At 46.9% G+C, this 57,686-nt stretch overlaps 2 pseudogenes; both read right to left on the bottom strand.

Moving 5' to 3' along the window:
* Positions 1-32,853: 32,853 nt before the first annotated feature.
* On the bottom strand, positions 32,854-33,727 carry LOC149465121 (uncharacterized; annotated as a pseudogene).
* A 134-nt stretch (positions 33,728-33,861) lies between these two features.
* Positions 33,862-38,120, bottom strand: LOC149465122 (uncharacterized; annotated as a pseudogene).
* Between the last annotated feature and the right edge of the window lie 19,566 nt (positions 38,121-57,686).

The following is a 57,686-nucleotide window of genomic DNA, read 5'->3' on the forward strand; positions in this document are numbered from 1 at the left end:
ATAAACCAACTTTGTTAGATCAGCTACACTGCTGGATATAGATTTCATATTTTCAGATTGATGTTACTATTACCGTTCTTTGTTCTGTAGTGTAAATCGGTGTCAGTCGATGTTTCTATTCTTCCCTTCTTTGTTCTGTAGAGTAAATCGGTCTCAGTCGATGTTTCTATTCTTCCCTTCTTTGTTCTGTAGTGTAAATCGGTCTCAGTCGATGTTTCTATTCTTCCCTTCTTTGTTCTGTAGTGTAAATCGGTCTCAGTCGATGTTTCTATTCTTCCGTTCTTTGTTCTGTAGTGTAAATCGGTCTCAGTCGATGTTTCTATTCTTCCGTTCTTTGTTCTGTAGTGTAAATCGGTCTCAGTCGATGTTTCTATTCTTCCCTTCTTTGTTCTGTAGTGTAAATCGGTCTCAGTCGATGTTTCTATTCTTCCCTTCTTTGTTCTGTAGTGTAAATCGGTCTCAGTCGATGTTTCTATTCTTCCCTTCTTTGTTCTGTAGTGTAAATCGGTCTCAGTCGATGTTTCTATTCTTCCCTTCTTTGTTCTGTAGTGTAAATCGGTCTCAGTCGATGTTTCTATTCCCGTTCTTTGTTCTGTAGTGTAAATCGGTCTCAGTCGATGTTTCTATTCTTCTCTTCTTTGTTCTGTAGAGTAAATCGGTCTCAGTCGATGTGTATAAAGTTCTGGTGATTGTGTCTCCTCCTGGGCAGATCTTCCGGTGACTGAGAGGATCTGCTGTGTGCCATGAGGTGGTCTCCACTCTTCTGGGTCTGTTACCTGCTCATCCTCATCCTTCACATCACACACTATGGAGAAGTATTGACCCGGAGCTCAGCACCTCGTTGTAGACTTAACATGCAAAAGCCATTGTTTGAGTATGAATATTACCAGAAGGGAGACGTGATTATCGGAGGACTGATTTCTGCTCACTTTAGTAGTCAATTTCCGACAACTTTATATAACTGCAGTTTGTCTAATTTATTGATATGCTTCTCTTATTGTTTCTAGTAAGTCTCTTTTCATCATCTTTGCTCTGTCTCTATGTCTCAACAAAGAGTTAAAATAATGCTTTGTCTTCATTTTCACTGTAATTTTTTATGAAAATGTACAAATGTTTCTAATGATGTTTTATACATTTTCTGATTACTTGATTCCAGTCTGTGTTTCACCAAAAAATAAATGTGATAACTATGGCTTGCATAATACTTTGTCTTCAGGCCGTGCTGGGATTTCTGATAGATAGTCATGTCATGTGCCTATTGACGGCTCCTGCAGAATGAAAATCTTGATGTCTCTCTTTCTGCCAGGAGGGAGGGAGGTGTGCTGTCATTTAATAGCTTATTAGTATAGTCTCCTACTATTCAGGGATGGTCACAGTCAACAGTACAACAAATGGCCGCTGCCCCAGTCTATAATTGGCCTTCACAGCAAGGAGCACATGGAAGGGTGACGCATGTCAAACAACAAAACAGAACAATTCCCGGCTCTAATTTGCTAGCCAGCCTGCAAACAAACCAAATTAACCTGTCTAGCAGTGTTCATTAGAAACGGGTTTAGTTAGCATATGTTTGCAAATACATGCGTAAGCTACAGAGCCACGTCATGGAGCCCCAGTATTCTGTAGTTCCTAACTCTCCAATTTTACAAGCCCGCATAGTAGAGGCACATGTATTTAATGGATAGACCAAGGGCAGGTGGACGGGGGTGCCATGACGAGGCTCTGTAGCTTACTATTTGTACTGTTGAACTGTCGAGGGGGCGCACTGGACACCTTGGCTGCCATTGTGCTACATGCTGGGTGTCCAGTGCGCTCCTGTACCTTTAAGGTGGGGTGGGCTCCCTCAGGCCCATCTACCCTTGGTCTATCCATTAAATACATGTGCCTCTACTATGGGGGCTCTTAAAATTGGAGAGATAGGAACTACAGAATACTGGGGTGCCATGACGAGACTCTGTAGCTTACTGTTTGTACTGTTGAATTGTTGGTGAGGGGGCGCACTGGACACCTTGGCTGCCATTGTGCTACATGCTGGGTGTCCAGTGCGCTCCTGTACCTTTAAGGTGGGGTGGGCTCCCTCAGTGGCCTTGGTCTATAAATTGAATACATGTGCCTCTACTATGGGGGCTCTTAAAATTTTAGAGTTAGGAACTACAGAATACTGGGGTGCCGTGATGTGCCTCTGTAGCTTACTCATGTATTTGCAAATGTGTGATAACTAAACCCCTGTTTATAACGCATACTGCTAGACAGGTTAATTCGGTTTGTTTGCAGGCTGGCTGGCAAGTTAGAGCCGGGAATTTGTCTTTTTTGTTGTTTGACATGGTCACAGTCAAGCCTATTCACAACACAGCAGTAAGTCAGCCTGGTGAAAACTTAGGGGTATACGTATAAAGCAATGAATGACATTCAACAAATATTCACTGCAGGTGATTCTCCCTGCTAAATTTGCTTTAAATGACAGTGATTGATTCACCAGCAGTGAAAGATTGGCAAAGTCACATTTACTGCTTTATAAGTATGGCTTCTTGTTCCTCATGCTCACTATTTGCTTTCACTATGGATGAGCAAATCTAGGTTCAGACTGGTCAGCCCCCTGTTCAGCTGGAGCCAAGCATCATACACAGACGTGGTATTTCTATTGCTTCTATATGGCCGCTTCTCTCTGTTAATGGTCACTAAGGAAGCAGTGGGTGCTGGCTCCTGCCACCTTCCTAGGAATCGTTGGCCCTGTCCTCATCAACATGGTGACAAGATGCTTTGCCAGGGGGTGGTATGGTTCTGGCCCACTCTCTTTTGTATGGTTCAGGAGGGCTCCCACCACCTTTCCTGGCCAACCAGGCTGCATGCTTTTATTAAGGGTCTGAAATGGATTTTTAGGGGAAAACCCAAGTGTTTTTTTAGGTGTGAGGTCCCCCTTAAAATCCACACCAGACTCAAACACTGTGTAGGGTGCGCTACAAAGCAAAAAAAAAGTTTAAATTGCAGGTTGATGACGTTTCGATACTGACTTCTTTTTTTAAGACATTTCCAATGGTCTCCAAAATACATAGCATGCCCTTGTATGGGTTTTGTGCTTTTTTTTTTTTTAAGAAGCTGAAAATGAAATGTAATTTGCCAGCAATTCTAAAGGATAAGTTCAACTTTTAGTAAAAAATAATAAATGCACATTTTTTGCAGGTAAAAAAAATGTGCATTTATAATTGTTGTCTGCAGGGGCTTGGAAAGCATTACACCATGGTGGTGCAGGTCTCATGCAGATTTATCAGTATTATTTGTTGCCCGTACAGGGTGTATGGGATGTACGGGTTGTACACTATGTATGGGGTGTATGGGGATGTACAGGGTGTACACGATGTATAGGGTGTATGGGATATACAGGGTGTACGGGATGTACGGGGTGTACACTATGTATGGGGTGTACGGGATGTACGGGTTGTACACTATGTACGGGGTGTACGGGATGTACGGGGTGTATGGGGATGTACGGGGTGTACACGATGTATAGGGTGTACGGGATATACAGGGTGTACGGGATGTACGGGGTGTGTCACGGTGTGCCTTCACCCTTCCCCCTCCTCCCCCCTTGCCGCGTCCTCATCCTGCACACAGCCTCTGAAGCCAGGCTGTGCAGGATGGGGGGAAGGGACCCCTGCGGCGGGGGATCACAGCTCATCCGGCAATCTAGGCGGAGGAGCTGTGACCCCGCCAGGAGACCCCAGCGGCAGATCGCCGAGATGTCTCTGCACACCTCTGGTGGACGCAGCGTGGGCAAAGGGGCTTCCCTTGCTCTGCGCCCCGCAGTGACAAAGGCTGCGCTCACGAGAAGCGCAGCCCGAGTCAAGGGGGCGTGCCTCATTTCCCTGGCAATGCAGCACTGAGCCGCTGTTGCCGGGGCAACCCGGAAGCGTCCTGGGAGCTTTAAAAGGCCGGCGCGGGAGCTGGTCAGTCTCTTCCTCCTGCTGCTGTCTCTGTGGCCACCGCTGTCTTGGGAGGTCCGGATGGGGACCGGGCCTCCGCAGCCATCCCCACTTAGCACTCTGCAGAGCCCCCCCCTCAAAGGTTAGCCCCACAGACAGGACTCCCGCTAATGTCACTGGGGCCACCGCTGTCGTGGGAGGTCCGGGTGGGGACCGGGCCTCCGCAGCCATCCCCGCTGAGCACTCTGCAAGACCCCAAAGGTCAGGACTGTTACCTGCTGCCACTCTGGAATAGCCCAGGGTGGGTTTATCCGCTGCCATCCCCCTAATTCTCTGGGGCCCGGATTATCCACTATGCTGTGTGCTGAGGAGGTTTGCCCCCCCTTTTTGTGTTCCTGTCGCCTGCTGTGAGCCATGACCTACCTGCTGGTGCCGTGAGTCTCCGCAAGCCACCTATCTCCCTGGAAGCCACCTGCTGCTGAACGTCCGCAAGCCACCTACCACCCCAGAAGCCGCCTGCTGCTGAACATCCACAATTCCCCTACCTCCCTGGAAGCTGCCTGCTGCTGAGCGTCCGCAAGTCGCCTACCCCCCCCTGGAATCCGCCTGCTGCTGAGCATCTGCAAGATGCCTACCGGGAGTGTACCTAGAATCCATGAACTGTCCCTAGTGTGCGCACAGACCACCCTTGTCATGAACTGTCCCTAGTGTGCACACAGACCACCCTTGTCATGAACTGTCCCTAGTGTGCGCACAGACCACCCTTGTCTAGCACTGTCCCTATTGTGCGCACAGGCCACCCTTGTCATGAACTGTCCCTAGTGTGCGCACAGACCACCCTTGTCATGAACTGTCCCTATTGTGCACTCAGACCACCCTTGTCATGAGCTGCCCCTATTGTGTGCATCCTTGTTTGAACCGCCCCATGGCGTGCCCAGGGTATAGCTACCTGGACTGCCCCCTTGAGTGAGTGAGCCATCGCTACCTGCTGAGTCCCCGTGAGCCCGATGTCCCTAGAAAGCTGGGTGGGTGCTGTGCTGAGTCAGCCCCCCTAGTCAAGGTCCTGTTGAGTCCCCGTGAGCCCGATGTCCCTAGAAAACTGTGTGGGAGCTGCGCTGAGGCCAGTCTCCACAGCCAAAGTCCCATTGAGCCCCGTGAGCCCCATGTCCCTAGAAAGCTGGGTGGGAGCTGTACTGAGGTCAACCCCCTTGTCAAGGTCCTGCTGAGTCCCCGTGAGTCTGTTGTCCCTAGAAAGCTGTGTGGGAGCTGCAGTGAGGTCAGACCCCCTAGTCTAGGTCCTGCTGAGTCCCTGTGAGCATGTTGTCCCTAGTAAGCTGTGTGGGAGCTGTGTTGAGACCAGACTCCACAGCCAAGGTCCCGTTGAGTCTCTGTGAGCCTGATGTCATCCCTAGTAAGCTGTGTGGGAGCTGTGTTGAGGCCAGACTCCACAGCCAAAGTCCCATTGAGTCCCCGTGAGCCTTAGGTCGTCCCTAGTAAGCTGTGTGGGAGCTGCAGTGAGGTCAGACCCCCTAGTCTAGGTCCTGCTGAGTCCCTGTGAGCATGTTGTCCCTAGTAAGCTGTGTGGGAGCTGTGTTGAGACCAGACTCCACAGCCAAGGTCCCGTTGAGTCTCTGTGAGCCTGATGTCATCCCTAGTAAGCTGTGTGGGAGCTGTGTTGAGGCCAGACTCCACAGCCAAAGTCCCATTGAGTCCCCGTGAGCCTTAGGTCGTCCCTAGTAAGCTGTGTGGGAGCTGTGTTGAGGCCAGACTCCACAGCCAAAGTCCTGTTGAGTCCCCGTGAGCCTGATGTCACCCCTAGTAAGCTGTGTGGGAGCTGTGTTGAGGCCAGCCTCCACAGCCAAAGTCCCGTTGAGTCCCCGTGAGCCTGATGTCGTCCCTAGCAAGCTGTGTTGGAGCTGTGTTAAGGCCAGCCTCCAAAGCCAAAGTCCTGTTGAGTCCCCATGAACCTGATGTCGTCCCTAGTAAGCTGTGTGGGAGCTGTGTTGAGGCCAGCCTCCACAGCCAAGGTCCCGTTGAGTCCCCGTGAGCCTGATGTTGTCCTTAGAAAGCTGTGTGGGGATTGTGCTGAGGTCAGACCCCATCACCAAGGTCCTGTTGAGTCCCCATGAGCCTGCTTACCGTGGGTGTCCCTACAGGCCGCATGTCACGGAGTGCCATAAACGGTCCTGATTGAGTGTCTTTCATAGTTCAATAAAGCTTTGTGTGTTTACCATCTTCTTTGTGTGTTGTGTCCTACCTACGCTTCCGTCACAGGGATGTATGGGAATGTATGGGATGTACAGAGTGTATGGGGATGTACGGGGATGTAGGGGTGTACGGGGATGTACGGGATGTATGGGGATGTATGAGGTGTATGGGATGTATGAGGTGTATGGGATGTATGAGATGTATGGGATGTATAAGGTATATGGGGATGTACAGGGTGTATGGGGGTGTACAGGGTTGTATGGGATGTATGGGATGTACAGGATGTACGAGATGTACGAGGTGTATGGGATGTACAGGATGTACGGGGTGTACAGGATGTACGAGATGTATGAGGTGTATGGGATGTACAGGATGTATGGGGTGTACACAGTGTATGGAGTGTACGGGATGTACAGGGATGTATGGGATGTATAGAGTGTATTGGGATGTACGGGGATGTAGGGGTGTATGGGGATGTAAGAAGTGTATGAGATGTATGAGATGTATGGGATGTACGAGGTATATGGGGATGTACAGGGTGCATGGGGGTGTACAGGGATGTATGGGATGTACAGGATGTACGAGGTGTACAGGATGTACGGGGTGTACACAGTGTATGGGGATGTATGGGGTGTACGGGGATGTACGAGGTGTATGAGATGTATGGGATGTACGGGGATTTATGGGATGTATAGGGTATACGGGGTGTATAGGATGTACGAGGTGTATGAGATGTATGGGGTGTATGGGAATGTATGGGCTGTACGGGGATGTATGGGATATACAAGGTGTACGGGGATGTACAAGGTGTACGGGATGTATGGGCTGTATGGGGGGGGAACAGGATGTATGGGGTGTATGGGGGTGTATGGGATGTACAGGATGTACGGGGTGTACATCATGTATGGGATGTACGGGGATGTATAGTATGTACGGGGATAAACGGGGATGTATGGGGATGTACGGGGATGTATGGGATGTACAGGATGTACGGGATGTACAGGGTGTATGGGGATGTACGAGGTGTACAAGATGTACAGGATGTATGGGGATGTATGAGATCTACGAGGTGTACGGGGATGTACAGGGTGTATGGGCTGTACGGAGTGTACAGGATGTATGGTGTGTATGGGGGTGTATGGGACGTACGGGGTGTACAGGGATGTACGAGGTGTATGGGATATACAAGGTGTATGGGATGTACAGGATGTACGGGATGTACAGGATGTATGGGGATGCATGGGGTGTATGGGGATGTAAGGGGTGTAAGAGATGTACGGGGTGTATGGATGTGTATGGAGTGTGGGGGATGTACGAGGTGTATGGGTTGTACGGGGTGTATGGGGATGTACAGGGATGTAGTGGTGTGGGAGATGTATGGGGATGAATGGGGATGTACGGGATGTGTGGGGATGTATGAGGTGTACGGGATGTACGAGGTATATGAGGATGTACAGGGTATATGGGGATGTATGGGGATTTATGGGATGTACAGGGTGTATGGGGTGTATGGGATGTATGGGGATGTATGGGATGTATGGGGATGTATGGGGATGTATGGGATGTACGAGGTGTACGGGGATGTAAAAGGTGTACAGGATGTATGGGCTGTACGGGGTGTATGGGATGTATGAGGTGTATGGGATGTACAGGATGTACACGATGTATGGGATGTACTGGGATGTATGGGATAAACAGGGATGTATGGGGATGTACAAGGTGTACGAGATGTACGGGGTGTATGGAGGTATATGGGATGTATGGGGTGTGGGGGATGTACGAGGTGTACGGGATGTACCGGGTGTATGGAGATGTATGGGATGTATGGGGTGTGGGGGATGTAAAATGTGTACGGGGACGTTAAAGGTGTATGGGCTGTATGTGGAGTACAGGATGTATGGGCTGTATGGGATGTATGAGGTGTACGAGGTGTATGGGATTATGACAGAAGCGTAGGCAGGATGGAACACACAGAGTAGATGGCAAATGCACAAAGCTTTATTGAGGCAAACAGATGGCAGTCACCGAATAGGGAAGTTCACAGGGAGGGTGAATACGCCAGTCCAGGGCGACATGGAAGGACCAACACACTTAAAGTCCAACACCGAGAGCCAAGGGAGAGTCTCTGTAGCAAGTAATCCAACAGGAAGGTTGGTGTGAGTCTCTGTAGCAAGTAATCCAACAGGGAGGTTGGTGTGAGTCTCTGTAGCAAGTAATCCAACAGGGAGGTTGGTGTGAGTCTCTGTAGCAAGTAATCCAACAGGAAGGTTGGTGTGAGTCTCTGTAGCAAGTAATCCAACAGGGAGGTTGGTGTGAGTCTCTGTAGCAAGTAATCCAACAGGAAGGTTGGTGTGAGTCTCTGTAGCAAGTAATCCAACAGGGAGGTTGGTGTGAGTCTCTGTAGCAAGTAATCCAACAGGGAGGTTGGTGTGAGTCTCTGTAGCAAGTAATCCAACAGGGAGGTTGGTGTGAGTCTCTGTAGCAAGTAATCCAACAGGGAGGTTGGTGTGAGTCTCTGTAGCAAGTAATCCAACAGGGGGTTTGGTGTGAGTCTCTGTAGCAAGTAATCCAACAGGGAGGTTGGTGTGAGGTCAGCACAAGAACAATTCAAATGAAGCAGGCAGGGAGCATGTACTCACGGATCTCTGGTGTCTAGCAGAGAGTCTTCCCCAGCTCTGGGAGAAGGGGGGTCCTAGGCAGCCTTGAGTCTCTGGCTACAAAAGGTCCCAGCCACAGCCCAGGCTCCTTCAGTAGCTACACAGCGGTGAATACCTTGGGAGCTCTGGCATCAGCTTCTTAAAACTGGAAGGACCCCCTAGTCACCTAGGCAACTGGGGGAGGGGGGGGGGCCTGAGGTAGCGTGGCTCCAGCTTGTCTTAGGAATGCCTTTCATGTTTGCAGAAAGGGAGAGGGGCATGGATGAAAGACGGCAGAGAGAACAGGGACAGAGCAAGGGGCTGAGTGGGGGGAGAAGCTGTGACAATCCTCCCCCTTCCATTTTACAAGTGCCAGCAAGGGGGACCCAACCGGATTCCCTTGAAAGCACTTGTGGGCCCCGACTTAGCTACTGTGGATGTTGTTGGCGGGAAAGGACTTCTGCATTTTGGTGTTGGCTTCCCCGTCTATATTGAATGGTGAAATTATAAAGCTGGAGGGCGAGGCTCCACCTAAGCTAGCGCCCATTGTCCCCGGACACCAGGTTCAGCCATGTGAGGGGGTTGTGATCGGTGACGATGGTGAACTCCCGGCCGTACAGGTAGGGCTGTAGTTTCTTTAGGGCCCAGACTATGGCCAGACATTCCTTCTCCACCGTAGCATAGGCAACTTCCTGGTCCAGTAGTTTGCGGCTGAGGAAAGCGACGGGATGTTCCTCCCCAACCTCGTTGACTTGGCTGAAGACAGCCCCTAGGCCGTAGGCGTCTGTCTGCACAAGGAAGTGTCTGTTGTGGTCAGGGGCGGCCAGGATGGGGTTGCTCGCCAGGGCAGCTTTGAGGTCATGGAAGGCGGATTCACAGGCCGTAGGTCCAGGTCACCATCCGGGGACTGTTCTTTCGGGTCAGGTCGGACAGGGGCTGGGCCGTGGAGCTGAAATAAGGCACAAATTTACGGTAATAGCTGGCAGTGCCGAGAAAGGCCATGTCTTGGAAATTCGCTTTCAACAAATTTTTTCTTACCGTAAATACCCACAGTTGGATGCGCAGCAATCCCCCATAAATCTGTGCGAACTTCGCTTACCGCGACTGCAGCTTAGCTCCACGATTCCTGCACCTCCAACTGGTGTGCAAAGGTTTAGCTCTTTTGAGATGTGGGGAAAATGGAGCTTCCGTGATCCAGGAATAATCAGACGATACTCCCAGGTTGGAGTTGGAATCCACTCTGTCTGGGTCTAACACCAGACTCCTGTTTTATTATCTTACAAAAACACCCCCCCGCACGGGGGCCAAGTCAATCCCCTTCCACAGAACAATGTATAGGGAGTGTCCATACACGAGAATGTCCATCCTGCTCGGAGTGTAAAGTTCCCTCTTACTAAAACCAGTTAAGCCAGTTTTTCCTGCCCTCCCCCGTAAGCTCTCTTTGGAGAGCGAGTTTCCCATTATTTACATGCTATCAGCTCCCAGCAGTATGTACATTGTCTGTACAAGCATCCCTTAGATTAAACAGTTCCAGTCTGTATCTGAATGGGCCCGATACAATCTTTATTGAAACACATCCATCCAGATACAGTTCAGGTCGGTAACGGCTTGTAGAGATATACATGAGCCTACACGCGGAGTTCGCACTGCCCGGCGCCTGGCCATACGAAGTCCATGTGGTACTATGCTGCTGATATGTGGATACAGGCCCGCATCGAATGCCGTGGTGGCATACACGCCGGTCTATAAGCGCAGATCTGCCATCTCATCCATTACCGAGCTGAGTACTGTAATATATACATTGTACATGCGCATGGCCCAATTGCAGCCTTCAGAGCTTTAATTAAGCCACACGAGAGACATATGAATAACACTAATATATGACACATTTAAAGGACAACCTGTAATTTCCATGACAGCCATCACTTGCTTCTTGGTCTGGGGGGTGGGCCAGTCATAAATGGCCTGAACCTTGGCTGGTGCAGGTTTCAGTGTCCCCCCCTACTCTGTGCCCGAGGTACTGTACCTCAGCCATTCCCAACTGGCACTTGTCTGGTCTCACTGTCAGCCTGGCCCTGCAGATGCGGTCTAGGATGGCCCCCACGTGGGCCAGGTGCTCCTCCCATGTGTCGCTAAAGATGGCTATGTCATCTAGGTAGGCGCACGTGAACTCTTGAGATCCCTCTAGTAGCTGGTCCATGACCCGTTGGAAGGTGGCGGGGGCATTTTTCATGCCAAAGGATATGATGAGGAATTCGTACAGGCCGAATGGGGTAATAGAGGCAGAGTGCTCAACGCCCTCTTTTATAAGGGCAATTTGCCAGTAACCCTTGCTGAAGTCTAGGGTGCTAATGTAGCGGGCCCCGGCTAGACGGTCCAGCAGGTCGTCTATACGGGGCATGGGGTAGGCGTGACTGACAGTGTAGTCATTCAACCTTTGGTAGTCCATGCAAAAGCCGGTGGTCCCATCCTTCTTTGGAACCAGCACCACCTGGGACGCCCAAGGACTGCGGGAGGGTCGGATTATACCCAGCAGGAGCATCTCGGAGAGTTCGGCCTGGAAGGCCGACTTCACAGATTCAGGTACCCGGTATGGGGCCTGCTGAATGGGTTTCTGACTGTGGATCTCCACGTGGTGGAGGGCTAGCCCGGTGCGGCCCGGGGTGGCTGAGAAGGCGACGGCCCGGTCCGCATCTGGGCTGTCTGGCGGGGGTTCAGCTGAGCTCCTGTGGGAATCTGATCTAGAGGAGTGGTGACCTTGGTGGCTTGCAGGAGATCGGGCAGGGCTCCCTCATCTTCTCCGCCTGTGGAGGCGGGGCAGACGGCTAGCACGGGTAGAGTCCGGTCGTGGTACTCTATGAACACGTTGATGTGGACCGTGCGCAGCTTGCAGTCGTGGACGTCAAGGCTAATGACGTAGCTAGTCTCGTCTAACTTGCGAAGGACCTTGTAGGGTCCTTCCCAGGTGTGCTGGAGCTTGTTCTGGGGGTTGGGGATGATCTTGAGCACCTGCTACCCTTCAGTGAACTCGTGACCGCGTGCCTTTCGGTCGTACCATACCTGGCGTGTCTGGGCTGCTCGGAGGTGGTCGTGGGCCATGGTGGCCAGGCGGGTCAGCCTCTCCCGCAGCTCGAGAACGTAGGGAACGGTGGGGGTACCCGTGTCCTCTATCTGCCCTTCCCAATGCTCCCAAAGCAGGGATAGGGGACTGAGGACCTTCTGCCCGTAAAGGAGTTTGAAGGGGGAGAACCCCGTTGACTCTTGCGGTACCTCCCGATATGCAAACAGCAGGTGAGGGAGGAGCTTCTCCCAGTCCGCCTCCCCGTCAACGAAGGACCTCAGCATGCTCTTCAGTGTGCCATTGAAGCACTCGCAGAGGCCATTGGTTTGGGGGTGATAGGGAGTGGTCCGGATTGCCCGTACCCTGCATGTGCGCCAGAGGGATTGGACCACCTCGGACATGAACTGGGTCAAGATCCACCCGGGAGAAAACGGTGACTAGGGCCTCGGCCACTTTAGAGGCGGAGATGCTGAACAGGGGAACAGCCTCGGGGTAGCGGGTAGGGTAATCTACCACCGTGAGAATGTACCGCTTTCCGGACTTACTGGGTCAGGCCAGGGGTCCCAGGATATCTACAGCTACCTGCTGAAAGGGTTCGTCAATGATAGGTAAGGGGCGGAGCGGGGCCTTGGGGTGATCCCCTGGGCGTCCATTCCTCTGACAGATGTCACAAGTCTGACAGAAGTGGGCTACCTCCTGGATGATACCTGGCCAGTAGAAGGCTTGGGTCAGCCGCAGCCCCATTCTCCTCTTGCCCAGGTGGCCGGCTACTGGAATGTCATGGGCTATCTGGAGTAGTGGGAACCTGAACCGTCTAGGCACTATCAGTTGTTTGGAGCTAGCAGAGGGTTGATCCGGGTGGCTTGGGCCTGCCTCGTGGTACAACAGCCCCTGCTCCCACCAAAGCTGGTCTCCACCCCCCTCCTGCCGCCCTGCGGCGGCCTGGGTTCTAAACTTAGCCAAGGTGGGGTCTGTGGCTACCTCCTGCTTGAAGGTCTCCCGGTCCCAGGTCAGGGGAAGGTCGGGGTCAGGTGGGGGTTCACCCATGCTGGGGAAAGGTCCTGTGGTGGCTTCGTCTGTAGGAGGACCTCGACCTGCTTGGCTCCAGGTCACCGCCCCGATGTACTGGCATCGTAGCTCCCCTAGGTTGTTGCCAAACAGAACATCCACCAGGAGGCCACCCATGATGCCGATCTAGCACTGTTGCTCCCCGAACCCATAGTCGAGATGTACGGATGCTCTGGGGATATGATGTCTGGCTTCTCCTGCCAGCTCGATGGCGAATCCAGGGTCGAGTTGGATGGCTTCTGGCCAGATCACTCGGGGGTCGGCGATGGTCAAGAAGGCAAACCGTATCACAAAAACTGGTGGTGGGTTGCCAGCCCACCCGCATGACCTTCAGGTGGCGCTGTTTCTGGGTGGGGTATGTAGCCTCTGGGGGGTGGACACTGTAAACCCCCTGGGAGTGGTTGTCTTCTGGGAAGCTCATCCATTCGCTGGGAGGTGGGGCAGTGGTTCTTCTGCGGGATGGAGCTCCAGGTAGTGGACTGGGCAGGGGAAGTGGCGGCTTCGGGAGGTGGGGCAGTTGGCTTGGAGGTGCCCCGGCCTTTTGCACCTGTAGCAGCGGTGGTCCATGGGGGTGCCCATGAACCGGGCTCTGGGTGGTGGTCCTGCAGAGTTGGCAGTGGTAGGTGGGGGGCCGTTTTGGCAGAGGTGGTGGGGGGCGGGGCCCTTGGCAGCTCAGAGGCCCGCCGTTTCCAGTGGGGTTTGATGGCCAGGGTCTCGTCGGCCAGGGCAGCGGCCTTTGCAAGGGTGGTAGGGGCTTTCTCTCTTACCCATCCGCGCACCTCCACCGGGCATTGGTTGTAGAATTGCCCCTTCAGAAATGCTTGGATGATTTCTTCTGCGGTGCGGGCCTGTTCCCCCTCTAGCCACCTCTGACTGGACTGTGACATCTTGTGCGCATACATCCGATAGGACGGCTCCGCATGGCAGGGCAGGTCACTCCAACACAGTCTGTTTGACCCGGGCATAATCCCGGCCATCCACATAATCCAGAGTGCGGAAGGCTGCAGCTGCACCCCCTTCTAGCAGACCCACGAGGTGCCGTATCCAATCCGTGCTTGGCACCTCCATGAGCTGTCACTGCTGCTCAAAGTCCTGAAAGAACCTCTAAACATCCCTGGCGGCTTCGTTGAAGGGTTTAAAGTCCTTGCGGCTGACCCGGGGAGGATGGTAACCCGCAGCCCTGGGGCTGGAAGGACAGCTTAGCTCACGGTGGCTCCCTTGGCTCTCTCTTTCATGCGCCCTCCGGTTAGCCTCTAGCTTGTCCTCTGCCATGGCGTCTGACCCCAGGAGGGCCATCTCTTTCTCCACCCGAGTAAGCCAGGGGCTCTTGGGCCCTGGGTCATGGCGTGCTGGGGAGGCTGGGGTTGGCATGCTCTCCTCCCTTGCTGGGGCATCCTGGGAATCAGCTTCCTCAATGGCTGCAATCAGATCCTCTTTGGCTAGGCCCTTCCAGGTAAGGGACAGCTTCTTGGCCCTCTCCTTCAGATATGCCACAGTCGACTTCTTGTATTATGTGGGTTGGGCCTGTTCCCGCATCCGCTGGCTTTCTCTGTCTACCATCTCCTCAGTGTCCTGATCCCACCGCTGCCAACCAGTATGACGGAAGCGTAGGGAAGTGGTTAATTAGCCGGGATAAGCTGCACTAGAGGGTTGAAGGTCTTCCCTATCATCAGAGCCAGCTCCAGGGAACATGTACAGCATTGCCACTCAGAAGAAACAAACAAACCATAGTGCTCTCTATTGAATTCTTATAACCAGATTGTTTATTACAAATCCACTCAAAATCCAAGGAGCATCTTTGGCCTTTAAAGGAACATAAACTACGCATGTCATTTCCTGACTACCTTTCACATTTGTGGATGCACTGGAACACCATGACAGAGGAAACACCTACAGAATTACCCCATTTTGGAAAGCAAATGTCAGGTTTCTATGGTAGTGAGCGGTAGAGTGGTAGAAATCCAACTCGGGGTTCCCAGTCTGCTTCTTCACCAGGGCCCCTAATGGTGGGGATGGACTTGCAGCAAACTGGAACCGGGTATGCCCAGCTGATGAAGCAAAGTCCACTCGCATGTGCAAAGTACAGATGGAAGGAAACAGAAGAGGATCCAAAAAGATATGTTGAACTCAGGAAAATGGTAGACAAAGCTGGGGTCGGTACAGGGGTAGTTAGGCACAGAATACAAGTTTATATAAGAAACAAAGAGGGGGCGCACGGGCCTAGTGCATTAACTTTAAAAATGAGATTTATTATAAATAGTCAAATACTCACAAGAGAAATAAAATCAAATGGAAAGCATGTCACAAAGGATGCAATGTGGTCCAAAACCCCTGGAAGTGGTCTGGTGGGGGACTGTAGACCTCTAGATAGCTGGTGGCTGACGCGTTTCGAGGTTGTACCTCTTCCTCAGAGCCAGTGGACACTAGGTAATGCACTAGGGCCGTGCGCCCTCTCTTTGTTTCTTATATACAGTTCTCTTTGGATTTTTCCTGCTCCTTTGAGGGCAGCAAGGCTTGCATTCCTTTCATACTCCTGTGAGGATTTTGACATTGTGACATTGTGGAGTCCACTGTCCAGCGCAGGAGTACATGCATTCGGTTGCATTATTCTTATTTACAGAATACAGTGAGGAACAGAAGTATTTGAACACCCTGCGATTTTGCAAGTTCTCCTACTTAGAAATCATGGCGGGGTCTGAAATTCACATTGTAGGTGCATTCCCACTCTGAGAGACAGAATTTAAAAAAAAATTTAGGAAATCACATTGTATGATTTGTAAAGAATGTATTTGTCTTGCACTGCTGAACAGAAGTATTTGAACACCTAAGAAACAGCAAGAATTCTGGCTCTCAAAGACCTGTTACTGTGCCTTTAAAAAGTCCACCTCTACTCCACTCATGAATCTAACTTAGTAGCACCTGTCTGAGCTCTTTAAAGACACCTGTCCACCCCACAGTCAGTCAGGCGCCAACTACTACCATGGGCAAGACCAAAGAGCTGTCAAAAGACACCAGAGACAAAATTGTGGACCTCCACAAGGCTGGAAAGGGCTACGGGGCAATTGCCAAGCAGCTTGGTGAAAATAGATCAACTGTTGGAACAATTGTTAGAAAATGGAAGAGGCTAAAGGCGACTGTCAGTCTCCCTCGGACTGGGGCTCCATGCAAGATCTCACCTCGTGGGGTATCACTGATGATAAGAAAGGTGAGGAATCAGCCCAGAACTACAAGGGAGGAGCTGGTCAATGACATGAAGAGAGCTGGGACCACAGTTTCAAAGGTCACTGTCAGTAGAACACTACGCCGTCATAGTTTCAAATCATGCATTGCATGGAAGGTTCCCCTGCTCAAGTCATCACATGTCCAGGCCCGTCTGAAGGTTGCCAATGACCATCTGGATGATCCAGAGGAGGCGTGGGAGAAAGTCATGTGGTCAGATGAGACCAAAGTAGAACTTTTTGGTCTAAAGTTAAGTCCTCGTGTTTGGAGGAAAAAGAAGGATGAGTTGCATCCCAAGAACACCATCCCTACTGTGAAGCATGGGGGTGGTAACATCATGCTTTGGGGGTGCTTTTCTGCGAAGGGGACAGGACGACTGCACTGTATTAAAGAGAGGATGAATGGGGCCATTTATTGTGAGATTTTGAGTAACAACCTCCTTCCCTCAGTCAGAGCATTGAAGATGGGTGGTGGCTGGGTCTTCCAACATGACAATGACCCGAAGCACACAGCCAGGATAACCAAGGAGTGGCTCCGTAAGAAGCATATCAAGGATCTGGAGTGGCCTAGCCAGTCTCCGCACCTAAATCCAATAGAACATCTTTGGAGGGAGCTGAAACTCCGTGTTGCTAAGCGACAGCCCCGATACCTGACAGATCTAGAGGAGATCTGTGTGGGGGAGGGGGCCAAAATCCCTGTTGCAGTGCAAACCTGGTCAGGAACTAACTAAACGTCTGACCTCTGTAATTGCAGACAAAGGCTTCTGTATCAAATATTAACACGGATCTTCTCAGGGGTTCAAATACTTCTGTTCAGCCGTGCGAGACAAATACATTCTTTACAAATCATACAATGTGATCTCCTGAATTCTGTCCTCAGAGTGGGAATGCACCTACAATGTGAATGTCAGACCCTCCATGATGGAGAAGTGGGAGAACCTGCAAAATCGCAGGGGGTTCAAATACTTCTGTTCCTCACAAGTGATACAAGGAAAACAAGAATCACAGAGAAACTAGGAAGTTGCTCAGGCAACGCCAGCTGCACTGAGCATGCCTATATACAGGGGGAAGCAGGACAGGAAGTGATAGAAGGGAAGGGGATATAAATCCACAGTAGAGCAGGCGATGCCCATAGGTGAACACAGAAGACAGCAGCACATGTGAATGAAATCGCAGGTTTAGCAGAACCAATGGAGCAAGGAGGTAAGAATTTCACAAACTGGAAACTGCAGCCTAGACTGTGACAGCGACAGTGCTGTGAAAAAGTATTTGCTGCCTTCCTGATTTCTTTTTACATATTTGTTACACTTAAATTATTCAGATTATCAAACAAATTTTTATATTACACAAAGATAACCAAAGCAAATACAAAATGTAGTGTTTTAAATTATGATTTCATTTATTAAGGTAAAAAAGCTGCCCAAACCCACCTGGCACTATGTAAAAAAAGTAATTGTCCCCCCCATGTTAAATCATGAATGTACTGTGATTAACCACATTTTTGGAAAGCTGAGTTACATTTGCCACACCAAGGCCTGATTACTGCCAGACCTGTTGAATCAAGAAATCACTTAAATAGACACTGTCTGACAAAGTGAAGCATGCTAAAAGATCTCAAAAAGCAAAACATCAAGTCATGATCCATGATGAAATAACAGACGTGGTAACACACGTGGTCAGAATAGCACCAGTTGCACAACTCCCGATGTACACAGGACAATGTCTTTTGGCACACTGACTTATGAAGGTCGGTGCTCCCTGTGACTGTGCATACAGCCTTGTGCTGCCATCTGTTGGCGTGTTATAAAACTAGTCTTGAAACTTTGTGATACCTTGTAGAAGAGAAGAGAAATAAACAACAGAATAAAATAGAAATTTGAATTTTGAAAAGAATACATTCAAATTAGAATTCAATGCTTTTCGATTTGGTCGAATTAAATTCAATTTGAAGGAATTTGGAAAACTTCAATCGAACTTGAAAATGAATAAACTAAAATAATTCCAAATTAAACAAAGTTAACAAAACAAAATTATTTAAACAATGAATCAAAACCTCATGCTCTATTCTATTCTATTATTTTCTATTCTGTTTCATTATTTTCTTTTATTTTCTGTTCTATTCTGTTCTGTTTTCCTCCATTCTTTTCTATTTAGTTTGCCTTTACTCCTGTGTTCAAATTCAATTTTGTATTCAGATTCAAATTTCAGACAAAATTTTGAATTGTTGTTTCGGATTCATTTAAATTCATTACTATTGTAGTTCAGAAATTTGGATACATCTGAATCTCCGAATAATGATTTATTGATCTGAATTTTGATTCGGAACAAAACGAACCACACATGTCTATAATGTGAAGTAAGCAATAATCAGGAGCATGTCATGTTCAGCCCAGTGTAGGGAGTGCTGTGGTCAGAAGCAGGAAAAATGCCAAACAATTTATATAAGTACGGGTGTACCTCGGATTACCAACGCCTCGGATAGTGTAATTTTCAGTTTATGAATGAAAATCCATTGAAAATAACTCCTCGGTGTACAAATTTTTTATGGATTTTTTTCACAATACGAAGTGTATGGCGGTGCCGATTTTTAAATGCAATTGCTGTCACTTTCCCCGGAGTTACAGGAAACATTGTTTCTTTTAACTCCAAGAAATAAACTAGAAGGAAACATTGTTTCTTTTAGCTGGGGGGAAGTGACAGCTGAATCTCTGAGCTATAGTGAAGGGAGAAAAAAGCAGTAATTACATTTAAAAACCGACACTTAGCTATAGTGACATCAACTTTTTTTCTACTTTTTTCTGACCTTCAGAAAGATTAATTGGTTTTCTCTGCATTCCTATGGGAACCACATTTCAGTTTACAAATTTTTTGCAAAATTAAACGTCCCGGAAAACGCATTAAATTCGTAAACCGAGGTACACCTGAATGTAACATACAATAGTAGCGGTGATGTACTGTGCAAATCTGCTCACCCTTGTACCTCCTGCCTCCAACACTTCTCACCTCTGCACCCCCTGGAACCCTAATTCCACACTGCTCCCCCTGCAATCCTCTTCCAACGCTTCTCACCTCTGCACCCCCTGGAACCCTAATTCCACACTGCTCCCCCTGCAATCCTCTTCCAACACTTCTCACCTCTGCACCCCCTGGAACCCTAATTCCACACTGCTCCCCCTGCAATCCTCTTCCAACACTTCTCACCTCTGCACCCCCTGGAACCCTAATTCCACACTGCTCCCCCTGCAATCCTCTTCCAGCGCTTCTCATCTCTGCACTCCCTGGAACCCTAATTCCACACTGCTCCCCCTGCAATCCTCTTCCAGCGCTTCTCACCTCTGCACTCCCTGGAACCCTAATTCCACACTGCTCCCCCTGCAATCCTCTTCCAACGCTTCTCACCTCTGCACTCCCTGGAACCCTAATTCCACACTGCTCCCCCTGCAATCCTCTTCCAACGCTTCTCACCTCTGCACCCCCTGGAACCCTAATTCCACACTGCTCCCCCTGCAATCCTCTTCCAACACTTCTCACCTCTGCACTCCCTGGAACCCTAATTCCACACTGCTCCCCCTGCAATCCTCTTCCAACGCTTCTCACCTCTGCGCCCCCTGGAACCCTAATTCCACACTGCTCCCCCTGCAATCCTCTTCCAACGCTTCTCATCTCTACTCCCCCTGGAACCCTAATTCCACACTGCTCCCCCTGCAATCCTCTTCCAACACTTCTCACCTCTGCACCCCCTGGAACCCTAATTCCTCACTGCTCCCCCTGCAATCCTCTTCCAACACTTCTCACCTCTGCACCTGCTGCAATGGTCATTCAATACTGTCCCCTTTTCCCCCTGAAATCCTTTTCAAATACTTCTGATCCAGCACTGCTCTTCATGCAATTTCTTCCAAAATTACTTGTTTTGCAACCCTGCTCTCCCCTTTCCCCCTCTGCACCCCTCTTCCAGCACTTTTCAACTCTGCACCTCCAGGGAACCGGAACATGTTTACCAGATATCATCTGCAGTCTGCTGTTTGTCATTTATGCGATCTGCAGTTGCCTATCAAATTACATTTTTTTATAGTTTTCTAAGAAGTGATAAGCCTAGCACACATGATCAGAAAATCGTACGGAAATTCCCGCTTTTTAAGCGATCGTACGATAATCTGATCGTCCGTACACAGCTATATGAAGGGACGAAATGTGTCTCATATGATATCAGATTGTAAGATTTAATCAGTACAGTTTTCATCTGATAATACAATACAAATACATGACATCACTCCCGAATGTTCTTTCTGTTGTACAAGAATGTTCGTAACATTGGCAGCCTCTTCACTTTCAATATGAGACTAAGACGTGACCCCCCCAAAAAACAGACGATCATTCGCCCAATATTCTCATTGTGTATACGGGGCTTTAGTTTTGTGGGCTGTGGCCAAACTGTTCTCTCAGAAGTAACCATTTTCATTTTTAAAACCTCTCATTATCTGGCAGTGTTGACATTGAAGAGTACAAAAGCATCTTGGCGATAATTACTGCTGTCGATGAGATAAACCAGAACCCCGATCTCCTGCCCAATGTCACCCTGGGCTATCATATATTTAATACTTGTTCTGATCCAATGAAAACTTTGGGATATGTCATAAAGATATTGTCTGGAGAGAAGGAAGCTCCCAACTATTACTGTAAGGGAGACGGAGAAGTGGCCGGTTTTATTGGTGACAGTACTTTCTATTCGAATAATGCGATGGCCCAATTGCTCAGTCTGTATCGGTATACACAGGTAAGTGATCACTTCTATATATTATGTATGTGTAGCGCTACAACAACTTGGATGGGGTCTAGGGGTATGTGGGATGCCCAAGGAACTGTAGAACTTGAGGACAACTGCTTAGCACACACTGTACAAAATGTGGAACAAACATCAGCAACAGCTAATTTAAGGAGCTCCGAGTCCCCTTTGTTGTACCTCCTCAGACTCCAGATGAATCCTTCCTCTTGCACCCGGCTGTCCTGAGGGTATCTCTTGGCAAGGCATTCTAAGATCTGCAATTAAGTAGTCCCAGATGAGAAGTTGGGTGTTGCACCTGACCGTCTTCTCCCTTCTGTGGCCCAGGGGGTGGAGGAGTTCTCATACTGTCCTGTAGCTCAGTGGGTTGGTAGCATCTTTCAAGCCTTACGCTGGGCTAGCTCCTTCCCTGCTTACAGGTTGTCCTCCCTAGGAGACTTGTGGCACAGTGGAGATCCTTCTGTCCAGCATCCAGCCAGTAGGTAGGCTCCCCTCCCTGGGGTCTTCTCCCGGGCTCCGCACTCTAGCACCTTCTCAGTCCATCTTCCACCTCACTCGACTCCAACAATAAACCCTGCTGCTCAGGCTCTGCCACATTTAAGGGCTGTCCTTGACCACACTACCTGGCCTCTTGCCTGGGGATTGGCCAAGTTCCCCTAAATATGCAAATCTGGGCCTACTCCCCTCCTCCGCCCCTCTTCCAGAAAGTGCCAGAAGTTTCTGGAAAGATGGGAGGGCTCCAGAAGCCCTGACCTGTAGAGCCTCCCAGCTTGTCCTGAGGTGAACTCACTACCTCATTCCCAGGCTGGCTCATCCCAGGTCACTTCTCTAACAAAAATCCTATCTAGCTAGCCTAGAAGGGGCTACATATGTATTTTTTTTTTTTTTCCCAAAAAAATAGTTTTATTGAAGTAAGAAAGACAAAACAGATCATAGACACATACGGATCGCAGTCCGTGCACATCTTCATACATGTTCTCCTGTATCGCAGACGGGAATAGGACATTAGAATAAATTGTAGATCAACATGAATCCAAGTCCCACAGTAAAGCACATGCAAAAAGTATAACCATAGCAATACTATTCACAGTATGTAATTTTAGATAAATATGGTATACATTAGTCTCTATGTAGAGAGAGCTCAAGCATCAAGCCTATGAAGTGCAAGACAAAAGTATTATCTCAAGGCATATATGTCTTATGTTTCCGTATCCAAAAATCGTGGGTTAGTTTTATAGATTATTATCACACTTGTACATCTATGAGTGTTTGTATCTTATGAAAAATATAGCTAATTAGAATATGAGAAAAAGGGTTGCAAAAGGGAGAAAGAAAAGAAAAGAAAGAGACTCGAGTGGAAATGGAAAAAGAGTATGGGATGTAATATCAGAATGAGGTGGGGTGGAACACGGAGGACAAATAGATAGGGAGGATGGGGAGGAAAGAAAGAAAAAAAAAAAAAAAAAAAAGGTGGGGGGGTGGGGGGAAGTTGAGGTTTAGAATTAAATAAGCATAACCAAACCAATCACATAATTTAGTATCGGCCTGGTTGTAACAGATGCTATCTTAAATAAGGGGTATAATCCAATTAAAGTCCAAAAAAGGAATTATTCCTGAGGAGAAAGTTCTAGAGGCTTTCCGTGTCTCCAAATCTTTCTCGCTCATTCCTTCATTAAACCATGATAAGTATCAGTAGATTGGAAGTGAGTCCAACATGCCCAAGTCTTCCTGAATCGCTTGGGGTGTTCTTTTGCCACTGAGATCAGCTCCTCCATTTCCGCGATCCTATTGATCCTAAGAATCCACTCTCGCATGGTGGGAATATAGTCTGATCGCCAGTGAACAGGAATACACTGCTTTTCCGCATTTATCATGTGTAATGCAAGCGACCTATGATAAGTCCTCACAGGAAGTGAGGAGTGATGGAGTAGACATTGTGCTGGGGTAAAGTCTAGGGTGTATGTAGTAACTTGTGCAATTATGTCCAATACTTTTCTCCAGAAGGGCTGCAGTTGCGGGCAATCCCACCATATATGCAAAAGAGTACCTGTTGCCTGGCAACCTCTCCAGCATAAATCAGGAACGTTTGGATCAAATTTATGAAGCACAGATGGAACTCTGTACCACCTGGAAAATACTTTATAGTTACCTTCTTGTGTAGAAACACACATGGAACCTTTATGCATGTGGTCATAACTTTGGTCCCAGTCCTCTGGAGAGAGTGGAATTTGTAGATCACGTTGCCAGGCTGCACAGGCCCTCTGCAAATGAGAGGCATTGGCACTTTCCAAAAAAGAATATATCTTAGATATTACATGCCTCTGAGGGAGGTCTGTAAAGCAGAGCTTCTCAAATGCAGTAAGCGGTCTTGAATAATCCTGTAAATGTGGGGAGTTACGTAAGAAGTGGTGGATTTGTCTATACATCCAAGGCGTTAGAGTGAGGGATGGCCACGCCTGTGTAATGTCTTCTCTAGATAAGAGCTTAGAATCTTTGAGGAATTGACGTACTGTTAGGTTATCTTCTCGGTTATACCCAGCGAGAAAGGTCGGAGACATCCCTGGAATAAAGTCTGGGTTCATTTTGATCGGAGTGAGAGGACTCGGAGAGGAAGAAAGTTCTTTTTTCTGGAATAATTGCGAGCTACAGCGTAATGTGGGACCTATAAGTGGGTGATTCCGAAACTCAGACGGGACGTGGGAGGTTTTCAGCCATGGGGAGGTGGAAAGTGGTATCTTTGAGAAATCAGCCTCCAAACCAACCCAGACCTTACGAATGTGATTCGTGGTCCAGTCTACTAACCTAGCTAGGTGGCAAGACCTGTAGTAACGATTAATATCTGGTAATCCAATACCTCCATTCTTCTTGGGCATAGTGAGTTGGGCGAAGCTAATTCTTGGACGTTTATTGTACCAAAGAAAGGATGAGCAGAGCGTTTTATAAGATTGAAAGAACGAATTTGGTAATTGAATTGGTATCGTCTGTAGTAAATATAATATTCTGGGGAGCACGTTCATCTTAAGTATTGCTGCTCTACCAAACCACGAGAACCAAGGTTTGTTCCACGTCTGGAGGTCTTTTGAGATGTTACGTAAGAGGGGTAGAAAATTTTTTGTATATAGTTCTGTTAGATGGGATGGTAGTTGGATACCTAAATAAGTGATAGCCTCACGTTGCCAGGTAAAGGGAAAATTTGATGTCGCTTGTCTAATCACATCCGGAGTCAATGATACATCAAGCGCTTGGGATTTAGAAAAGTTGATTTTAAAGTTAGCCAAATACTGAAATAATTTGAAATCTTGTAACAAATTAGGTATCGTGATATGTGGGTCTGTCAGGAAAAGTAGTACGTCATCAGCAAAGGCTGCCACTTTATGTATTTTGCCATTGATCAAAATCCCCTTGATGTTATCATTATCTTTTATGCAATTCAAGAAAGGTTCCAGTGTAAGAATGAATAAGAGGGGTGACAGTGGGCATCCCTGTCTGGTCCCATTGCTGATCAAAAAGGAATCCGAAAGGCATCCATTCACTCGCACTCGCGCTGTGGGGGCTTTATATAAAGACATAATAAATGTCAAAAAGCGCAAAGGCAGACCAATGCCAATCAGAACTGCCTCTAGGTAATCCCAAGCTAGTCTGTCAAATGCCTTTTCGTCGTCTAAAGAGAGAAAGAATCCAGACTGTTGATTTTGGGTTAACCAATGATGTATATTTATGGCCCTTATTGTGTTATCTCTGGCCTCTCTTCCCGGAACAAAGCCCACCTGGTCCGGTGATATGATGGATTCTATAACCTGTAGTAGACGGTTAGCCAGAATCTTGGCAAAAATCTTTAGATCAACATTCAATAGGGAGATCGGTTGGTAATTCGCTGGGGATGTGTGGTCCTTATTCTCTTTGGGTATAAACGTAATGTGAGCCTCAGAAAGATGGTGCATGGACTGTCCTGGCGCGTCTAATGAATTGAAGGCCTGTAGAAATGGAAGCGCTAAGACGTCAAGAAAAGACTTGTAATAAGAATTGATAAAACCGTCAGGTCCTGGACTTTTACCAGGTTTCAATTGCGTAATAGCTTGTTGTAGTTCGAGCGACGTCAGAGCTCCCTCTAAAGCTTTTGCTTGTGATCTTGAGATCGATTTAGGAAGATATTGTGTGAGGAATTGCTGTATAATGGTCCTACGTGGCCTAGTATCACCTGTTGGTTTGGACGGTAGGGGTAAGTTATATAGGTTAAAGTAATACTCCTCAAATTCCGCCGCAATATCCGACGACGATTTCAGTAGGCGTCCATGTTTGGAATGGAGCTGATATACGTGCCGAGCAGCTTTTTTAGATTGTAAAGCCCGGGCAAGAAATTTGCCACTCTTATTGCCATGTTCATAGAAAAGTTTTTGTTGTAGAGTAAAATTACATTTCGTTTTCTTTTCCACAACCTCGCAGAGTTGTTTACTTGCGTGCTCTAGCTCAGTAGCGGATCTTAAGGCCATAGATCGTTTATGTGAGCACTCAAGTGTAGGAACTTTATGCAATAAAGAGTTGAACAATGCTTGAGCCCGACGTTTTCGCGCCGCTGAGATAGACATTAGAAGACCACGTATCACACATTTGTGCGCTTCCCACCGTATGAGAGGGGACGTTTCCGTGGATGTGTTTTCTTGAAAGTAGTTCTTCAGAGAATCACGGATCTGGAGGGTGACTGATGCGTCCGTAAGGAGAAATGGGTCTAGTCTCCATATTTTGGATATGCCTGGTGTATGCGGGAATTGCAAGGTTATCATAATAGGATGATGATCTGAAAGGATCTTTGGTTCGATCGAGGCAGACTTCAGGGTATATAGATCGTTTTGCGAGAGGAAGAAATAGTCTATTCTAGAATAGCGTTTGTGAGGAGCAGAATAAAAGGTATAGTCTTTGTCCGAAGGGTGAAGAGTACGCCAGGTATCATGTAGGAGAAGGTCTTTCAATTCAATTTTAATTTGTTTAAGTGCTTTGAACGGAATGGATGAGACCCCGAAGAGGTATCTTCCAATGGATTCAGAGCTACATTAAAATCGCCACAAAGAATCAAAATACCCGATTAAAAAGTAGCAAGTAACTTGGCGATTTTACGAAAAAAGCCTACTTGTGCTGTATTGGGACTATAAATGTTGACTAAGGTAAGTGGTTTATTAAAGAGGGTACCTTTGAGAAAAAGGAACCTTCCCTCAGGATCCTCAAGCGATTCAGTAAGTTCAAACGGGAGCGTTTTAGAGAGTAAAATGGATACCCCCTTGGCTTTCACCTCCGCATTAGCTGAATGATATGCCATGGGATAGTGAATATTTGAGAATCTAGGGACTTGGTCTGCCCGAAAATGAGTTTCTTGGATAAAGAGCACATCTGCACGAAGGCTTTTCATATAAGTGAGAAGTTGCGAACATTTTTCAGGTACATTTAGGCCCCTTGCATTAAAGGAGGCCACGGAGAGTGTGCGAATTGACCGTTTAGATGTGTGGTTGGTAGCCATTATGTAATCTACCCGAAAGGGTTGCTTAAGGGCTATACGTGTACCAGATGAGTATCACGTCAGCAGGGAGAGAAAGGGGAAGGAACAACAACAACAAAACAAACGAGAAAAAGAAAAAAAAAAAGGGGGGGGTTAGAGGAGGGCAGGGGTGGTGATGAGGGGGAAAGAGACTAGAAAAAAGATTAGAAAAAGGCTAGTATAAAGTTTCAGAATGTTGGAGTAGAAAATAAATTATAGAGGAAAAGGTTCAAGGAAAGTGGCAAAGAAGAAAAGAAGTGTCAGGTGTATGTCATATAAACCCATATGTATGTATTTATCTATGTTCCTTCAACTTCCTTTAAAGACTAGATTCCAGAGGCAGAATGGTCCAGCTACTCTAACTCATAGTACAGCTCCCATAACTTGGTTGTTTGCAAGACGTTATCCGGGAGTCTGATATTACAGTCGGAGAGGTGTCAAACCCAGAGACGGCCGTATTGGTAATGTTCAGTATAATCTGAAAGAGGCCTAACTCTCCTGAATAAAAGGTGTAGAGGGGAAATAATCCAACATGAGGTGTCTTTGACACATATACGTAGGTGGGAAGTGGCTAATTTGAATCGAGAGATGAGAGGTGTGTAACAGGGGGTGTATGCAGACTAGAAGCAATAGAAGTAACAGCATATTAAGCAAAATATTATAGGTAAGCACCTAGACCATATCAAGGCTCATAAACAATGATGTGTAACATTAGGTGTGAAAGTGAGTGCGTGCCAAAGGATAAGACCTATAAGTTATGGATGTACAACATATTACTTTGGTCAGATCCCGAAAATGTATAATTCAGTTGCGTGTACCATAATTTTAACTTTAGATATGTTATGTTATCACAAGTTAAACATAATGCAATCTGTAATCTGTCTTAACCTGAAAGGTACTTTAAACCGTGTTAATTAAACAATTGAGTCCCTTGAAAGGGGTCTTCATAGGCCATATCAATTTCGGATAAAGATATCTACTTTACATGAAACAGTGCATAGCAGTAGCAACAATATCACTTAAGATTAATCTGGGAAGTAGGTCACGGACAAAACATTGCCATCCACCTTTTCCCAAATACAATGTAAATATTAGTCCCAACCGAGGAAACTTGTATAATGCCTCACACCCCGCCGCCTACGAAACATAGATAGGTTGTTAGAGGGAAAGCGTCCACATTCCGTGGCCCAACATGAGCCTGATCCAAATCAAAGCAGCTAAATGTGTAGGGCCAAGCTGGACCCGTCTACAGAGTGAACTATAAACGTGAATATCAAATAGGGCGATCCCAAATTCCACATCTGAAATACCATCATATTCATAGCTAGATAGAGGGTATGTAACATGTCAGAAACCGCATTGCCAATTGAGGTATTCCACATGCTATGTAGGAAGAAAACAATTTAGGAAGAGCGAAGGGATAGTGCGAGTAAAATATGAATACGTTGTCTACCTTGATCCAACTATAGGACAGGGGTCAGAGATAGGTATGCATAATGGTACAAGAAGATGGTACGGAGTCCCATGAATCAACCCTACTATATCATCTCTTAGGGTACAGTAGGAGCGAAGGACACAACACAGTACACGATTGATCTGTGTAAGCCATTATCCCTTGCCACCTTAAGGATAGTTAAAACAAGTGTAAAGGCTAATCCGGGCATTTCAAGGCTCATAGAGAATTTGTTCCCAAGATCATGGCAAAGAACTGTTCAAAACCATGATACTAAGAAACCCAAAATATATGATCCAAGAGACTCCCCATCCAAGTGTACCATTTTTCCCCACATTGGAATTCAGAGAAGCAGGCAACAGTCCAGAAAAGGGCTTAACCTGTGTCCCCGGAACCCAAGCATAACTCCACTCCTGTATCCGGCAGGGTTCGTAATGTAATATGTTAGACCTTTACTGACCAAGCAAATAAGCTTCAACACCAACAGGGACACAATCAAGGCCTCCAATAAATTTATCCCCACCTCGCTCTTCTATGCCACAAACGAGGATACCTTAGCTATTATATGCCAGCAAAACCAAAATTTACAACTGATAAACAGTATACATAATAATTTTGACAATGTGATGCGATACACATACCCTTAAGTCCAGACTTCAGAGGAATAGGTGATGTCAGATATAGCATGTAAGGGAACCGTGGATAAAATAGACAGAGAAAATTTTTTTTTTTTTCGAAACGTACACGATCCACTAGTAGAGCAGCCTCAGGGTGCGGGGGTGTTTATACTCATGAGCATTGATAAGTGAGAACAAGGAGAAGTCATTCATGACGTGCCTCGTGGTGCGCAGGTGAAGCTGGTAGACTGTCGCCAGTAATGAGCCTTCTACGTACCGGAGAAGTTGAGGCTTGGTGAGATGATTTGCGTCGTCTTTCTCCAGCAGAAAGGCCATTAGACTGTGCCTCCATAGGGCCTTCATCTAGTTGCAATTGTAGAAGAGATTCACTGCACCAATTAGGTATATCCGGTAATGGGATATTCAAGGTTTCACAGAATGGTGCAAGATCTTCCGGAAATCTCATGAGAGCAGATCTCCCTAAATGTGTTGCAGAGAGACCAAACGGGAACTTCCAACGGTAGGCGATACCTTTAGAGCGAAGTAGATCTAGTAAAGGGTGCAGGTCTTTCCTGCGTTGCAGGGTGAGATGGGAGAGATCTTGAAATAGTTTAATTTCAGTGTCCTGGTATAGCAAGCGTTGTTTGTCCCGAGCTCTGCGTAAAATTTCCTCTTTAAGGCGGTAGTCGACTAGACAGCAAACTATATCTCTCGGTGGGTCAGTATCTCTGCCTTTAGGATGCAAGGCCCTGTGTAGGCGTTCGATCTCAATTGGAGATTCATGCGGTCTTTCTAAAAGATCATTAAAGATAGATAAAAGAGCTTGGGCTAGTTGGCCAGGCTCTATTGCTTCTGGTACACCGCGCACCCTTAAGTTATGTCGTCTTCCCCTATTGTCCAGGTCTTCGATGTGACGATCGAGCTCTCTTAAGTGCAAGGTGTGCGTGTCAACCTGCTTGCGCATATCATGAATAGCAAGACCTTGCATACTAACTTTATCTTCTACTGCGTCCAGCCTATGAGCCACTGCCTGCATGTCGATATGTAACTCAGCTATTGCCGCAGAAAGGGTCCCTTTAATATCTGATGCAACCGCTTTCAAGTCCCCTATGGTGAGGGGGGGAGGGTCGGAGTGTCCAGTTGCGGTAGCTGTTGTCAAGCTCATTGACTGTGAAGGAATTTCTTTCGCAGGCGAATGTAGTGGGGAGGCAAGGGCAGAAGATTCTGCTTGATCAGGAGTGAGAGATAATAATTCCGGGATGCTGCGATTAGCAGGACCACCTGTACGGCACGGGGATCTGGAGCGAGGAGTGGTAGCTTTCCTGTCTGCTTTCCCCATTTCAGCAGCGATTCCGTGTCATGAATGCGTAGCCCCACCTACGTGTGTCAAGGCTCAAGGTATTATATTGCCATTTTCTTTGGGGTCAAGCTGGAACCCCCAAAACAGGAAAGTAAAGATGTGGATAGGTAGATGAAAACAAGCCCAAAATTGGGCTGTAAGCCTCCACGGGCTTAAGAGGATAGGCAAATCAGGGGAGACACTGAATTTTGCTGTGTGGATGTAGTGATTATCACTGTCGTCTCCTTATATGAATCTGCAGGGGAAGAATCTTCTGTAGGCCTAACCTCAACACAGCTCCCTGCTGTATGGGCTATAGCAAGGCCTCTACAATATGCCGGTGTTCCCTGGGTTTGTGTGGGGGATGCCCCGATGGGCCCTGGAATGCTGACAGATGTCTGTGGGAGGAGGTGTATGTGCTTGGGTAGTGATCCGTCCTTGAGTGGGATCGCACCCAGCCCGTGCTCTAATGGTAGGGGTCCTGGGCTCGCTAGGCCGCACTAAGCCTCACCACCCCTGTATCGGATATGGGGGGGAGGAAGGGTGACACTGATGTTCCTCCGGAGCGGCTCGACAGACCCGGAGGGGTGACAAGTCGGCCGCTCACTGAACGAGCATTAGGGGGGGTGACCAGCCGTCCCCCTTCCCACTCCTGCACTGCGTGTCTCACCCCTGCCAGCTGATCCGTCGGAGGACTCCGCGGCTGCACCCGGCCGCAACAGGCCGCACCGGGTCGCCACCTCAGAACGGCGCCAGAAGCGCTCGAGTCTGCCCAGCAGTTATGCAGCAGGGACGGGTGAGTATCCCACTCGCCCCCGCCCTCCTATACGACCTGGATGCCGGAGGCTGGAGAGGTATACCGCCGGAGCTCCAGGTCATGCGGCTCGTCCGGTCGCCATCTTGGACACGCCCCCGGGGCTACATATGTATTATGGTGTGTTCAATAGATGGCTCTGTACAGTCTGGGTGGAATATTTTAGATTTACTTTTCCAGAATGAGTGCAGATCAGAATACCAGAAATTTGAACACTTGGTGTATACAGAACATTGCAACTTGGGGAATTATTCAGTGATTATTATCCACAAATCCTTCTGGGTCCCACCATTTTGCTTAACAGGTTTAGTTGCTTGAATGAGAGAACACTCCAGGTGGCATGAACTCAGCATGTTCATTTGGTAGGTTTTTAGAATTGCCTTTGGATCCAGTGCCCAAAATATTAGCTCAGCAATAAGAATCTGTAAGAAAATAAGCTGTGCCATTTGTGGAAGTCTCCTTTATGTAGTTGTAATTACACCAGTCAGAATTGTATGTATCTGGACATCTGCTGACATTATTGCATTGTGTGTGGAAGATCTATACAGGAAGTATTTTAACTCAATAGATGCTAAAGAGGGAGCCAGGTGTTACTAGTTTTGATGATAGTGATTTAGTTGAGGACTTAATCGTCCAGTGCTTATCTGTTCCTGTCCTAATTTATGATGCTGGCCAGCTTCTGGAATGTGCGCACATGAAGAAACTCACACTGACACGTTTGGTCTGTGAAAACTTCTCTCTAATTTATTGAAATGAAACCGTGAGTTTATATATGAAAAATGATGCGAACATCACGTGATAACAGCATAAGCATTATATTAGTCTTTGATTGGTCACTTTACATGAAAACAATATCCGTCATGGTATAGGTGTGATCTTCTTCTGTCGTATCTTAAAGAGAGAAAAACATTCTTTTGTCTTCCAAATCACATGGTGGGAGGGGGTCTGTGCCTGTGAGCAAACATTTCTTAAGCAAGGATTTCTTAAAGTACCACAAAGCCCAGCAGGCAGAAAATATTCACACAACATATATATTCATGCTAAACATTTATAAATATGTGGAAAGAAATAGTATTAAAGTATAAAGTAAATATGTAAAAAAATGTGTATAAAAAAGTGTATATATATATATTCAATATGAAATGAAATAGACATTTTACCAAATCCATCACAGTCCCCCCTTAAAATGACTATTTTCCTCTGTCCCTATGAGACCTCGCTCATCTGTCCCTATAAGACCTCGCTCATCTGTCCTTATGTACCTTGGAACTCTTTTATGCTGTACGTTAGACAGGTGATGACTATTTCATCACCCCCCTTGCCACAGACTTTGTACATAAGGAAGTCAGATGCTATCCCTACAAAATTGTGAGATTACTGTTGGCGGGGAGGGACCGTAATGGGGTATAAGGTTTTTCTTCATCTATCATGTGGAGATCCTCTTGCTCCTGGTTCAGGAAGGTAGGTGTTCTGTTGTCTACAGCTTTGCTCATCAATTTCCTCACACATGGTATAACACAGCATACAACCAGGGCCAGGAGAATCAGAATTATTAGTACAGTTACACCTATTTGGGCAAGTATCTTTTGCCACCCACTCATCCAACTGAAATATTGATCCCACGGGTCTGTGATACCTGAGTTCTTCTTCAGCTCAGCTGACAGGTCTTCCAATTTCTTTATAGCCAGAGTAACCTTACCATTCGGGCCAGTATTGTCAGGAATATATGTACAACATGTTTTGGTTCCTTCTATCATTTTACAGACACCTCCTTTTTCCGCTAAAATCATATCCAGAGCCATCCTATTCTGGAATGTCATGTAGGATGTAGGGGCTAGCTGGTCAACGATTCCTTGAAGGGCATCCCTGGTGTAATTCACAAACCTCTGTTGGTTGTAGTATATGTAATTTATCCAATCTACATTTTTATTAACAGTTATCATGGGAATCAGGGATTCGAAGCCTGCTTTTACTTGGTCTCTTGCTTTAAATTCATTAGGCACCCCCCCTTGGGACTCCAATGGCATCTATATACACATGTGGGTCAAAACTGCCAGAAGGAGCTTTTCGCTTCCTCCTACGACCAGGCATTGGGTCATGAGTATTTTCTGCTAGGATGTGGAGAGGCATAATGGCCTTTGCAAGAGCACATTTACCAGTCCAAATCCCTTCCAATCTGGTTCTAATCTTTTGGTCCCCACAGATCCAGTATATGTCACCAAGAGACTGGGTTCTGATTCTGTATTAACTTCCCTGAGACACTGCTGTAGGTAGAGCAGTATCCTTCTGTAAAATTACCCAGAAACCTCCCTTTGCCTTTGTAATTAGAGTAACAGGTGTAATTCCCTGGATAGATAGTGATGCCCTCTCCAGGCTTTGGGATTTTGGTAACTATGGGATATTCCTCTTTCCACATTTCGCACGCAGAATGATTGGTGGATGTATTAGTGAACAGGCTGAGGAAACATTCCTCACTGTCTTGTGGGATCTGAAGAGGGACTGTCCCTAAATGTGGTCTAGCACTACCACAGACATAGCAGTTACTTCTGTTATGTTGTTTGGCACTGAATCTCATCCACTCAAGCCACAGGTTAGTGTCAGAGAACCCGGTTTCAGCCGCCATTGTCTCTTCAAAAGTAGGGTTTGCTATTGCTATCATGTCTTTTATAGCAGGGATGACAGGTTTAAGGGGATTTGTTATTGGTTTTGATGAGTTATACGTCTTTTAGGTAAAACTTTGCTAGAGGTGTACCTTTCTGTGGGTGCCTGCCTAACCAGTAAAGTCCTGCATCACCAGGGCTTGGATTCTCAATGTTTAGGAGGAGTCTTTCTCCGCTATCACTGCACCCTGACTTCCAGATGGACAGACGTTTAATGAGAGGCTTCCCCACCTTATCTTTCTTTTTTAAGGCACTCTGTGGTTGATACCCCCAACCTGCTCCAGTACTCCATCCCACTGATCCCCAATGGGCACAGTTCGGTCCCCAATAATCATCCGGTATACATATGTATATCTGATCCGAGTTGATCACCAGACAGGCCCGCTGTGCCCATCCCGGTCTACGACTATTGCAATATATGGGTATCATACTACAAAAATCAAAGGTGAACGCAGCCACATATGTGTTGGATGAATTGTACCAGAATATGAAGGTGTCATTCATCCTAGTGATGGCTACCTGTTGAGCACCTGTTTTGGTGATAGTCACCTGCTGAGCCTCTATCAAACTTATTAGAAAAAGGATATACAACACAATCATCAGGGGTTGGGACTTTCTTGCAGTGGGAGGCGTGTATCCAAGTATTCTTCCCGGCCACCTTGACAGAAGTGGCTGTAGTCAGCAGAACTTGGAATGGACCATCATATCTTGGCTCAAGGGAATGTTTCCTCACAAATTTCTTTACTAATACCCAATCTCCGGGTCATAGGCTGTGAGTTCCTGTATCTGACTCAGGATCTGGAATGGAAGAAAACACTTGGACATGGATACGGGTTAATTCACGTGATAATACAGTCACATAATTAGTTAACACATCAGATTGTAATTGCAACTGTTGTGGAAAATAACAACCAAGTCTGGGGACTGAGCCAAACAAAATCTCATAAGGGGATAGGGAGTGTTCTCCCCTTGGTGTGTATCTGACACTAAATAGGGCAATAGGCAGACTGTCTGGCCAACTCATGCCAGTCTCTTGGGCCATTTTTAGCATTCTGGCTTTCAGAGTGCCATTCATTCTTTCTACTTTTCCACTACTTTGGGGGTGATAGGGGGTATGGAACGCCAGAGTGACTCCTAATGCTGCCCATATTTCTTTGGTTACTGAAGCTGTGAAGGTGGGGCCTTGGTCACTCTCTATCACCTCTGGAAGTCCATATCTGCATACAACCTCAGTGAGGAGTTTCTTTGCAGTTGTTTTAGCAGTCATGTTGGTTACAGCAAAGGCCTCTGGCCAACTGGAAAACATGTCCACCACCACTAGGGCGTACTCAAACCGCCCACTCTTTGGCATCTGGATATGGTCGATTTGTATCCTTTGAAAAGGGTATAGGGGTTTGGCCAAGTGTTTCTGTGGTGTCTTCTCTGTGCGTCCCGGATTGCATTTTGCGCAGATAGCACATGTTTTGCAAAAATTATTTGTCAATGTGGTAATTCCAGGCGCTATATAGTACTTATTGATGAGAGAGTTCATGAGGCTCTTTGACAGATGGGCTGCTCCGTGTGCCCACTGGACTACAGCTGGAAACATATTCTTGGGTAAACAAAACCTCTTGTTGCACTCAAACAGACCGTCTTTGAGAATAGCTCCTCTCCGTCTCCAGCTCTCTTTTTCTTCTGGACTTGCTGCTTCTTGGAGTTCCTTGAGGTAGTTTCTGTCCACAGGTAAGGTCTGTAAGGTGAATATTGGTTCCCACTCTCCGGTCACCTCTCCTTCCATTTCTGGTGGTCCCATGGCCGCTCGTTTTGCCACCAAATCTGCCAGATTATTGCCTTTGGCTTCTGAGGAGTTTATTTTCCCATGAGCTTTTACCTTCAGAATAGCCACTTGAATGGGTAGAAGGAGTGCTTCCAGCAGTCGTCCAATGGCTGCTCCATGTCTTATGGACGTACCTGCCGCAGTCATAAATCCTCTTGCCTTCCATATGGGTCCAAAGTCATGGGCCACCCCAAAGGCATATCTGGAGTCTGTGTAGATATTGGCCCTTTTTCCTTCCATCATCTGGCATGCTGTTGTGAGTGCTTGAAGTTTAGCTCCCTGTGCAGATATTGCTGGCGATAGGGCTCTTGCCTGTAGGACTGTGTCTGCAGTAGTGACCGCAAATCCTGTATGATATTTGCCTCCATCGTCTGCATATCTGGAACCATCAACAAACAAGGTGAAGTCTGGGTCCTGCAGAGGTGTTTCACTCACTGTGGGAAGATGGAAGGTTTCCATTTTCATCACTTCAAGACAATTATGAGGCTTAGTGGCTCCATTATCCTCTCCACTTTCTTCATTACCTTCATTGCCCCCCTCAGCAATTGGGAGGAGAGTGGCCGGATTCAGGGTTTGGCAACGTAGGAGAGTGACGTTATCAGGAAGTTGGAGGGAACATTGTAGTCTAAGATGCCTCGCTGTGGACAAATGTTTAGGTTGGACTTGGTTTAAAATGGCAGCAATGTCATGCGGCGCCAGAAGAACAAGTTCATGTCCCAGTACGATATCAGAGGTCTTATCCAGCAGAGCTTGAGCAGCGAAAACTGCACGCAGACACGACGGTGCTCCTCTAGCCACTGGGTCTAAATGGCATGAGTAGTAGCCTACGGGTCGTAGGCAGTCGCCATGGGACTGGGCCAATACTCCTGTGGCATGGCCTTGGCGTTCAGACATGAACAGTTTGAAAGGTTTCTCGTAGTCTGGTAGACCTAGGGCTGGGGCTGAAGAAAGTAAGCGTTTTAGAGCCAAAATGTTGGAGGCGGCGTCTTCGGACAGATGGAAGGGCTCAGACTTGAGAGCATCGTAGAGTGGTTGCATAAACCAAGAAGCATCAGGAATCCATGACCTACAGTAGGATATGAGGCCAAGAAAGGCATGGAGTGGCTTCTGGCCTAGCGGCAGTGGCAGATTTTGGATGGCCTTAACTCTTTCCTCCGTAAGATGCCTTGTTCCATGTGAGAGGCAGTGGCCCAAGAATACGACTGTTGTAGAGCACCATTGCAACTTCGGTTTAGAAGCCTTACAGCCTTGGTGTGCCAAATAACATAGTAAACTCTCCGAGGCTTCTTCAGCCGTGGGCAGGTCATCAGCACAGAGGAGAAGCTCATCTATATATTGAAGAAGGACCACTGCCGAATGTTCCTTTTGCCACGTGTCCAGTATGGTGGTCGTGGCTTTGGCAAACTGGCTCGGAGAATTTTGCGCCCCTTGTGGCATAACTGCCCAGGTGTATTGCTTCCCCTCATGGATAAAAACGAAGAAGTATCTGCAGGAAGGATGCAAGGGAATGCTGAAGAATGCATTTGCCAGGTCCACCACGGTGAAATACTTTGCTGTTGGCGGTACCCCTGTGAGTAAAGTGTGGGGATTTGGAACAATAGGTGTCTCCAAGATGGTGGCTTCATTCACTGCTCAGAGGTCCTGTACCATCCTGTACTTCTCTGGTTCCCCCTTAGGTGTCTTCTTTTTCACCGGAAACAAAGGTGTGTTGCATGGAGAGGTACAAGGTATGAGTGCACCATTTGCCACAAGGGACTTGACCTGCTTTGAAATGGCCTCGGATTGCGCTGGTTTCAGTGGGTACTGTGGTTTCCTGGGTAGGGGGGCTCCTGGCTTCAATTCCACCATAATTGGGGGTACCCTTAAATATCCAATATCTTCGGGTCCTGTGGACCATAGGCAACTTGGGATTCTGCTCAGCACATCCTCTGGGATGGTGGTGGTAGAGATCTCTTGAAGTGCCATCAGAAGGGGAATGAAGCACAATGCAGACATGTCCTCTACTTCTAGTGGTGATGAGATAACCACCTTGCCATCAGGAGTGAATGTGATAGAGGCCTGGAGCTTAGATAGCACATCAGCTCCCAGGAGATTCAGGGGACATGTTGAAGACACGACAAACCGGGCCAGCAAGTCTGGGAATAGACCAACCTGTAAAGGTCGGGTAAAAGGATTAGACCGTGGGGTTCCATCTACCCCCACACAGGATATATCTATATCAGAAAGGTATGAGTGGTCTGGGAGGTCTTCTGATCTGATCACGCTCCTGGCTGCACCTGTGTCAATTAGAAATGTCGTTGGGTGCCCTTCAATAGGTAAGGTCACTTTTGCTAACGGGCCCCCTGAACCAGCTGAAGACACTGCCAAGATAGGGGATGACACAGGCTTGCCCACTTCCTAGCGCAGAAGATCCAGGTGATTCGCACTGGGCCCAGGAGCTTGATGTTGCTGTTGTGACTGTTGCTGGTTGTATGCGCCCTGGTTCCACTGTGGCCGTTGACGTCTGGGAGGGGCTCTACAATTCCTCTTGTAGTGTCCTGGGCGGCCACAATTGAAACAAATGGGCTTATTTTCTTCTGAGGCCGTTGGCCAGGTTTGTGTCCAGGGATCTGCTACCATAATAGGGGTGGACTTCTTGGTAGCTTGTGATGATTCAAGGCCTTTTGCCACCAACAGCAGAGTGTCTAAGGGCACCACACGATACTCAGGCCTAGCCATGATAAGACCCTTCCGTATTGGTTCCCTCAGCCCCGCAACAAAGGCTGATGACAGCATCTGATTATGGGCTTTGTTGTATGCGCTGAATCCCAGGTCTGAGAAGACCTGGGACAATCTGGTATAGAATTTTTCTACTGACTCCGCCTTATCTTGGGTAATATCTTGAAGGGTGGTGGCTTGATCGGCCAGTCTCTCTTTGGCCCAGTCATGCAATTGCGTACAAAATTCCAGTCCAGAGGGGAAGGCTTTGTCATCGACAAGCCAGGTGTTGTTAAGACTTTGTGCCATTATTGGCCAGTATGAGTCTCCTGCCTTTATCTCACACAGGCTGACTAGGTCTCTCCAGGCTGCTGAGTATGTCTTCTAGATCTGAGCTATCCTGCGATAAAAGGGCATGGGCTGCTTTTCGGGGTCTGGCAATGTGGTCACCAGGGAAGAGGCCTGGGACGGAGTAAAGATGACATACAGGACCGGTGCATCTGCCGGGGTGTGGAGTCTTCCTGCCTGAGGAGTCCTTCCTGTCACCTGTGGCCTAAGAGGGGCATCTGGAGAGGCATATGCGGATAGCGTAGGAAGTTCCGGAACTGCGGCCTCCTTATCCAAAGAAGATATGTCTGACCAGGTTGACCCTAAGTGCAAATGTTTACTTCCTTTTGGTCTATTGGAGACAAAACTGTCTCTCGCGGGACCAGCGGTCGTGTCAGGTTCAAGCACTGGCATAGTGGGGACACGCGGCACATCCGGCGTTACGTAGAATGTACCATCGGTTTGTAAAACCGGACACACTGGGTAGAGGCGGCTCACTTGAGTCATAGGCCCTCTGGAAATCTGATTTGGTGTACCAAAATGGCCACCTCCAGGAAGTGTACTGGGCTGGGCAGGAAATGACAATAGAGGTGCAGCAAGATGGCTGCCATCAGGAAGTGCACTGGGCTGGGCAGGAAATGACAATGCAGGTGCAGCAAGATGGCTGCCATCAGGAAGTGCACTGGGCTGGGCAGGAAGGACAGAGGAGAGGGTGGTAGATGAAGGGTGGAGTCCAGTGTCTGCAGACCAAATATAGGGCGGTGGGTGTTCCTTTACAATGTCAACATATTGGTGGTATACATAAACAGTTTTCCCTCCCTGTTGCAATACCTCTTCTGTCCACTGCTCTTTATGTATAGCTTTAGCTACATTGTACCAAGCTTCTGCTGTCTTCAATAAATTATTATCAACTAATACACCTTTCTTTTCTTTTATCAATTTCCGCCATTCTTCCGGCTGTAAACGACCCCCCTTATCTGTGATTCCACATACTTTCACTAACTTAACTAATCCCTTCACATACTGCTCCCCCTCCCTTTGTACAACCAGGTCACATGCTAACATTCCTTTCTCCGATTTTATCAGCGTCTGACCCATCTCCTCCTGTCTCTGGTCTTCCTAAAAAAAAAACAAGACTCTTCACGCGCTGCTGTTCACTCTGTTCACAATCCTCCAGCTGTTCTAATTGGCAGGGGTACCTTTCTATACTGTGCCCCCCCTCTCTCGCCTCTGCTTCTATCTGCTGAATTGATTTCCCAATACCCCCCCTTACAGGGTAATGCACATTAAGGCGGAAAACTAACACTTCAGGCAAATCAGAAAACAGAGGATGACGTCCTAACAATTCCTGACTATATCCAATCTCTTTAACCCTTAACAAACCCCAACCGTCTTCATGAATGGCAAACATTAAACCAGACACACATTTAGGACATGACATATCAGTCTATCTTGGTGGGCTAGAGTACAGATCACTGAGTAACTCTTCGTAACCCACACACACACGGTTACGGCACCCGCTGTCACACTACCGTGACGCGTACCCGACACCTCCTCTCTTGTGGTCAACACACAAGGTTACCACACACCCAAGAGAAATTATGTGTCAAAACCCTCAGTAGGTCCACTCCTCTTCCACCTCAAGACTGATACATAAAAACACACAACAGAGACCCAGGTAACAGATAAGCACATGCAGGTATATTTAAATAAACTCCGGGCAAGCAGGGTTACCTGCCTTTAGTGACCTTTAGCAGCCGTACTAGGCACAGGTATGAATCAACAACAAAGACAGGATAAGCAATGGTAAGATAGCAAAATATATCTTACCATGCTCCAGAGGTGATCAATCTCCGTCCCGTCCAGTTTGACTGACACTTAATGCCCTTTCAGGTCGGCTGGCTGCAGGTTCATTACCCAGAGTTCCCGGGTTTCAGCACCAGTTGATTTAGTTGAGGACTTAATCGTCCAGTGCTTATCTGTTCCTGTCCTAATTTATGATGCTGGCCAGCTTCTGGAATGTGCGCACATGAAGAAACTCACACTGACATGTTTGGTCTGTGAAAACTTCTCTCTAATTTATTGAAATGAAACCGTGAGTTTATATATGAAAAATGATGCGAACATCACGTGATAACAGCATAAGCATTATATTAGTCTTTGATTGGTCACTTTACACGAAAACAATCTCCGTCATGGTATAGGTGTGATCTTCTTCCGTCTTATCTTAAAGAGAGAAAAACATTCTTTTGTCTTCCAAATCACATGGTGGGAGGGGGTCTGTGCCTGTGAGCAAACATTTCTTAAACAAGGATTTCTTAAAGTACCACAAAGCTCAGCAGGCAGAAAATATTCACACAACATATATATTCATGCTAAACATTTATAAATATGTGGAAAGAAATAGTATTAAAGTATAAAAGTAAATATGTAAAAAAATGTGTATAAAAAAGTGTATATATATATATTCAATATGAAATGAAATAGACATTTTACCAAATCCATGACAACAGAACCCCTGCAAGGGCAAGTTTACTGTTGAACCTTTACTTTGGGGTTTAATAAAAGTGGGCCAACAAGCCTTAAAATGAAGTTTTGATTAGCACAAAAATTACTACTATCACTGAAATAATCATCCCCCAAGACCGTACTCAGTAGAGTAGTCAATGACTTCCATCAGATTAAGCATCCTCAAGAGGTGCCATCAATATTTCCAATTTGAAATCTCACCATCAATGGATGGAAGCTTTAAACAAAGTCCATCCCTCACCTTGAATCCCTTGCAGGTGACATACAGTTGCAAGAAAAAGTATGTGACCCCCTTGGGATTACGTGGAGTTTTGCATGAATTGGGTATAAAATGTGCTCTGAACGTCATCTAAGTCACAACAATAGAAGAACACAGTCTGCTGAACATAATACTACACAAACATTAAATGTTGCCATGGTTTAATTGCACATAACATGTAAACATTTACAGTGCAGGGAGGAAAAAGTATGTGAACCTTTGGACTTAATAACTGGTTGACTCTCCTTTTGCAGCAATAACCTCAACCAAACGTTTCCTGTAGTTGCAGATCAGACCTGCACAATGATCTGGAGTAATTTTGGACCACTCCTCTTCACAAAACTGTTTCAGTGTAGCAATATTCTTGGGATGTCTGGTGTGAATCGCTCTCTTAAGGTCATGCCACAGCATTTCAATCGGGTTGAGGTCAGGACTCTGACTGGGCCACTCCAGAAGGCGTATTCTGTGCTGTTGCAGCCATTGTTTTGTTGAATTACTTGTATGCTTTGGGTCATTGTCCTGTTGCATCACCCATCCTCTGCGGAGCTTCAGTTGGCGGACAGATGGTCGTACGTTTTCCTGCAAAATGTCTTGATAAACTCTGGAATTCATTTTCCCATCAATGACAACAATCCGTCCAGGCCCTGAGGCAGCAAAGCAGCCCCAAACCATGATGCTCCCTCCGCCACGTTTTACAGTGGGGATGAGGTTTTGATGTTGGTGTGCTGTGCCTTTTTTTCTCCAAACATAGTGTTGTGTGTTCTTCCAAATAACTCAATCTTGGTTTCATCTGTCCACAGTATATTTTGCCAGTAGTGCTGTGGAACATCCAGGTGCTCTTTTGCAAACTTCAAACGTGCTGCAATATTCTTTTTGGACAGCAATGGCTTCCTCCGTGGTGTCCTCCCATGTACTCCATTCTTGTTTAATGTTTTCCTTATTGTAGATGTGTCAACAAAAATGTTAGCATGTGCCAGAGATTTCTGTAGGTCTTTAGCTGACACTCTGGGATTCTTCTTTACCTCATGCAGCATTCTGCGCTGTGCTCTTGCAGTCATTTTTACAGGACGACCACGCCTAGGGAGAGTAGCAACAGTGCTAAACTTTCTCCATTTGTAGACAGTCTGTCTTACCGTGGACACATGAACATCAAGGCTTTTGCAGATACTTTTGTAACCCTTTCCAGCTTCATGCAAGTCAACAATTCTTGATCGTAGGTCTTCTGAGAGCTCTTTTCTGCGAGGCATGGTTCACTTTAGACAGTGTTTCTTGAAACCAGCAAACCCAAAACAGGTGTGTGTTTTTTAAGGGCAGGACAGCTGTCAGCAACACATCCAATATCCTCACACTGACTGGAGTTAAAGTTGGCTCACTCTTGGCTCCAATTAGCTCTGGGAGAAGTCATTAAGCTAGGGCCTCACATACTTTTTCCTCCCTGCACTGTGAATGTTTACATGTTATGTGCAATTAAACCATGGCAACATCTAATGTTTGTGTAGTATTATGTTCAGCAGACTGTGTTCTTCTATTGTTGTGACTTAGATGACGTTCAGAGCACATTTTATGCCCAATTCATGCAAAACTCCACGTAATCCCAAGGGGTTCACATACTTTTTCTTGCAACTGTATAGGGATGGTGGGACACAAGTGGAGGGTTCACAGATCCAAGAAGATAAAGAAAAAGTGCTTGCAGTAAAAATCTTAGCTTCCCTGAGGCATAGCACCAGTGGAAATTTGGGCAGCACAGGAACCCATTTTGTAACGAACCGCCTGACAGTACCTCTATCAGTCCCCTGATAGAGCCTCCCCAGAGTGCGGAGTCTAAGTACCGGAGCACTTGTTCACAAGGGCCCCTGATGGTGGGGATGGACTTGGAGCGCTCCGGGACCAGGTCGCAGCTGCTAGGTATCTCTACCAGAGGTAGAGGAGTCTGCCAAGGGCTCCAGCGGGTTAAGAGTCTGATGTGAGGGAGCCCAGGGATCCCTGAGGGATGGATGGACGGATGAGCAAAGTCAGAGTCAAACAAGCCAGGTCGGTAACTAGCGGGTCGGTGAGGTACAAGACGATAGGCAAAGGATAGTCGGGACACACGCAGGGTCAATACCAAAAGATCAGATCTATAAGGGAACATCCAGGAGCAGAGTCAGGCAAGCCAAGGGGTCAGGACAGGAGAAGGCAACAAGGTCAGACAATCCAGATCAGAGTACTCACTACACAGGCAACAGGATACAAAAGACCATTCGGCAACAAGCGTCTGTGCAGGGCTGGCTTAAGTAGCCCGCCCTGCACCTGACAGTCGCCGCCTAGGTCCCAGTGCCTGCCTAGTACTGTCAAGATGACGGGTGCGCCTGGGTCCTAGTGCCCTGCTACCCGTACGTCTTGACAGACGCCTACGCATGGGTAGACCCATGCGTCGTGATGGTCCTTGACATTGCCCCCCCCCCCCTATGGGCATCCTCCGGGTGCCCAACTGATCTCTCCACTGCGGGTGACCACGCACAAACTCCCGCATAAGTCTGGGGGCATGAACATTTTGAGCAGGTTCCCAAGAATTCTCCTCAGGACCATAGCCTTTCCACTTAATCAAAACCTGGGTCTGGCCCCCCCTTCTACGACAGTTCAGAATTGCTTCCACCTCAAATTCTTCCTGTCCCTCTACTGTAATAGCCTCAGGGGGCCTGGATTCCCGGTCCAGAAATGGGTCTGCGACCACTGGTTTCAGCAATGAGACATGAAACACCAGATGGATCTTAAAGACAGCAGAGACATGTCTGGTTCATGTTCAAAGTTCATGGTTGTACATTCAATTGGTTCAACCGCAAACCAAAGAGGGGGGGGGGGTTTCGGCCCATCACTACTGCTTTTTAGCCTAGGGACCTGTCCAGAATTGTTGGCAGCCACCCATTATAACTACTTGGGCAGAGCACTATCTGGAGCTGCAGCCTGCTATCTCCTCCTGTTCCAGACCCCCCCATCCCCAGTGCTATGCTCATAGGGAATAATGTGCTGCTAACCCACAGACAGGTGCCATGCTGAGTTTGGTGAGGGACTCTGCCATTCCTGTCCACGTGGACCCCAGCCAATGCTGGGTGTTTGCACTGCACTTTCATTTGGATGCTCCGTGTCATATATTACTTATAATTGTTTTGCACTTGTCTGCTTTTTGCACATGGTGGTTTTATGCAATGTCAAGAGTTGGGTCTTAGGCCTCCCAAGGTTTTTGTGGGGGATGGCCAGGTCTGGGGAAGGTGGGATGTTTGGGTGTTATATCTTCTGGTTTAGTTTATGTTGATCCTTTTATGCAGCATATTTTGGGTTTGTTATGTATATTCCACTGTACCTTTTGTGGTCTGGGGCAGTGAGATTTTGTATTTACTGCATTTCCTACAGAGGAGCAGATGTAAATTGCTTTTTTAATTGCTCAAAGGCTATTTGTGCTTCCTGGCCCCAGAGAAAACGTGTATGTTGGTGAGTGAGTTGGGTAATAGGGGCAATAATGGTTGAAAAGCCCTTGATAAACTTCCGATAGAAGTTGGCAAAGCCCACAAATCTTTGGACCCCTTTCTTGTCAGTAGGTGCAGGCCAATCCAAGATGGCGGAGATTTTCTGAGGATCCATGGAGATTCCTTCAGTGGAGATTATGAGCCCAAGAAACTGGATGAACTGCTTCTCAAACTCACACTTTTCCGCCTTAGCGAACAGGCCATACATCCTCAACGTAGTCAGTACCCTCTTAACATGGTCTCGGTGGAGTTCCAATGACTTGGAGAAAATCAAAATGTTGTCCAGGTAGATGATCAAGAAGAGATCGAGATATTACCTGAAGATGTCATTCACGAAGTGTTGAAATGTTGTAGGGGTGTTGCATAATCCAAATGGCATCACTAGGTACTCAAAGTGCCCAAAGCTCATTCTGAAAGCGGTCTTCCACTCATCACCTTCCCTTGTGCAAACTAAATTGTAGGCCCCTCGTAAATCTAGTTTTATGAACACTCAGGCTGCCGAAACCTCTGAATAACTCGGGAACGAGAGGGAGTGGGTACCGATTCTTAATGGTGATCTTGTTGAGTTACCTATAGTCGATGCAGAGACGGAGAGCGTGGCATAAATGTACAGATTTGAGTAGCTGAAATGTGACCTGTAGCAATATGTAATCGTAAATTTAGTTCAGTCCTTGTTATTAAAGAAATATTCAGTCATAGGTACTCAGAGACAGATGGTCATCAATTAGCATCTGAAAAGAGACAGAGCTTCCTCAGGCTGGAAGTGGCACCTGGGTGCTAATAAGATTTTGTCACCTATACATAATCAGCCATTTTCCTGAAGCATAAAAGAGAAATGTAGATGTTTTGGCTTCATGACACCAGGGGGGCTCCGATCTGTCTAGAGAACTCTAAAAGTATATAGATACTATATATCAAAGGAGTATGTTTCATCCCTCATAAAAGCTAAAATATTAGTTGCAGAGAGATGAAAATACTTCCTTCTGCTGGGGCACTCTGTAGGCTACATCGGCATATAAAAACTATATTTGTGGCCTATGTGGGATGCCAGAAAAATGCAGGAAATGGTTATGTGGCGCTGCAGTGCGATAGCGGAACAATGATTGGTACTGTCGCGATCGGACTGATGCGCTGGTGTCAGAAATTCAATCCCCGACTTGGTGATTCAAGCCGGTCTTGGTCCAATTGACTTTCGGCAGTTCAGCACCCAGAACATCCTCTGGGCAGGTATAGGAACACCCCCCAGAGTCAATTGGCCGAGAACTAATGTTCCACTTACATCCATATCCCCATAAATTGAGGAACCTGACATTGAGACATTGTAATTCGTATGGAGCTGGTTCGATCGACTGACAGATTACGGACTCTCTGACTTGCTCCAGTCGCAGGATAAATCTTGGTAAAAGTTTTATTTCTGTTTTATTGCCTTTTATTTTATAGTGAATAGTCTATGTGTGTCTTCTTGTATTTTTTGTATTTTTTGTAACTTTTTATAGTTTGTACATATTTTATGCACTGCCCACTTTTGGGATATTAAATCTTAAAATTAATAAAATACTTCTGGGTATTTAAGCTCGGGCTTATATCTCCAGAGAGATTAGATTGTATTGTATAATACATAAGGGGGGATATGATCTCCATGTATAATACATAAGGGGGGATTTGATCTCCATGTATAATACATAAGGGGGGATATGATCTCCATGTATAATACATAAGGGGGGATATGATCTCCATGTATAAATACATAAGGGGGGATATGATCTCCATGAATAATACATAAGGGGGATATGATCTCCATGTATAATACATAAGGGGGGATGTGATCTCCATGTATAATACATAAGGGGGGATATGATCTCCATGTATAATACATAAGGGGGGATATGATCTCCATGTATAATACATAAGGGGGGATATGAACTCCATGTATAATACATAAGGGGGATATGATCTCCATGTATAATACATAAGGGGGATATGATCTCCATGTATAATACATAACGGGGGGGATATGATCACCATGTATAATACATAAGAGGGATATGATCTCCATGTATAATACATAAGGGGTGATATGATCTCCATGTATAATACATAAGGGGGGATATGATCTCCATGTATAATACATAAGGGGGGATATGAACTCCATGTATAATACATAAGGGGGATATGATCTCCATGTATAATACATAAGAGGGATATGATCTCCATGTATAATACATAGGGGTGATATGATCTCCATGTATAATACATAAGGGGGGATATGATCTCCATGTATAATACATAAGGGGGGATATGATCTCCATGTATAATACATAAGGGGGATATGATCTCCATGTATAATACATAAGGGGTGATATGATCTCCATGTATAATACATAAGGGGGGATATGATCTCCATGTATAATACATAAGGGGGGATATGAACTCCATGTATAATACATAAGGGGGATATGATCTCCATGTATAATACATAAGAGGGATATGATCTCCATGTATAATACATAGGGGTGATATGATCTCCATGTATAATACATAAGGGGGGATATGATCTCCATGTATAATACATAAGGGGGGATATGATCTCCATGTATAATACATAAGGGGGGATATGATCACCATGTATAATACATAAGGGGGGATATGATCTCCATGTATAATACATAAGGGGGGATATGATCACCATGTATAATACATAAGGGGGGATATGATCTCCATGTATAATACATAAGGGGGGATATGATCTCCATGTATAATACATAAGGGGGGATAAGATCTCCATGTATAATACATAAGGGGGGGTATGATCACCATGTATAATACATAAGGGGGGATATGATCTCCATGTATAATACATAAGGGGGGATATGATCTCCATGTATAATACATAAGGGGGATATGATCTCCATGTATAATACATAAGGGGGGATATGATCTCCATGTATAATACATAAGGGGAATATGATCTCCATGTATAATACATAAGGGGGGATATGATCTCCATGTATAATACATAAGGGGGGATATGATCTCCATGTATAATACATAAGGGGGATATGATCTCCATGTATAATACATAAGGGGGGATATGATCTCCATGTATAATACATAAGGGGGGGATATGATCTCCATGTATAATACATAAGGGGGGGATATGATCTCCATGTATAATACATAAGGGGGGATATGATCTCCATGTATAATACATAAGGGGGATATGATCGCCATGTATAATACATAAGGGGGGATATGATCTCCATGTATAATACATAGGGGGATATGATCTCCATGTATAATACATAAGGGGGGATATGATCTCCATGTATAATACATAAGGGGGGATATGATCTCCATGTATAATACATAGGGGGATAAGATCTCCATGTATAATGTGGAGGCTCGTCCAGCCGCCGCACCACTGTGCCCACTGACGCCGTGCCACAACACCCGCGGACGCTGGCCTACAGCACCCACAAACTGCAACCAGCCAGCCGCCCACCACTCCCTCTCCCCTCCTACGATTAGACACTGATGAACTCCAACATGGCATAATGGACTCTCCCCATCCTCACGTCCTGACTGAAACCTCCCTCCTCTCAGACCCAATCAGCATTCTGCCCACCCTAGCATGCCACCTGCATTCCTCCTCCTCGTTCTCCTCTCCTCCATCCCCAAACTTGCCACCCTCCACCCCCCTACTCCCCCTAAACAGCTCTACATCGCACCCTCACTTCTTTCCTCCCCCCTCAATGGCTCTCACCACCTCCTCCTATTACTCCACTCCCCCGCTGACCGACATGCCACCACCAACAGACCCATGCGCTCCTGCGCCTCCCGTTCCCATGCCACCTTCCTCACCCTCCTCCTTCTCCTAACCGCCGGTGACATCTCCCCAAACCCTGGCTCCCCATCTCCCCACTCCCCCTCCCGGCACCCCCCTACTCACGCCAACCACCGCAGCCCCCTCAATCTCATATCTGTCCCTCCTCCCCACATCCACCCCTCCCCTCTCGGTTGCACTCCTGAACACCCGTTCGGTTTGCAACAAACTCACCGCCATCCACGACCTCTTTGTCTCCCACTCCCTCAACCTCCTAGTGGTCACCGAAACCTGGATCCAAGCCACTGACTCCCCCTCCTCTGCTGCCCTCTCCTATGGAGGCCTCGTCTGGACCCATTCACCCAGACCGAGCAGACGCAGAGGCGGAGTGGTCAGTATGCTCCTACCACCGCTGAGCACCTTCCAGGTCCTCCCTAAACCCCCCTCCCTATCCTTCTCCTCCTTTGAGGCCCACTGCATCCGGCTCTTCTCTCCCACCCCCTTACGGATTGCAGTAATCTATCGGCCTCCTGGTTCCGCATCCCCCTTCCTAGATGACTTTGCTGCCTGGCTTCCCTTCTTCCTCTCCTCCGAGCTACCGACCATCATCCTAGGCGACTTCAATATCCCGATCAACGCCAACAGCACGGCTACTTCCCAACTCCTCCTTCTAACCTCCTCCTTCGCGCTCACCCAGCACACTCAGTCCTCCACCCACTCCAATGGAAACACCCTGGACCTCGTTTTCTCCCACCTCTGCACCCCCCACAACTTCACTAACACCCCCTCTCTGACCACCACCTCCTCACATTCTCCATCTCCCCCTCCCTCAACTCCCCCCCGAAGCATCTAACCATCACCCGCAACCTCCGCAATCTGAACCCGACCCATCTCCACCCAGCAGCTCCACCCAGTATCCTCCCTCTGTCATGCCCTGACCTGGCCACTACTGCATACAACGATTCACTGTCAGCTGCCCTTGACTCCCTGGCACCCCTAACCACACGTAGCATTAGACCCCGACCGCTTCAACCCTGGCAAAACAACCACATGAAATGCCTCAAACGACACAGTCGCGTGCTGGAGCGCTTATGGCGTAAAACCAGATCCCCTCGCGCGTTCTCCCTCTATAAAGCCGCCTACGTCGCCTATACCATCTCCCTCCGCGCCGCCAAGCAAGCCAATTTCATAACCCTTATCAACACCCTCTCCACCTGTCCTCGTCGGCTCTTCTCCACTTTCAAATCCCTGCTCTCTCTCGCCCCCCCCCCACCCCCACCCAGCACCTCACTCACCGCCCACGAGATTTCTAATCACTTCCAAAACAAGATTGACGCAATCCGTAAGGACATTGTCAACTCACAATCCACCTCTCCACCCAGCCTCCATCCATCCTTCAACCCCTCAACCCTCCCCTCCTCCGACCTCATAGCCGCAATACCCCCAACTATACCTAATGCCCCGCACATCATCACCTCCCCAACACTCCGCTCCTTCAGCCCAACTACCCCGAGGAGGTCTCTAAGGTCTTCACTGAAGCCCACCTCACCACCTGCCCCCTGGACCCTATCCCCTCACAGCTCCTCCAGTCACCCCCCCTCCATCATTCGTTCCCTCACCCACATCTTCAATCTCTCCCTCTCCATCGGCACCTTCCCCTCCCCTCCCCTCTAAAGCACGCACACATCACCCCCATACTCAAAAAACCCTCCCTTGACCCCACTAACCTTAACAACCTTAGACCCATCTCCTTGTTGCCCTTCTCTTCCAAGCTCCTTGAGCGCCTTGCCTACAATCACCTAAGTGCCCACCTCACTGATAACAACCGCCTTGACCCCCTACAGTCTGGCTTCCGTCCCCTGCACTCCACCGAAACCGCCCTACTTAAAATCACAAATGACCTGACAACTGCCAAAGCCAATGGCCACTATTCTATCCTGCTCCTCGACCTCTCTGCGGCCTTCGACATTGTTGACCATCCTCTCCTCCTTGCCAAACTGCACTCCCTTGGCATCAAGGACGTTGCTCTCTCCTGGTTCTCCTCCTACATTTCCCAACTCTCCTTCAGCGTCACCTAAAACACTGCACCTCCCCCTCCCTCCCCCTCTGTCGGGGTCCCCCAAGGTTCTGTCCTCGGGCCCCTCCTCTTCTCCATCTATACCTCCTCCCTTGGCAAACGTATTCACTCCCACGGCTTCAATTACTACCTCTATGCCGATGACACCCAAATTTACCTCTCCACCCCCCAACTCACCCCCTCACTCTCTGCCCGCATCGCCCACCTCCTAAACGACATATCAGACTGGATGTCGCCCCATTTCCTCAAACTTAACCTATCCAAAACCTAGCTCCTGGTCTTCACCCAACCCCGTGCCCTCCCCATCCTCTCCATCACTACTAACAATGCCACCATCTCTCCCTCCCCACACGCCAAAGTCCTGGGTGTCACCCTGGACTCCCACCTCTCCTTCCTACCCCACATCCAACTGCTATCTAGATCTTGCAGACTCCACCTCTGCAACATCTCCAAGATATGCACATTCCTCACCCCAGACACCACCACACAACTCACACACTCCCTCCTCATCTCACGCCTGGACTACTGCAACTCCCTTCTCACTGGCCTCCCTCATCATCTCACACCTGGACTACTGCAATTCCCTTCTCACTGGCCTACCCAAACGAACGCTATCCTCAACTCCAGTCGATCCTAAACTCAACGGCTAGACTCATCCACCTCACCAACCACTCCACATCTGCCTCCCCCCTCTGCCAATCCCTTCACTGGCCTCCACTCAGTGTCCTCCACCCCCCTCTGCCAATCCCTTCATTGGCTCCTGATTGCCCATCAAATTAAAGCTGCTAACTCTGACCTAAAAAGCCATTCACAATGCCACCCCAAACTACATAACTGACCTGATACCCAAATACTACCCTACCCGTGCCCACCGCTCCTCACAGGTCCTCCTACTCCCTAGCTCCCTGGTCTCCTCCTCCCACGCATGATTGCAGGACATCTCCAGGACTTCTCCCATCCTCTGGAACTCCCTACCCCAATCCATCAGACGGTCACCTACCCTCCTCACCTTCAGGCGAACCCTGAAAACCCTCATCTTCAGGGAAGCCTACCCCAAACTCACCTAACACCTGACCTCACCTAACAACTAACCTCCTCCACTCCTCCCACCACTCCATCCCCCACAGCCATCTCCTCCTGTACCACCTTCCCCTCCCTCCTAGATTGTAAGCTCGAAAGAGCAGGGCCCTCGAACCCCTCATGTATTGTATTGTTACTGTCTTGTCTCATGTTCTGTCCCCCTCGCTACTGTACAACGCTGAGCTAACCCTTTGGCGCTATATAAATACTGTATAATAATATTAATAATAATAATAAAAAGTGGGGATATGATCTCCATGTATGATACATGAGGGGGGATATGATCTCCATGTATTGTATAATACATAAGGGGGGGATATGATCTCCATGTATAATACATAAGGGGGGGATATGATCTCCATGTATAATACATAAGGGGGGATATGATCACCATGTATAATACATAAGGGGGGGGATATGATCTCCATGTATAATACATAAGGGGGGGATATGATCTCCATGTATAATACATAAGGGGGGATATGATCACCATGTATAATACATAAGGGGGATATGATCTCCATGTATAATACATAAGGGGGGATATGATCTCCATGTATAATACATAAGGGGAATATGATCACCATGTATAATACATAAGGGGGATATGATCTCCATGTATAATACATGAGGGGGGATATGATCTCCATGTATAATACATAAGGGGGGGATATGATCTCCATGTATAATACATAAGGGGGGATATGATCACCATGTATAATACATAAGGGGGATATGATCTCCATGTATAATACATAAGGGGGATATGATCTCCATGTATAATACATAAGGGGGGATATGATCTCCATGTATAATACATAAGGGGGGGATATGATCTCCATGTATAATACATAAGGGGGGATATGATCACCATGTATAATACATAAGGGGGGATGTGATCTCCATGTATAATACATAAGGGGGATATGATCTCCATGTATAATACATAAGGGGGATATGATCTCCATGTATAATACATAAGGGGGGGATATGATCTCCATGTATAATACATAAGGGGGGGGTATGATCTTCATGTATAATACATAAGGGGGGATATGATCTCCATGTATAATACATAAGGGGGGATATGATCTCCATGTATAATACATAAGGGGGGATATTATCTCCATGTATAATACATAAGGGGGATATGATGTCCATGTATAATACATAAGGGGGATATGATCTCCATGTATAATACATAAGGGGGATATGATCTCCATGTATAATACATAAGGGGGGATATGATCTCCATGTATAATACATAAGGGGGATATGATCTCCATGTATAATACATAAGGGGGGATATGATCGCCATGTATAATACATAAGGGGGGGATATGATCTCCATGTATAATACATAAGAGGGGGATATGATCTCCATGTATAAAACATAAGGGGGATATGATCTCCATGTATAATACATAAGGGGGGATATGATCTCCATGTATAATACATAAGGGGGATATGATCTCCATGTATAATACATAAGGGGGGGATATGATCTCCATGTATAATACATAAGGGGGATATGATCTCCATGTATAATACATAATGGGGGATATGATCTCCATGTATAATACATAAGGGGGGGATATGATCTCCATGTATAATACATAAGGGGGATTTGATCTCCATGTATAATACATAAGGGGGATATGATCTCCATGTATAATACATAAGGGGGGTATGATCTCCATGTATAATACATAAGGGGGGATATGATCTCCATGTATAATACATAAGGGGTATATGATCTCCATGTATAATACATAAGGGGGGATATGATCTTCATGTATAATACATAAGGGGGGATATGATCTCCATGTATAATACATAAGGGGGGATATGATCTCCATGTATAATACATAAGGGGGGATATGATCTCCATGTATAATACATAACGGGGATATGATCTCCATGTATAATACATAAGGGGGGGATATGATCTCCATGTATAATACATAAGGGGGGATATGATCTCCATGTATAATACATAAGGGGGGATATGATCTCCATGTATAATACATAAGGGGGGTATGATCTCCATGTATAATATATAAGGGGGGGGATATGATCTCCATGTATAATATATAAGGGGGGGATATGAGCTCCATGTATAATATATAAGTGGGGGATATGATCTCCATGTATAATACATATTGGGGGGATATGATCTCCATGTATAATACATCATTGGTTCATATAGTGACACTGTACTAGTAATGGGGGAGATCAGTGACCTATAGTGTGCGGGTAATCTAACACTGGCTGACCCTGGCTGGGAGGGGCGCTAACTGACCCTGACATCATCTGATGTCACTAGTGGCAGGAATACAGTGATCAGTGAAAAATTCTATATACTGACACTGTACTAATGTCAGTGGCTGGGTGACGGGGTGATCAAAGGGTTAATGTGCTAATCTACGGCGTGTTTTTAAAATGTAGCGCTTTTACTGACAGTGCGGTGTTCTCTCTTGTTTCCCTTGTCTGACGGGGGGACAGTGGGGGCGCAGATACACCCCAAAATAGAAAGTGACGTAAGGATACATCGCTTTGCCCAGACCCACCACTCGCCCGCAGATTGTAGGCAGGCAGTTGGCAAGTTGTTAAAAAAAAAACAACCTTAAGAAAATTTTAAATTCTCAATACAGTATTTTTTATTTTATTTTATTTTTACATTTTTAAATGCAGTTGGTAACATTGTACTACTCTGGGGGGGGATCAGTGATCTTTTTTTTTTACACTTTGCTTTGCAGGAGCAATAACAATTATTGGGTCCCTCTAATGCTCTGCACAGCCAGGCAACACGCATTTTCTTCCACACTCTGCACACTGGAGTCAGAAAACAGTCTTTGATCTTGGTTTTGTAATTTATTTAGGGGTTTAGATCTCGGATGGGGTTGAGGGGTGTATGGGATGCCCAAGGGAACTGTGAACTTGAGGACACACTCCTTAGCAACTATGTACAGATGGGGACAAAATAGTTTCTCCTTTAAGAACATTCCAGCTCTCTCTCCAGCTTTCCAAAAAAGGGGTCATTTGGGGGGGGGGGGGTATTAGTACTGTCCTGGAATTTCAGGGCCTCAAGAATTGAGACAGGCAGTCAGCTGGACTGATCATTTTCTATGCTACGTAGTATAGCTGGTAGACTTTGTTTCTTTCCGACTTCCTGCGGATCAACTGTGGGTGTAGGATTAAAACTTTTTTTTTTCTTCTATGGTTGAACTGGATGGAGTTTTGTCTTTTTTATGCCAGACTAACTATGTAACTATGTAGCCTTAGAATGAGGAGTTGTTGTAGGTGAATTAAGGGCTGAATGTGAGGGTGTAGAAGGTAAGTAGGCATTGTGTGCCGTCATCTACTTAGATCTCTAGGATATAAATTCTGGCAAGTACTTCTTTTTATTAGAACAGAAAAAACAAATATAGTTACATAGTTAGTCTGGCTGAAAAAAGACTAAAGTCCATCCTAATATGATAGAGATCTTTGTGTGTCATTTATATATTTTCTTTGTTTGAATGATAATACCATCCCATGAAAATATCTCCCAACGTATCATCCAGCTTAGTTATCGAGTCACTCACCCTCCCCGGAGTGATGGAAGAATGTATCCAACTTTATTCCGTATGACACCGGACAGTCGGGCCTATTATACGGCTGTTGTACATTTCTTGAAGCATTTTGGGTGGAACTGGGTTGGAATAATAACATCAGTGGATGGCACCGGTGTTGATGAGTCCCAAGAACTGAGCAGGATGATGAGCCAACACGGGATCTGCACAGATTATATCTTTCAAATCACTTCAAATGCTAAAGATAATTATCGACAATTAAAGGATATTAATGAATCAACAGCTAAAGTCGTAGTAGTTTGTGGAACTTCCACAGCTTACTTTTCTTTTTTTGCTGCTGCTATACCGTCTGCTATAGAAAAAACCACATTTATTTTCCCGCCGTCGTGGAGTAAACTCTTAGATACCGACTATGGTGATTTTATACCAATCAGCTGCACCTTCATATTTCAGTGGCCACAAATGAAAAGCGTGAACTTCAATCATCTTGGTGTCGGTGTCAGCTTCTCCAGCTGCTTAACTGACCCAATACTGGAAGATATTTGGATTTCTTTGCTTCAGTGCCTTTCCCCAAATCCGGACAAAAATATCCTTTTTCAATTATATACTCTGGTCTCTCTCAGACCTTGTACAGATGGAAATGATATTTCTGAAGTATTTTTTAATTATACATGTTTACCTTCCAATGCATACAGGGCTGTGTATGTTCTGGCCCACGCTCTACACGGAATGTACACCAAGAAAATACAATCTGAACAAACTGGATTCCAGCACAGAGTGAGTTGGATAATAAGTGATTATGTTACTCGGGGGCGTATTTACCACAAGGTAAACAAGGCATTTGTCTAGGGTGGCATTTTTTAGGGGGGGCAGCACTGGCCCCTGGAGGAGGGACATGGGGACCAGGTGGGATCTGAGAGAGGCTGAGGGCTGCTTGATGGTGTATGCAGAGTCCCACTATCATTCCTGGGGATAGCCAGACCTGTGAAGGTGAGTGTCTTTTTTTTCTGTCTGGGGGGGTGTTAGTGGAAAGCTCTCTCGGGTGGGGTTGGATCAGGGGTGTTGTTGGTCACCGTCAGGCTCTCTCCATGAAGGGGATGTCCAGAGCTGTGAAGGTAAGTGTATTTTTTCTGGGGGGGGGGTGTTAGTGGAAGGCTCTCTTAGGTGGGGGTGGAGCAGGGGTGCTGTTTGTTCACCATCAGGCTCTCTCCATGGGGGGGGGGGATGTCCAGAGCTGTGAAGGTGTCTGTTGGGGGGGTGTTAGTGGAAGGCTCTCTCAGGAGGGAGTGGAGCAGGGGTGTTGTTGGTCACTGTCAGGCTCTCTCCATGGGGGGGATGTCCAGAGCTGTGAAGGTGAGTGTCTTTTTTTCCATCGGGGGGGGTGTTAGTGGAAGGCTCTCTCGGGGAGGGGTGGATCAGGAGTGTTGTTGGTCACCATCAGGCTCTCTCCATGGGGGGGGATGTCCAGAGCTATGTAGGTGAGTGTCTTTTTCTGGGGATGGGGCAGGGGTGTGGTTAGTCACTGTCAGGCTCTCTCCACGGGGGGGTGCCTGGTGTTGGTTGGTGGCAATCTCTCTCCGCGCGGGGGGGGGGTCTGGTGTTGGTTGGTGGCAGGCTCTCTGCGCCGGGATGGGGGTGTCCAATTTTTGTGTTACCTAGGGCAGTACAATACCTAAGTACACCGCTGCTGTTACTACGATCCTATCATAGATTACATAGTAATTGTGTGACCAAAGTGAGATGGACCGCGACCTCCGACCTCCCTCTCACTGTCCGCAAAATTGCCGGCAATACAATGTTTGTTTCTCCTATACAGTTTTTAAATATAATTAAATAAATGGTTGGCTTTTAAAAGGGGGGGGGGGGGTTGTTTATTTTACTAATTGTATATGCCATGTTATGAGACACATTCAAATAGTCCAGATTCATATATAATTGATATACATTATATATATACAGTTGTGTTCAAAATAATAGCAGTGAGTTGAAAAAAGTGAATAAAGCTGCAAATCCTTCTAATCCTTTTATTTCCATCCACACAAATGCATTGGGAACACGACACATTCTATTCCAAATCACAACATGAAGAAAAATACATCAAATTTGTGTTGTTGCTCTAAAAAAAATGGAAGAAAAGTGAATATTAGACGGTTCAAAAAAAATGGCCGTGTTTGTATTCTTCTTTACAAAGTCAAACATTCACTATATAAACTGAGAAATGTTTGAAGATTTTGCTTTCCTTTGAATGACTTCATGAATATTTGGTTGTAGTCGCACTGTTTCTGAGAACTGCTGTACATCTGTGTTGCATGGAGTCCCCCAACTTCTGGCCCCTGTGATCAGGTATTCCAGCCCAGGATGATTGGACCACATTCCACAGTTCTTCTCTATTTCTTGGTTTGGCCTCAGAAACGGCATTTTTGATGTCACCCCACAAGTTTTCTATTGGATGAAGATCCGGGGATTGGGCTGGCCACTCCATAACGTCCATCTTGTTGGTCTGGAACCAAGATGTTGCATGTTTACTGGTGTGTTTGGGGTCGTTGTCTTGTTGAAACACCCATTTCAAGGGCATTTCCTTTTCAGCATAAGGCAGCATGACCTCTTCAAGTATTCTGATGTATTCAAACTGATCCATGATCCCTGGTATGCGATAAATAGGCCCAACACCGTAGTATGAGAAACATCCCCATATCATGATG

Source organism: Staurois parvus, unplaced genomic scaffold, assembly GCF_062004578.1.
Source record: "Staurois parvus isolate SC_StPar_1 unplaced genomic scaffold, SC_StPar_1.0 ptg000143l, whole genome shotgun sequence".
NCBI lineage: Eukaryota > Metazoa > Chordata > Amphibia > Anura > Ranidae > Staurois > Staurois parvus.